Raw genomic sequence first — 72,089 nt, forward strand, 5'->3', positions numbered from 1 at the left:
CCTCCCTACAAAAGGTATTTAATCTCATGCTCTCCCTGAGAAGTGGGGTACGGTTTTACACATCCACTTTCTGCCATGACAATAAATGCCTTAAAACCATGGACTGTCTCTGTTAATCATGATGTGCTGTGGGGAGCCAAGGAGAAGACCTTCGCCTACAGAGCTGCCATCTCATCTCCCGTAGAAACCTCCGAGCTCCTAGTCACAGCCACCAAAAAGGCAAGCTCAAGCCCACAGCCACTGTCAAGGACTTTTCCCATGAGACCAGCCAGAGCTCCCCTCTTTTCCCTCCTCGGCCCAGGCTTCAACCTTCAGGTCCCCACTCTGTCCTCAGCTCTTCCGTGGTATCCAGCCGCTCCCGAATGACCAAGAGCCTGAGAACCAGAGGGTCCTGGCCTCATCAGAGGGACCTGGGGTACCCTGATCCAGCACCAGCTGTTCCTTGGCTCAGATTGTGCTTCCTGAAGCAGTATCCCAGGGCTTCCTACATCCCAACACCCAGCTGGCAACAGTGTGGGGTAAGCCAACTCTCCACATCCCGCCTCCCTAGTGGCTATGCCCCCGTGGCACAGTGGACACGGGACCCTTCAACCCTACACACAGGCTTGTCATGTAACGCCCCCCCAGGAACAATACACATTTAATGGGGGAAAATATATGAACTTACTAACAAATAATTGAGAACTCACAAGCGTGTTACATATGTTCTCTGCTCGTGGAGATACACACACCAGGGAGCTAAAGAGAACAAACTTTGTAAGAATACTTAGTAGTTAAAGGTGAAATGACATGCAGTCCCATCAGGTTGCTTTGGCGACACGATCGGCTGTTCTCTGTGTGAAAGGGTGCAGAGCGTGTGGAGCAGCTGTGGTGCTTACCGTGTTTTGAGATGGGAGGCAGTCAGCTGACCGTCAGAACTTGTGTTCACATCCTCACCACTGTGTTCAGCTGAAAGGTGCCGTCACCTAAATCAGGTCCTGCTGGCTGTCATTTTCCCGAGTTATCCACGAGGATTTTTGTTTTTTAATTAGAGACTTTGGAAAACAGGAGCCCAGTTGTTCTTCAGTGGTAGGATACTGGTCTAGCATGACCAGAACCCTGGGTTCCATCTTCACTACCACAGAAGAAAAAGAGATTGGATATAATAATTTAAGTTAAGATATTATGGTGGTTTGAATAGGTTTGGCCCATAGGCAGTGGCACTATTAGAAAGTGTGGCCTTATTAAAGTAGGTGTGTCATTGTGGGTGCGGGCTTTGAGGTCTTTGAGCTCTTACATGCTCAAGCTATGCTCAGGGTAGTACACAGTCTCCTGCTGCCTTCTGATCAAGATATAGTACCTGAAGCTACTCCTCTAGCACCTTATCTGCCTGACTGCCACCACACTTCCTGACACAAAGATAAGGGACTGAACCTCTGAAACTGTAAGCCAGCCCCAATGACATGTTTTCCATTATAGGAGTTGCTACGGTCATGGTGTCTCCTCACATCAATAAAACCCAAACTAAGACAAATATAATTAGTATTTCCTAAGCTGCCTGCTTGCGTCAAGAAGATTTCCCTCTGCTATCTTCCAAGTCAAACCTTTTTCCCCCTAGAAACAACAAAGCAATACCTGTGTCTGTTTGAAATAGTGACTGATTCAAGAAGTAGCATTCATGTTTACCATCCCACGGATGAGAAGTGGGGTGCTGCTTACATGTATGTGTGCATGCACACGCATATTTTTCAAGAACAAACAACAATAACATCTGATTATACCCAGTCCATCCACTGTTGTTCAGTTACACAAACTCATTAACTAAATCACAACAAAATGCCTCCAGCTATGCTGCACCAAGGATTAATATGAAGGTGAAAGGGGGGAAGGTAAAATTCTCCAGATCTGGGAGAAGTGCAAAGTCCCACAGAAGGTGCATTCACATTGGAACCAGAGCCTCCCATCTGAGTCTGACAGTCGCTGCTCGGTCCACACAAGAACACAGTGCAACAGCTTGTGTAGTGGCTAAAAATGGCACTCAGCTATTAGAAAGGAAAAGCATAGTGGGGCAGGAAGAGGATTTGGAGTGAAGCAAGCGTTTTCTTTGTGACATTTAATAACCCAGATTCTTCTGTAAATTATGCAATCTTTCAGTGCCTCAGTTAACTCAAGTATAGAGATAAGATTCATAGGACCTATCTTTCAAAGACAATGAATCTAGAGGTGAGAATCGCTCTAGGCACTGAGAATATTAACAATAATTTGGTTTTCCTTTCTACTGTTTAAATCACTATTAAATTATTATCAGTATCTAACCTAATTGGGATTCTTCTTAAAATACTGTTTGTTTGTTTGTTTAGTGTGTGTGTGTGTGTGTGTGTGTGTTGTGTGTGTGGGGTGTGTGTGTGTGTGTGTTGTGTGTGTGGTGTGTGTGTGTGTGTGTTGTGTGTGTGTGTATGTGGGGTGTGTGTGTGTGTGTGTGTGTGTGTGTGTGTGTGTGTTTAAGGGTCCAACTTATACCAGGACCTCTGAGGAAGTCAAAGGATAGCTTGAAGGAGTCTCTTATGTCTCAAAGAACAAACTCAGGTCTTCGTGCTTGGCCACAAGTTTCTTTACCTACTGAGTCACGTGGCCAACCCATAGTCTTGTGTTGGTAAAAGCTGTTCAGATTAAGTTACACTGATATGCTTCTTCTCATCTCAAAGCAGAAAACATAAAATGGGCAATTACTATATGTGTAATTTCACAAGACAGCCATGCCTCTGTCGAGATAATATATTCACTCAAGTCTGTTGATGCTGAGTGAGTTTATTATCACGATTTTAGTGAGCATAAGTCTGAGTTTATTAGTCCGAGCCACTGATTAAACAGCATTAGCTGAGTCATAATGTACAAAACCAGGAGCACACCAGGAGATGACAGGATTAAAAGTCTCACTAAACACAAACAGGCCAAAGAAGAGTTGAAAGTTCGGTTCCAGAGAGACCTTATCTTGCTAAATATACTTTTATCACAGTGTCAACAATTCGTGGCTAATGGAATTTTTAATGATCTGTTGAAATCTGACTGACAGAAATAAATAGCAGTTCCTTATAAGCTCAGATTAAACATTTAATTAAATGTGCAGAGCACACGTTGCATTCTTAATCCAGTCCCCAAAGCAAAGTCGCAAATGTCATTCTTAACTGAAATATAACCAGCCCTCGGGGACATCAGTGTGTTCACTGGCAGGCGTCCAGGTGTCCCAGAGCTGGTCTCCCTCTCACTGGACACAAACATTCACTTTGCTGAGTTACAAAGTTGAGGGCAGGACTAAAAACAAACCAAAGCATAGTTTTCAGAAGGTTTTCCAAACTTTTCATTTCACTACTTTGCATCAACCCTCAATTCCTAAAACATCATTTTGCTTAAAAACAGTTTTGAGGCCAACAAGGTAACTCACTAGGCAAATGCACCCAGATCATCAAGCCCAGTCCCAGGACACACCCCCAAAAATTGTCCTCTGACCTTTACATGGGTACGCACATGGTGGTGCACACACACACACACACACACACACACACACTTACACATGTGCGTGCACATACACACACTTTGCTGGGTTTTTTTTTTCTATTTAATTCAATTTTGTAATTCTTGGTTGTTTTTCTTAAGTTTCAGTTTAAACACTGGGAATGTCTTCTTCACCCAGGATTCTAATGAGAACTTATCATATTAGGAGAAATACAAGCTGTCTGCTCTGTTGTTCAAATGGTTAAGTAGCATAGATTTTAATTGTCAGTGGACAAAGAATAGTAACCAGTTATGATATAATTCGTGTAAGTTTCAAATTATAGTTTTAAATAAGTGCATTGGCTGCATGGCTTTTCCTGTGGAGGAACATTTGTCGAGTCGCTACAGTTAGGACACCAGCTGCAGGGGACAACAATGATTCAACCCAAGTCTAGCCTGGAAAGCTAATGACTTTATTAGCGTTGCTTACAGGAACATAAATGATGGATAAGTAACAGGTGCAGAGTGAACCAAAGGCAGCTGCCCCACCAGAAGCCCTAACCAGATGTGGAAGACCTCTCAATCCTCACAAAAGGTATATTCCTGGAGCTCTGTGGGCAGCTGTGGGCAGCTGTGGGCAGCTGTGGGCAGCTTCACTGGAGAACATCCACTTCCCATGGCAAAGGTTTATTGGCAGTGTGTCCCGGAGGATGAGCCTATAGCCTGGAGGAGGAGCCTACAGCCCGGAGGAGGAGCCTACAGCCCGGAGGAGGAGCCTAAAGCCCGGAGGAGGAGCCTAAAGCCTGGAGGAGGAGCCTAAAGCCCGGAGGAGGAGCCTAAAGCCTGGAGGAGGAGCCTAAAGCCCAGAGGAGGAGCCTAAAGCCCGGAGGAGGAACCTAAAGCCCAGAGGAGGAGCCTAAAGCCTGGAGGAGGAACCTACAGCCTGGAGGAGGAACCTAAAGCCCGGAGGAGGAGCCTAAAGCCTGGAGGAGGAGCCTAAAGCCCGGAGGAGGAGCCTAAAGCCCGGAGGAGGAGCCTAAAGCCTGGAGGAGGAACCTACAGTCCAGAGGAGGAGCCTACAGCCCGGAGGAGGAGCTAATAGACCAGAGAAGGAACCTCATGGATTTTAGTTTAAGGTTCTGAGCTTCCTGAGACTTCTGAGTCTCCCTCCTCCCCAACTGAAGAGAATGATTGAACGCTGAGGTAATAGCTGCACCAAAAAAAAAAAAAAACAAACTGATTTCCAGCTATTTGTTGAGAAGCTGGACTATGTGCCAGTCCATGCCTGGTGGTGAGCATGATGTTCTGATTCCCTCCTCCAGCTTAGAACCTAGGACAGCAGAATGGGATGTGTATCCGTGGTTACAGTGCGGCAGCTAATGCACAGGACTCTGGGAAAATCTGGGCCCGATCCCAAATGCTGGGTCAGAATCCTGCCTGAAGAAAGAAGGTGAACCCCTTGAAGCTATAGTTACTGACAGATATTTACAGTTATGAAATCCATAAAGGCCACTACAATGGTAAGAAAGCGCTTGTTTGTATATTATTTTCAATGATGGTTTTAAAATACTATCTTGTATTAGTAAGGGTTTGGGAATAGTGGACATGTCTGATTACAGTGCTTCATATGATATGGGACTATATGTCAAAACACATCTTTGAAAAGATGCTATATATTTGGCCTGCTCAAAATATCAATTTTACATATTTGCTTTACAGAAAGACATAAAACTATGAGCCAGCATCAGTCCCGTCACCATCTTAGAGTCATGAGTATAAAATCTCCCCACAAGCTCCTGTGCTAAACAGTGAGTCCTGAGGCAATTGCACTATTTTAAACATTTTGAAAACTTTGCAGGTGTGACTTAGGTAGAGGAAGTGGTTACCAGAGGAATGCTTTTGAAAGCTGTATTTGGGCCCTGGATTCTACTTCTGGCTCTCTATTTCCTGCCCACCATGAAGTGAACAGCCTCCTCCACACTCTCCCACTACCAGTGTGTGATGGCGGCATACAGGACTGAGTGACCACGGGCACCGCCCCTCTACACTGTGAGCCAAACCCATCTTTCCCTCAGCTGATCCTCTCGGATAGTGTGGCACAGCTGTGCAAAAAATAACTATTCAGATGATTAAATGTATAATAATAATTAGATACATGAGAGTTCATACGATGGATCAAGGCACAGCGATATAATAATGTTCGTTGACATGATGCATTTATAATATGTGAGGCTGGTGCTGGCTAGTTTTATGTCAGCTTGACACAAGATAGAGTCATCAAAGACCAAGGACCTTATAAGCAAGTATGCAACACCCTTCCATAACCTCTACAACGGTTCTTGCCTCCAGGTTCCTGTTCTCTATAAATTTCTGTAGTGATGTTTCATCACAGCAATGGTAACCATGGTGATTATAACTCAGACAAGGTCATATAAGAATATTGCAACTTATGCAAAGCAAGGAGTGTTTTCTGTTAAATACACACACAGCTCTAGAAAGATACACAAAAGACATTAATAAAGTTATCTTTGAGTGAAGAGATTACAAATTTTCTTATGGAAAGCTCTCCTTGACTGTCTCTATTTTCAAAGGTTTTATACTAAAAATCATATTCCTCTGATAATTACAAAACCAAAGCTATAGGACTGAGACAAATATATTTGATTTTAAATATTTATAATACCAACCTTATCCTGCTTCCAAAGGAGAACACGCATTAAAAGATTATTCATGTTTTAACACAGAAAAAATTGGAGAGGTAAGAGGATGTTGTGTTTCTGAATGCAGGTCCTATAAAAAGCCATTGGGAGGAGAAAAGAATAACCCAGGGGAGGAAGAGAGAGAGAAGGAAAGAAATGAGGAGAAAGAGGAAGCATACATCTGAGCAGTAAACGCTGGTGTGCTTAGAGGAACATACATGGAAGAGAGGAGGACTTCACAGCTACAGACATGGGGCAGACACACATATGCACAGAGAGACAGACAGACAGACAGACATTCATACAGACAAAAACAGACAGACACCAACACAGACAGACAAAAACAGAGATAGATAGAAGCAGGTAGACAAAGATAGAGAGACAGAGAGACAGAGGCAAGGAATGAAAACGAAATAATTATCATGAGATTATCTGGCCTTCTCACGGTGGGATCATACCTGGCCCACAGCAAGGCGGAACACTACAGAGACCTGTCATTCATGCTGCTGCTGCACAAGTGACAGTAGCCAAGCTGCAGAGACATTCTAGGTGTCTGTCGTCACATGAACGGATAAAAACGAACCAACAAACCAAAGGACAGCATTTTTTATTCGCAGAAAAGTTGACAGAACCGGCCACTACAATATTAAGCAAAATAATACAGGTTCAGAAAGACATTTATGATATTTTCACACATGAGGAACATGTGGCCATATATGCACAAATATGACATAAATAACATTTGAGAATGGGAAAGAGATTACTAGTAAGCAAACCAAGGATGACAGGGGAGAGGTGACAGGGAGGACAAGGCTGTAAAATTTCAAACATTATGGCTTCACACACACACCTTGGCAAAGTGTGAAGTGATATTAAACTCCCAGTGTGGAAATTTTTATGTAGCTCCGTTTAAAAACCACTAAAGTGACTAATCTGTAAATCAAAAACAATTTGAATTTTCTGATACTATACTTCTAAATTTAAATTAAGTACACAAGAAACAGATACCAAGAGCAAATCATACCATACGTACTTAGTATCCTTATGACAGAATCTTCATGTACAAAAGAGGAGTTGGGCTTAAAATATATGTGATGTTCAGCTTCCTCTCTCTAGCTGGGAAAAATATTTTCACTCCTTCAGTTTTGGAGGACACTCCATCATTCTTGGGGACACATTTCACAGTTACTCTTTGATCAATGAGCAATTAAATGGGTTTAATGCATTGCAATGATCTACACATTAATTTGCCTGGGCCTGGAGAGCAGCAGCTAACCAGAGGGTCGAGCTAATGAGTTCTGAGCAAACGTGCCAGTGCCCAACTGTTTTGGAATAGAAAGGCAGCACATTATACCCCGAGGGTACCCAGGGATTTCCTAACGAGCAGGTGACATCATGCAGATCACAGAACATAATGACACCACACACAAAGGCTGAGGTCCTCTGCCCAGCAGTCTTGACATGGCAACTATGTTCTTTGCTGAAATTGTCCAGGCCTCCTTCCAATTACAATGAATATGTTTAAGTGGATTTAATGGATAGCTTCCTCCACCCCCCACCCAAAAGCTTAAATGCCCCCCAATTTTCTATCAGGGATTGTCACTTTTTTCTTGGCTGTAGAGTATCAGAATGTGATTTGTAAAACCCAGTGACACCAACGAATAGCATCCCACCCTACAGGAAGCTCCCTGATTCTTCCTTCCTGGAGTCACTTCAGTACAGAGCCTCCAAGGGACTCTCGAAGTCAGCATGAGAATTCGTCTGTTATTAATGAATGAAGATTTTATAAAAGAGGCAATGCCAACCCATCAGAAACTTTTTACCCAATTACACAAGCTCCCTGCCTCCTAAATGTCTCAGTGTTTCGGGATCCAAGGTGGCAGCCCGTCACCCCCCCCCCCTTTTTTTTTTTCTTTTGAGACAGAGGCTTCTCTGTACAGGCAAAGATGGCTTCAAACTCCTAACTGAAGTACAGGCATGTACCACTCGCTGATTTTCAGTGTGGTTAAGCTTCATGTGTGATTGTCTTTCATACAACTTTATTTTACAATAAAGGTTTTTTTTTAAAAAAAAAAAATATGGATGGAGACAAGTACATTGATATTTATGGAATTGATGCTTACATAAAGCACAGGTAAGATTACTTTGCTCTTAATGTCAAGGTCAGATTTAAAACAAAGAAATAGATGAATTTTAAAAGGAAATAATACGAGACACTAAAGGATGGTTGACCCAAAACTGAATAGGAAGGGGAAGGTCAAACACTGTGCCCACTTCAGCTCCTGACTCCAGAATTCAGTCCTTAACCCAAGATTAAACCTTATTCCTAGCAACAAGAAGATCACTTGTAATACAAACATAAAACATAAATGTAGCTGTAGATATCTGGATGCGCAGGGATTGCTCTAAAATATAAGTAACAGTGACAAAAATATGTTCGCATTTCTCTGCATCATCCAACACACTAAGGCTGGTTGCTTTTAATATTTAGTAAGGAGTTCTATTAAAAATAAACATCATATTATCACATAAGCAATGCAGGTAGATGAAAGCATTGTCCTCCCACAAAGGATAAAACACACCAGAGCATCTCCCTGGGATGTGACCGAGACACACCTCTGAGAACTCAAGAATTTGAACTGGAACCTTTCTGTAGACAATGGTGTGACAGAAGCAATTTCCATGCAAGTCGGTGGATCAAGGACTTAAAAGATAACTTTACTGCCATTAAAAGAGGGAGTTTTGCTCCTGTTGCTGTGAAAAAGAAAAAAAAATGCCCTGGGAGAAGCAGCTTAAAAGAAAAAGGGTTTACTTTAGTCAACCTTGCCAGATGGCGGTCCATCACTGCAGAGAGCGGGCAGCGGGACCTTGAAGCAGCCATTCACATCCCAAAGAGCAGAGAGAGAGATGCCACCCACATGCCTGGGCTCACCCACATGCCTGTGCTCACCCACATGCCTGTGCTCACCCACATACCTGTGCTCACCCACATGCCTGTGCTCACCCACATGCCTGGACTCACCCACATACCTGTGCTTACCCACATGCCTGGACTCACCCACATACCTGTGCTCACCCACATGCCTGGGCTCACCCACATGCCTGTGCTCATCCACATGCCTGTGCTCACCCACATGCCTGGGCTCACCCACATGCCTGTGCTCACCCACATACCTGGGCTCACCCACATACCTGTGCTCACCCACATACCTGTGCTCACCCACATGCCTGTGCTCACCCACATGCCTGGGCTCACCCGCATGCCTGGACTCACCCACATACCTGTGCTCACCCACATACCTGTGCTCACCCACATGCCTGGGCTCACCCACATGCCTGTGTTCACCCACATGTCTGGGCTCACCCACATACCTGGACTCACCCACATACCTGTGCTCACCCACATGCCTGGGCTCACCCACATGCCTGGACTCACCCACATACCTGGGCTCACTCACATGCCTGGACTCACCCACATACCTGTGCTCACTCACATGCCTGTGCTCACCCACATGCCTGTGTTCACCCACATACCTGTGCTCACCCACATACCTGTGCTCACCCACATGCTTGGACTAACCCACATACCTGTGCTCACCCACATACCTGTGCTCACCCACATACCTGGGCTCACCCACATACCTGGACTCACCCACATGCCTGGACTCACCCACATTCCTGGGCTCACCCACATGCCTGGGCTAGGTTCACTGTTTTTGTAAACAGTTTAGGAGCCAACTGTCTTCCACTTTTAGACTAGATCTTTCCAAATAAATTAATGTATTGATCCAACCTGACCTAGACGATCACTCAGAGAGACTCTCTTTTCAGGTGACTCTAGATTGTGTCAACTAAAATTGACAATACTAATTATCACAAGAAATCATAGGTGTAGTGAGAATGTTGGTTTCTAGAAAACATAGGAATGTTTTAATCCCAGGTGTGACATATGGGGCTGCTTCAGATTGTCCACAGCAGCAGACTGAGATTTGCCTCCTGTTCTGGAAGGGGCATGATTTTGCCAGCTACAGAGAATTTCTGTAAGTGGGTGATATTTGGAATTCTTGGAACTCTTGAGAGGACATATAAATTCAAGAGCCTCCAAAGGGGTACACTAGCTGCTGCTGTGGCTAGTTGCTGGTTTCTGGTTGGAGATACCCTGATGGTGAAGATTAAAATTTCCCCCAAAGAATTCAGTACCCCTAATCAACAGGAAGTAGTGTGCCGATATCGACAGCCCCTTTCTTCTAGCTTTCTTTGTTCTCCTACCTAGTGTGGGTGGGTTGGAAGGGATAAAGATGGAAAAGTATGGTAGAAATGGGAACTCATAAAGTCACCAAAGGCCTGTGTGGAATCAGAGCAGTGTAGAGTTTCCTTTGCAGAAAACAGCAAGCTATGCTTCTGCTGAGGCTGCACACTCTACCTACTGCTTGGTCCTAATTTCATGGCACCAAGGACACTGCTAAACCAGAATGCAAGTAGACAAGAGAGAGCATAGCTGTGGTTTTTGGAGAAGCATTCTTGTGAAGAATGGGCTTGTTCCTAAGGATGGTTAGTCTAGGGAAGAAAAGCCCCAATAATAGCATGCCTGGTCTCCCCTTACATAGTTTTAAGAGCTATAGTTTACAAGGTTAACTTGGTGTATGTCTATACTTAAAACAATAGTTATGATGAAATGTAGATACACATAAGAATTAACCACAACTGGGTCTGGGGAGACAACTCAGAAGGTACTAGCACTTGTGCAGGCATGAGGACCTGAGTTCAAATCCCAAACACCCAAATTAACATCCAGGAATAGTCATGCACTTCCCTGTGACCTCAGTGCTAGAGAGGCAGAGGGAAATATATCTCTAGGCTTGCTGGCTGCCAACCTAGATCCAGGTTCAGTGACAGAGTCTATCTCAAAACCATAAGACTGAGCACTGTAAAGTGGTTCATCCCATATCTTCCTCTGGTCTCTTTGCAAACACAGGGTCAAACACCCACATATTCATCTACCATGCATATACAACACAAGGAGAGGGAAAGGAGGAAAAAAGGAGAGAGGAAGGGAGGAAAGGAGAGAGGGGCAAAGGGAGAGAGGGAGGAAGGAAGGAAGGGAGAAAGGGACAAGAAATAGTTATATCAATTGTAATGGACCAACTAGGTACCATGTGTTTGTAAATCCATCTTTATTGGACACATTAAAACAATCAGAAGCTTTTCTGGTGGATAATGCAAAAGAGCATCAAATGGAAAATTAGATAAAATAAACTCTGGTATCCTTCCCAGAGCTCTGATTATTATAATCTATGCACTTAAGACGTTGCCACATTTGTAGACATAAATCTGACTTGGAAGAAAGCCATTAATAAGCAAATCTGGTGATTTAAGTAGGCACACAAGCTGACTCATGACAAAACATCTCATTGTTTGTTTTGTTTTTCATAAACGAAGTGAAACCTTAAAGCAGTGAATTGATATTTGCATATTGCTGTAAGTTGCCTCTAAACAGAAGAACAAAACAGATTTTGTTAGTCTTTTTGATCTATGGTGCTTTTTTAAATTTAAGATAATTCCACCATAGAGATGTTGAACATTTGAGAGTTAAGGTTAAAATGAACATGCACAGCACCATTCAGTAACACAGCAGGGCTAGAATTTTCCCTCCTTGGTTTTCTAATCCCTTCCCTTCTGCATGAAGCTTTTCTGTATAGTCATCATTTCAGGCTGGGTACGCGCTGTGACACCCACACTCAGCACATACTACGGACACATGCTCCTGGGAAGGATATGGGGCCACGTTCCTGAGAGTCTAAAACAGCCTCACCATCTTGCCAGTATGCAGGCTTGATTTGTGTTTTTCTGTGCCTTTTACACAACACTTCATAGATGGTCAATAGGAACATCGAACTCCAAGCCCACAGCACTGTAATTCATGCCATTAGATTCTTTCACTCCCACAGCCCTAGAGATCCACACAAACAGATGAGCAAATGCTTCATTCCCTCCTTGTAGGAACTTTATTTTTTATAACTCAATAAAGTCCCACTGTGTGTATGTGCAACACTTTTCTTTTTGTTATCCATTCACAGGTAATCTGTTGATTTTGTCTTGGAAGATTACTGAGTTGGTTTCTTAGTTCTCACAGTTCCTGGGTGGCATCATTATAATTCCCTCTGCGTAAGATAATTTCATGTACAGAGACAGGTTTGTTTTTTTTTTTTTTTCCAACTTGGCCATCTCTCAGTTCTTTCAATATGAATATCTGAATACTTGAAAGCAGTTGACTCAAAGATGGATGTGAATCAAAGGTCACTGTTATCACAAACTCATCATCTGCCTTTGAACCTCTGTTTATACAAGTCGTTTCCTTGGGCCACATCTGCATGCTCATCTCCCTCCACTTTGTTCTTGATCTAGCCAGAATGGTGACAGTCATTAAGGGCCCCCTATACAAACTTAGCAACCACTCTTGTGGCCTGGAAGGCTTTGTGTAAAACAATGTAATTTGCCAAGGGCTCAGAGATCAGGTCAAGAAAGACAGCACAACTGAGACTTAAGAATTTTCTTTAGAGTTGTTTGGATTTGCATTTTTCTGATGCCTAAGGGCTTTGAACGCTTCTTTAAGTGCATTTTGGCCATTCAAGATTTCTCTGTTGAGAATTCTCTGTTTATCTCCTTACCCCATTTTTATTTGGGTTCTTTGTGTGCCTAACATTTTGAGATCTTTGTAAAGTTTGGATATTAGCTCTCTGTCAGATGTAGGCTGAAGATCCTTTGCCAATGTGTAGGCTGCGGGTTGGCCTATTAGCAGCATGCTTTGCCTTGCAGAAGCTGTTCTGCTTCAGGAGATCCCATTTTTCAATTGTTGATCTTCAAACCTGAGACGTTGGTGTTCTGCTCAGTATATCACCCCACCCCCTGCCGGTGCAGTTGAGGCTGTTTTCTGATTTCTGATATATTAGATTTAGTGTATCCAGTTTGATGCTGAGGTCTGTTGATCCACTTGGACTTCAGTTCTGTGCAGGGTAATAGATATAGATCTATTTGCACTCTTCTACGAGCAGACCTCCAGTTAGACCAGCACCATTTGTTGAAGATGCTTTCTTTTTTCCATTGTATGGTTTTGCCTTCTGTGTCAAATGTCCATGGGTATATGAGTTTATTTTAGGGTCTTTGATTCAAATTTCATTGATCAACTTGTCTGTTCCTATACCAATACCATGCAGTTTTGATTACTATTGCTCTCCTTGAGGGCAGGGATGGTGATACCGCCAGAAGTTTTTATTGTTTATGGTTGTTTTAGCTATCAAAACAACTCTAAGATTTTATCTTACACCAGTCAGAATGGCTGAGATCAAAAACTCAAGTAATAGCACATGCTGACAAGGATGTGGAGCAAGGGGAACATTCATCCATTGCTGGTGGGAATACAAACTTGAACAACCACTTTGGAAATTAGTTTGGCAGTTTCTCAGAAAACAGGAAATAGGTCTACCTCTGTAGTGGAACTACAGGGGAGGGACAGGAGAGAGGGCCAGATGGGCATGAGAATAAATGGAAATCTGAAGCTGGCAGGGGTAGGGAAGTAGGAGGCATCTCAAGGACAAGCCAGGAACCTAGGATACAGGAGACACCCAAGAATCAATAGAAGTGACTTTAGCTGTGACTCAGAACATTGGATATATTGAACCTGAAGATGTCGCCTCCTGTAGCCAGGCAAGAATCCCAGTAGATCAATAGGGACACCAACCCATCCACAAAGCTTTCAACCCAAAATTTATCCTGTCTACAAGAAATGTAGGGGTAGAGGGATGGAGGAGAGACTGAGGGAATAATAGCCAAGCAATAACCAGCCCAACTAGAGACCCATTCCACGGGCAAGCATTAATCCATGACACTATTAATAATACTTTGTTATGATTGCAGATAGGAGTTTAGCATGGCTGTCCTCTGAGAGGCTCCAACCAGAAGCTGAAGCAGAGGGATGCAGACACCCACAACTAAACAGTGGATGGGGCTTAGGTACTATTATTAAAGAGCTGGGGAAAGGATTGCAGGTCTGAAGTGGATAGAAACTCTACAGTAAGACCAACAGAGTCAACTAACCTGGGCCATTGGGGCTCTCAGAGACTGAACCACCAACCAAAGATCATACAAAGGATGGACCTGGGCCCTCTGCACATATGTAACAGATGTGCAGCTTGGACTTCATGTGAGTTCTGAAGAAGTGGAGCAGAAACTACCCAAAAAGCTGTTGCCTCTCTGTGGGGTGTGTTCTACCTGGGGTGCCTTGTCTGGTCTTGATGGGAGAGGATGTGCCTAGCACCACAGAGACTTAATGTGCCAGAGTGTGGGGGATATGCAAGGGGGCCTCATCCCTTTCAGAGGAGAAGGAAAGAGGGGTGTGGGGAGAGATTTGGATGGGGTGACCAGGAGAAGGGCATCCATTGAGATGTAAAGTGAATAATTTTTTTTCAAGAATTTTATTTAATATGACAATGTTAGCCTCCAACAGCATAATACGTTGATGACCCCTGAGTGACCATTGTCACTGTCACTGGCACTGCATTCTCAGTGTAGAAACAACAGAGTGAGCATGACTGGGGCCGGAGCTCATAGGTAGAGCTTCTGCTTAGAAAGCAAGAGACTGAATTAAATTCCTAGAACGGAAAAGGAAATGTCAGCATACTGAAGCATTTACTTGTTTATATTCAATGTGTCAATAACATCTACCAAGTCAGCCCTGAGCAAACTCACTCTCAGCAAGCTAATGTGCAAGCATCTCAGTGTGACTCCAGTTTCCCAGTCATGCAGATAATTCACATAGCTTTATTTTGATAACAAACTATTTTATGTCTTCCCAACTTTGACCTATTTGTATGGACACTGATGACAAGGGACCTGTTCTATCCTCATAACTTCTCTGGGCACTTAAGAGCCCTGTGAGACTTAGCTCTCACTCCTGGTTCTGAAGTGGCAGGCTGGATACCACTCCACTGTTTAAGCAGCAGGCAGCCTCCACTTAAGTGCCCTGAGAGCTTCCCAATTCAAAACCACCAGTCTCAAGCAGGCTATGCTGTTGCTACTGTTAGAAAACAGAACTGAACTGGGTTATTTCACTCTCCCACCCTGTCTCTGTCTCCTTCCCCCTTCCCATCCCCCTCCCATTCCCTCTTCTCTCTTAGTCAAGCTTGCTATCCAACCAAGCTTTCTTCCTAGCTTCTCATGGGGACAGAACCTGAAAAGCTCAGCAAACACAAAATCAAATCAATGATGGTGGTAAACATGCTGTCTCTCCTTCTACACAGTACTGCCTTGTCCAGAAAACTCAATTAAGAAACACTTGGAGCCATTAATCTGTGATTTATTCCTCCACGTCGGAGGGGAGCACTGTTGGCATTAATTCACTGTGTGGAATGATTCTTGGATGCAGTGCTTTGCTTGTGGATGATGTGAATGACTGACCCTACACAGCAAAGGCCAGGCTTCAGACATGCACACAGACATGCACACACGTTTCCAAGCATCCCATTGGCAGGATGACACTGTTGTGCCTACTCAGCATTCGTGAACCCCAAAAGACTACCCAGAAGCCAACTCCAACGCAATCCACTAGGGTCTTTTATTCAAGCTCCAGCTTGAGCTACAGCATCATCACTGAGGAGCAGAGCAGGAGGTTGAAATCTCTAGCTCTCCCTCGCTCGGCTGGACAAGGTTTGAAGGAAAATGGTAAGCAAGAGAGAATCTGGCACACATCTGATTGGGGGAGGGGGCATTTTGTTGCCCTTTAACATAATTGGCTGGGTCTTGGAGCCAAACCATAAACTTAACTTTTGTTTTTCTCCTGATTGGTGGTTGTTAGGAAAGTGAAGTGTGAGGGGCAGGCTTGTAACGTAGGGGTGCAGATTTATTGGGGGGGTAACATGGAAACTGGTGCTTGGTGCTAACTTGTTAGTTAACTCGAGTTCAACCTTAGGTCAGGTCCTCTAAGATGGAGTTTGAACCCAAAAGATCTGGTCTCACAATATTGCCTCCATGTGAAAAATGTTAGTCAAGTTCCTGCGCTGAATGATAGATATACTCATTTGGTCAGCAAATGGCATATCCTGGATAACACACTAAGCAGACACTGAGGGAAATACAACCAGCAAAGTAAGCCTATGGTAAGTATAAAGCTATAAACCTTTTTCTTCCCGAACAACTCTAAAACTAGGGCATCAGAATTCACCAGACAAAAATCCACATTATTCATCCCTATCAAAGGAAGAAAGCATTCGCATTCTCTACCACCCAGAATCTCAAACTCAATCTCGAATTAATTCCCTGAAGCTACTAAGTCGACACGCTCTCTAGGCTAAGACGCACCCCATATGCACATCTTTTAATTCATTAAAGGTTGTCTGCCAGATTCCTCAACCAACAATCTTCATGAAGGGCCCTGACCTCATGGAAGCATCCTTGCATTATCTATGCACATAAACAATTCTTCTATCAGGTTAGGAAGTCTTTGAAGAAGCAGCATGCCAGCTGTCATTTGTCGCCAATGCCTAAAGGAGTCACGTTCGAGAACAGTCGTGTCACAGCCTATAAGTTACCAGTTACTAAAAGACTGAGACCCTCCCTTCCATGAGTCATCGAGATAGAAACAGGTTCTGTCCCTGTCATGGCAGCAGGGACATAGGGACACCAAGATCCTCTCTGCTTATTCAGAAGCAGGTGAGCTAAATGACGGATTGATGAAGCAAAACCTCTGAGATCAAAATGATCATTTGCTTCAACAGTCCAGCCTCTCGATTTTTCTACTCTGCACAGTAGAGAAAATGCGATATCCATCTCAGAGCAACTGTGAGGATGATAGAGAAACAGTGGCGACATGCCCAGGAGAGACTAATGCTTATCTTCCGTTATTCACTCCACAGACATCTAACTGACAAGATGCCTCCGTGTTCAATCTGTTACCAAGCAAAAGATTTTTATCTAAACCTTTTTCCCCCCTAAGGGTGTAACAATTCTATCAGAGATGAAAAGTCAGAGAAAGAATTGCTTTGTAAATAACTTTATTAGTAAAAGTGTGTAAATAGTGAAATAATTGTGGGGAGATTGACTAATTCTGTCATTTTTGTTTGTGTTCCTCTGGTGATAAACAGTTGCTATTTTTTCTTATATTGTAGGTGGGTAATTCAAATTTTTATGACGGGTTCCTTTGGAGGGACCTCATGGGTAGAGAAAGCCAGTGTGTGTGTGAGGGGAAATGGCTTAGCAACAGAACTCTGCAATCTTGAAGATAATTTCTAGGTCACATTGCATTACTGAGTGACCCTCCCAACCCCAGCATCTCATAAGGCAGGAGACTGATCACAGCACTCAGGAGGTAAAAGCGGGCAGACCAGAAGTTCAAGATCAGTCATCCACAGACACTGTGCATTTGAAGACAACCTGTCCGATATGGGAACCTATCACACTCAAACAAATAAACAACCAAAAGGCCAGAAATCCAGCTTAAAATCATGATTCAAAATCTACTTTAATTTAAATTTCCTATTTGAAACCCAAAATTAAAGAGAAAAAATGTAGTATAAATATGTTTTTAATGTGGTTTGTGCATATTTTGTCTTCACAAAAAATATTTTAGATTTCATTGGTGTTGTATTTTGAGCTTTAATTCTTTCTGAGGTGAGTAATGTGATTACATCATCTATTCCATTTTAGGACTAAGGCTTTCAACCACGGCCACCACCTGTCAGTCAGACTTAAGTAATAAAGGCAATGCCCTTCAGATGCAGAGTGGGGTCGAATGCTCCCCGAATTACATAACCCTCACATTTGATGAGTCTGCTACCCACTCTGGGGATTTACACTAAATCTCCTTCTCTACAGGAATTTCTCTCTTCTTTGCCTTCTGACATGTTTAATCCTCATCTGATTGGAGTTCTCATATATATTACATAGTTTTTATTTTTTTCTGTCTAGAATTTGAAGATACTGTTAAAGACATCACTTCAAGGCAAGGTATTCATATTTAATGTAGCTGCGTGAGGGGGGACTAGAAAGAGAGGGGATGCTGGGAGATTGGGGGCTTCAATTTGAATGTAAAGTGAAAAAATTAATTCATTGATGGAAAAAGAGCTGAACAGAAGCCTGCAGCAGGCTAGTAAGCAACACTTCTCTGAGGTCTCTGCTCCCGTTCTGGCCTCCAGGTGCCTGCCTTGGGCTCCTGCCTTCCCTTGGGATGAACAGGAACAGGTAAGCCAAAAGGAAAAAAGAAAGACCCTTTCCTCTCTAAGTTGCTTTCTGCCAGTGTGTTTATCACAGTACAGAGACTAGAACAACCCGAAAACTCACATTTAGACACTGTATTTAAGCTTTGTCCATTTTTTTTTAACTACGATGTGTCTTTTAACATTTTCATCAGCGATGGTCTTTGTCACAGGGAATAGAGAAGAAAAAACAATTAAGTACGTAAAGGAGATATACACGGGAACAAAGAGACTATCAACAGACATGTTGAGGGCTGTGGGGTGCGTGTTTAAAAAGGCACAGGAGTGTGTAACACATTTTAAAAGCTCTGTCAATAGTAAAGAACAAGTAAATTGATGTGTAGCATATTATTTATTACATATATATATATATAATTATGTGTGTATTTTTAAGAAACCAAATAGTAAACATGAGAATTGTAAATATTTAACAAGTGCTCGGAGCAGAATTAAACAGTGTGGTCTGATAGAGCAGCCAGGAGCAACTAAACCAAGGGCACTGGAGGGACCAGCCCAGGGGAGTAAAAGTGTCACCATTGCTCCAGTAACTCCAAACAGAATTCTCTGTAGAAGGTGTTCCCAAAGACTCTTACAAGAGAGTGTTCAAAGTTATTATACCAATAAAGATTTGTAGTTTGAAATATGAAAAGAAAATGCTTTGTGAAATATAGCTCCGTATTAGAGTTATACTTTAAAACCCAGAATAAACCTCCTAACAACTACTTCTGTGAGAAAACAAACTCACAAACAATTTCCAGGGGCATCCAAAACTTTGATTAGCAGATAACACCAAATCAAATATTTAAACAAAACTTAGAAATACATCAATTACTTCTGATCTCAGGTACTTTTTTTTTTTTTTTTTTTTTTTTTTTTTTTTTTTTTTGTGACTAGGGAGCAAAAAAGGGAGACAGAACTGTAGTTGTACTAAGTGTGATGTAATTACTTTTAATTATGCTTGTAAGTAAACCTGTTGAATTATTTAAAAGTGTGGTGATCACATTGTAGGGATCATGAATATGTGTCAATGTGAAAATAAGTAAAACACTTCTAATAATAAAAACATAAGGATTTGGAATTTAAGATATAGTTCCAGCAGAATTCCAAATGGCATAAAGAAAGAAAGAAAGAAAGAGAGAGAGAGAGAGGGAGGGAGGGAGGGAGGGAGGGAGGAAGGAAGGAAGGAAGGAAGGAAGGAAGGAAGGAAGGAAGAAAGAAAGAAAGCCAAAAGACCTTAGACCCATGATATAATTCAGTGGGGCAGGGCACTTACCATCAAGGCTGAAACCCTGAATCTCATCCAAAGTCATCTCCTGTTCTCACATGTGCTATGTCAGTACACTGACGCACACACATACACATGCATGAACACACACACAGGGATTCAGGTCACCTACTGACTTCCTCACATGATCTATGGCATGCCAATGCACATACATACATATGCACACAGGCTCACACACAAAATCAAATAAACACAGTAAATGGAATATACAGCACATAGAGCTGTAATCAATGACATAGACTAATCTACAACACGCAAAGCAAGGAATCCCTAAACAACCAGGTCATGAACTGTGCAAACAGAAGGAAGCCATGTCTTCATACCATGATGAAATAATGCTCTAAGCTCTGATCTGAGTCTCGGGAAGACACGCTACAATTTCCAGATTCTCCTGTCCCAGGACAACTGATTGCACCATGAAAACATAGTTAAAAATGGATACAGAAATAGTTTGCTAAGGAAGGCAGAGCACTCCCAACAATGGGAATGATCTAGTAAGCTAGGGAAAGGACTCAGAAAGCACAAGCCACAGGAGGCTCTTAAACCTTTATAGGAACCTAACAACAGCTCCAGCTCCTTGTGTATGGAGCCCACGTGTACCGTCCTCAAAGCTGCTTACTGCACTTAGCCCTGGTAGCAAGGGTTCCCAATCCTTGGCCTACTGGCTTTTCTCGTGTTAATTTTGACTTTCTAAAGCCCCCTCTTCACCTGCCACAGCACAGGATCTTTAATGTATTCCATCCATCAGCAGCTAAACACGAATTTATAGCTAGTTTACCTACAGGTATACGCATTCCAGATGTTAAAACTGTGGGTGCTTCTCCTTTGAATCATCGAAGAGAACTCCAATGGTAGGTTTGGCAGATAGAATGTCGTCTGGAGGCTGACAGGCAAGCATTTACACATTTAGCGACAACATTCAGATGTGGGAAAGAAAGTAAGAAGGAAACTAGAAAGAGCTGCAAAGGCAGAAGTGGAAGACTTACTTGCATAAAGTAGTGTAGAACTGAGCAGTGACAAGCGTTAGGTAACCGGTGGAGCTTGGTGGCAGGTGTAGTCCCCTGGGAGCCCCTAAGGAGAATGGACTCAGAGTGATTCCCTAAACCATAAAACCCTCTTCCTGTTGCTCCTGATACTAAGGGGTACATGTGTATGTCCAGCTCCTCCAGGCTTTTCTGCCACTAACAACCAAGGTTCTGCCTAGCACAGGAGACCTGCAGGGTTCCACTGTCCCCCCTCGGAGGGGCGACTGGCCCTTTCTTTCTTTATCACAGCCCTTGTACCTTGATTTACTCTCCCAGATCTGCTAAGAGCCTTGGATGTTCATTCCTTAGAGGCAGCACCTCCGTGATGACGTGCCTTGTTAGCAGAGCAGCAGGCTTGCTGGATGCTCTCTTGTCTGTCTGTCCGTTTCCCTTAGCTGAAACGCTGGTGGAGGTCAGTGTCCCACTCTGGTTCTAACAGGACCGAGAAGCTGAGGAGTCAGGAGTCCTCTGACAGCCAGCCAACGTAAGTGCCTTTCTAAAATGAGGACCGAGTGACAAAAGCCCAGAGGAGGGAGTGATCTGATTTTATCATTTAGTGCCATATTACCCACGGAGCAGCAATGTGCAAATGCATTTGTCCATCTGCACGTAATTGTGTTATTACCTATTAATGACTGTGTTCGCATTTAATACATGCTTCCTCACGGTGATGTTGCCATGGGCATGGCTCTCTGCCAGAGCAAAAGCTGGTGAGCAGAGTTGGTTGTCTGTACCCAGAATAAGCTCACTTTGATCAGAGAAGCCTCTTCCTGCAAATTAACTTTTCAGTCACAAAAGATCATTTCAAACAAGGACTTGGCTATCTTGTTTATCCTATGTGTTACTCGTCTGATGTGTTTTAGTTAGTTATCATTCCTTCCTGCATAGTTCTTTTTTATTTATTTTTATTTTGTGCGCATTGGTGTTTTGCCTGTATGTATATCTGTAAGGATGTCAGACCTTGGAATTACAGACAGTTGTGAGCTGCCATGCAGGTGCTGGGAATTGAACCCAGGTCTTCTGGAAGAGCAGTCAGTGCTCTTAACCACTGAGCCACCTCTCAGGCCCTCTTGAGTTGTCCTTTTTGTCACCTTTTTACCTTTATTACTGTTCCCCTTTGCCCCATTCTTCACCCACTTTAGGAGGGGAGTGACCCTGGACACAGATGCTAAGCTCAAAGCATTTCAGAAAGTTTTTCTTAGGTTTCAGCCTAGAAAGGGCCTAAAAAGTATGTATACTTTCTTTATAGCAAAATATGTATTTGTCCTCTTTCTCTGAGTTTCTTTCACTGAAAGAGGCATAGTAATTCTAGAAATACCTAGAATCTGATATTTCTTGCTCATCTGATCATTTGAGAACAAGTATGGTTTTGTCTCCATAAAACCTTATGTTTTCAAGTCCACAGACCACTTCTAAGTCTGTAGTATTAATCACATAACTTTTCCCTCCTGCCTTCTTTTACTCTCTCTGCCTCTCTCTCTCTCTCTCTCTCTCTCTCTCTCTCTCTCTCTCTCTCTCTCTCTCTCTCTCTCTCTCTCTTTCTGTATGTGTGAGTTTGTGTGCGTAGGTGTGCATGTGTACACAGGCATATGCAATTACACACCAGAGACCAATATAGATCAATTGCTCTCCATCTAACTCCCTTGTGAGGAGCTTTCTTGCTTAACCTAGAGGCAGTCTGGCAGCCAGCAGCAGCGGGAGATCTCCCTGACCCTCCCCCTACTGGAGTTACAGACACCACAGGAAATGGAGCTTTTTGAAGGAGTGGAAGGGATTCTAACTTGGGTCTTCCTGCTTACACAGCAAGTGCTGTTACTCACCAAGTCACGTCCCTGGACAGAGCATCAGCCTTTTAACGACTATAAACCATCCCCAGTGCAGTGCAAAGAAATGAGAGCTCAACAATGTTATCTGTAAAGTCTCCCAGTGAAGGCGCCAAGTCCACTGTGTCCCACTATCTCCAAACCAGCACAGGGAGAACAAAATGACCTTTGGAGTTGTACCTCAGTAGGGTAGACACTTAAAAGGGAATTCAGCACTTAAACAAAAAGACTCATATCTTAACCCCAAGAGCTTTAGATTTCTAAAACTGGTTGACAATCACACATAAAATAAAATGTATATTTCAAAGGGGAAGAACATTTGGTCAAGTTGAAAGACAAAGAAGATCAAACATTTTCTTTAGACTCAAATTCAAAGCTGGGTTGAGAGATCTGGGTGGCATCCCAACTCAAAGTCATAGATAAAATATTGTCTTTAGATTTCCTTTCATGCAACCAAAAGGTTTCCAAGAAAATAAAACTTCATAACACTATTCCTCTTTCATTATTATAACTGTCTGATAACATTAAGTACAGCATTTCTCTTTTTAAATGAAATACTATCAACAAAGTAAGGTGATTTGATGAGTTCCTTGGGTTCCTGATATCAAATACATAAAGGTCAGAACCCAGCACTATATAGATAACTTGATCTCTGCTTTTGTTGTTCCGTTTGCTCTTGAGGGTTATGATAAACCTGTATCCTGCAAGTGACTGTCTTAGTTAGGGTTTCTATTGCTCTGAAGAGACAACATGACCACAATAACTCTTACCAAGAAAACCATTTAAGTGGGACTTGCTTACAGTTTAGAGGTTCAGTCCATTATCATAGCAGAAAGTTTGGTAGCACGCAGGCAGACATGGTGCTGGAGAAGCTTCGAGGTCTAAGTCTGGATCTGCAGGCAGCAGAAAAAGAATGAGGCACACTTCCTCCAAGAAGGCCACACCTCCTAACAGTGCTACTCTGTTAGGAAACAGGGCCTATGACAGCCATTTTTATTCAACGTTGTACTCCCTGGCCCCCATGGTCTTATAGCTTTACCATAATGCAAAATGCATTTTTTCCAACTTCAGAAGTCTTTATAGTCTAAGTCTTAAATTTATTTAAAAAGCCAAAGTTCAAAGCCTCTTTTGAGACCCATGCAATCTCTTGACCCTAATCTATAAAAAAAAAAAAAAATTAAAAGCAAATCACATACATCCAACATATACTGGCACAGGATATATACATTGCAGTTCCAAAAGGGAGGAAAAGAAATATAATGAGGTAATACTGGACCAAAGTAAGACTGAAAACCAGCTGGGCGAACTTCTGAATTTCCATGTCTGATGTCAAAATGCTCTATTGATCTCTAACTACTTTCAGCTTTGTTGACTGCAACACACTTTTTTCTCTTTGGCCGGTTCCATTCCTTGTTGGCTTTCCTCAGCAGTGATCCCATGGCTCTGGTATTTCTAAGTCTCGTAGGGTCTCCAAGGCAATCCAGACCTCACCTTTACAGCTTCAGGCAGTGGCCTCTCTAGACTTCCAGGCAGAGGCACCCTTACCACACACCTGGCCTTGGCTGGTTTCCTTAACCTTAGAGGGAGATTTCATAAGTCCTTCCACACAGTGGCCTCTCTGGGCCTCTCTAGGCCTCTATGCAGGGACACTCCTGACACACACCTTTTCTTAGCCCTTCACCACTGAAACTTGGCTGTCCAGGAACTCTCTTGGTAGACCAGGCTGGCCTTGCTTTCTGAAGTGCTGAATTGAAGGTGTACAGACCACACCTGGCTGTAACCTTTACTTCAATTCTTTATCACAGGTTAAGAATTTACTTGGGTGTGGTCTTGCCTTAAAGTCACCACTCCCTTTTAAATTTTCACTTATCTCCTTGGAAACAGGATTCAGCACCATTTCACTAACTAGTTCCCCCTTTGTCTCTGAACTGGACATCCCCCCCCCCACCCTGCTCAGCTTGCTTTTTTTTTTTTTTTTTTTTTTTTTTCATTATAGATCTTCAAAAGAGCAAACACTAATACCCACTCAACAAAGTGAATCCTAGGCTGTTCTGAAATTTCCTCTGCCAAGGGAATTAATCTAAAACTCTTTACTGTATCCCCAGGAAGACTTTTCAGACAAGGGCAAAAGCAGCCCCATTCTTCCAAAATATCACAATAAAAGTCTCTAGGCCACAAACTAACATTCTTGAGCCAGGCCCCCACGGTTCAAATCATCCTTATCACCACTGTCTTCCATGATCCTACCAGTATGTCCCATTAAACCTCACTTAAAATATCCATCTGCTTTACTGATTCATAGTCCCAAAGTTTACATTCATCCAAACAAAAGCATGATTAGTCCCATTCAGCCATACCCCAGTCCCTGGTACCAACTTCTGTCTTCCTTAGGGTTTTATTGCTGTGAAGATACCCATGGCTAAGGCAACTCTTATAAAGAACAGCATTGAATTGGGGCTGGCTTACAGGTTCAGAGGTTTAGTCCATTATCATCATGGTAGGAAATATGGCAGCATCCAGGCAGACTTGGTGCTAGAGAAGCTGAGCATTCCACATTTCAACCAAAGTCATCTAGTAGGAGACTGACTCTTCCACACTGGGCAGAGCTTGAGCACTGGGAGCCCTCAGATCTTGCCTACCAGTGACACACTTCCTCCAACAAAGCCACACTTATTCCAACAAGGCCATACTTCCTAATAGTACCATTTCTCATGGGCCAAGCACATTCAAACTACCACAGAGCTTATGGGGACCATTTTTATCCAAACTACCATAGTAGGTGACTTATTGTACTACATATATAATAAAGACCCCTGGATTCATTCATTTATTCATTCATTCTCTCAATCCCGCATATATATTACATACTATATCTTACTGAACTTTAAACAAAAAAAAACTGTTGACTTAAATTTTAATATGTATTTTCATATCTGCTACATATTTTTAATTACAGTTCTGCTCCATTGCACAGTACTCATTTTCCTGCAATAACAATGTAAACTCAATTTTAACTTACAGATGCACAAGCTATTTACCTAAGAGCCTACTTCTGCTGTCATGCTATCAGATATGTGAGAAATGCCTAGGCTTTGCTCATAGCAAGCCATCCCTTCTTAGTTGGTTCATCCTGGGGATGCATGTGAAAGTCCATTTACACCCCAAGGCCTGATCAGGATGACAAGCAGTCCTGACACATTTCTTCCTTCTTTACATTTTCTTTTATTTACCCCTGAGTATAATTCGCTGTACATATGTGGCCCAGAAAGTTGCACGGTAGTGAAATCCTACATCTTCAATGCTTAGAATGAGTGTGTCCCAAGGATTCATCTATGAGACAAAAATGCTTACAAGTGACAGTGACCAAAGATCCCCAGAGAAACCATATTTCACAGCCACACTTACTGCCACCAGCAAGGGCTTGGCACTTTTGTTTTTCTTGCAGCCTGGTATCTATGTCTTAAGGATTATAGTGCCCCGTGTTATCATCCATCTTAAATTACTTCATTAATATAGCTAATTATCAAAATGTTAACATTGGTATAGGCTAAGTTTTGTCTTAAATTTCTGCCCTTCATGGGGGTATAATTATTATATCCTTCACAGTCTACTCCAGACACACATCAAATCTGTCTAGAAAGGATGATCATTTAACATAGTAACACACTGAAGCCTATGATAACATAACATGCCTCTGTGGTTGAAGATCCTGTCCTGATTTGCTTCTCTGTTACTATAATAAAACACTGACCAAAAGCAACTCGGGGAAGAAAGGGTTTACACATTATGGCCCATCATCAAAGGAACTAAGGTTGTCATAGTTAGGGTTTCAATTCCTGTGAAGAGACAGCATGACTAAGACAACGCTTATAAAAGATGACTTTTAATTGGGGATGGCTTAGTCCATTATCATCATGGCAGGAAGGATGGGAGAAATCAGGCAGACGTGGTGCTGAAGAAGTTACTGAGTGTTCGACATCTTGATCAGGAGAAAGCCAAAAGGAGACTGTGTTTCACACTGGGCATCATTAGGTATATAAGACCTCAAAGCCCCCACCTCCACAATGGCTTAATTACTCTAACAAGGGCACACCTACTCAAAGGTCACACCTCCTAATATGCTACTTCCTACAACCACGCATTTAAACATGTGAATCTATCTACAGGGCCATTTTTATTCAAATAACTACACAAGCCAAGAACTCTAGGCAGAAACTTGAAGCAGAAGCTAGAAGAACTCTGATCTTTAGCTTGCTCACTTCCTTGCTTATTCTGCCCAGGACCACATACTCTGAAGTAGTACCACACACAGTGGTCTGAGCCCTCCTGTGTCAATCACTAATTAAGAAAATACCCAATAGACATGACTATAAGACAATCTGAAGGAGGTAATTTCTCATTAGAAGTTTGTCTTGGTCAGGCTTTCTATTCCTGCCCTAAACATCATGACCAAGAAGCAAGCTGGGGAGAAAAGGGTTTATTCAGCTTACACTTCCACATTGCTGTTCATCACCAAAAAAAGTCAGGACTGGAACCCAAGCAGATCAGGAAGCTGATGCAGAGGCCATGGAGGGATGTCGCTTACTGGCTTGCTTCCTCTGGCTTGCTCAGCTTGCTTTCTTGGTTATAGAACCCAAGTCTACCAGCCCAGGGATGGCACCACCCACAATGGGCTGGGCCCTCCCCACTTGATCACTAGTTGAGAAAATGCCTTACAGCTGGATCTCATGGAGGCATTTCCTCAACTGCGGCTCCTTTCTCTGTGATAACTCCAGCTTGTGTCAAGTTGACACAAAACCAACCAGTACAAGGTTTCCTCCCAGATGGAATTACCTTGTGTCCTCTTCTCTCAAGTAAACATGAGGGAACAAGAGGCTTGCCTATCCTAGGAAGCAGATATTAGTAAGGATGGCATGGCCTTTGAGAGGTCTATCAAAGCCATACATTTCTGTGCTAGAAAAGGCTGTGGGATTAAGAGTGGTGCTGCTCTTGCAGAGGACCTGAATTCTGCTCCCAGCACTCAAGCAGGAGGCCCACAACTTCCTGTAGCACCAGCTCTAAGAACAGGGGAAGCTGACATGTTTGACCTCCACAAGCATCTGCACTCACATGAATATAAACCTCCTGACAGATACATAATTTTAAAAGAAATAGAATTTTCCACCAGTGTGCACCTCCACCTGCAGTCTCAAATCAATGGCCCCACCCCCCTCACCTCACAGCTCTGCCCGCCTCCCACCAGACCAGCTGTAACTCGAACACACAACTCCACCTGCCTCCCCTGAGGCCTGCTCCAACCAGGTATACCCAGGCCAGCAAATACCAGAGGCAACCAGATAGTGAAAGGCAAGCACAAGAGCATAATTGACAGTAGCCAGTGCAATATGACACCATCAGAATCCAGCTGTCCTACTGCAGAAAGCCCTCAATATCCTAATAGAGGTCTTTAAAGAAGCAATAAAGAACATAAATGAAGGCAACCCTGGACATGGAAATCTAGGGGGAAAAAGGAGAAACTAAAGATGCTAAAGTACATATGATACATCCTACAAACCCAAAGAAGAAGGAAGGCAATAAGAAAGAATGCTTGGATCTCATGTAGACAAAATAGTCATGGGAGGCAGAGGAAGGCAGGAAACTGGACGGGAGAGGGGAGAGGGAAGAGGAATAAGAGGGGGGGACAGGATCAGGTGTGGGCAGGGACAGGAGGAAGGCCCAGCCAGGAGAATTAATAGAAATCTGCAGCTTCTGGGGTTCGGAGGAATCTTTAGGAAGTGCCAGAGTCCTAGGATAAGGAAGTGTAGGCTTTTATTTTTTTTAAACCTAGTTCAATAAGGGTACTTAAATGCTTTAACCCCCTCTAGTCTATCACCCACAAGAAGTAATGGAAAGTAAAGGTTAATAGGAAAAAAGAGGATGTGAACCTGTTTAGGTAATCGCAGTCTTCCTTGTCAGGATAGCAGCAGTACAGTTCCCAGGAATCAGCAGCAGTAGCTCGTTCCACCCACAAACATAGCTTACAAATCAGCAATGGCTGTTCAATCCAGGAGGAACCAAGAGGCTCTGCCAACTGGTCGGAGACTGAGGAAACCTCCAGAACACCACCAGAAGTTGTTTGGTGCATTTCTCTCTACAAAGCCCTAACAAACGATGATCAGCAAAGAAGGAAAGGCAAACCAATGCTACAGCATGGTTAGCAAAGATCAGCATCAGCAAAGACCAGCAGAGAGTGGCAAGATGAACCAATACCACGCAGCACCATCCACTGCCTGTCGGGCGATACTTATACCCTTTCCAAATACCAAGTGTCCTCTCAAGCATCTGCTCGAGCAAACAGAAAAACATCACGTGTCTGCTACAGCAAAAACATCCTCTCGTAAAACAGTTTCCAGAAAAAGCATCACATGGCACACCTGGGTCTCCAAAGAAACCCACATCTCCACTACAGGAGAGGCTGCCAGGAGCCAGTGCAGGTATTTAGCTGAGATGCCTAGCAGTAGGAACATGGAACCTAGAGAGGGAACCCCCTAAAGTCAGGCAGAACCCCCAGTGGAGGAATGAGGACACCAATCCACCTACAAAACTTTCCACCCAGAATTTTTCCTGTCTAAAAGACATGCAGGGACAAGATGGAGTAGAGCCTGAAGGAATGGCCAACCAACAGCCGTCCCAACTTGAGACCTATCCCATGGGCAAGCACCAATCTCTGACACTATTAATGCTACTCTGTTACACTCGCAGACAGGAGCCTAGCATAAGTTCTACCGAGCAGCTGACTGAAAGAGATACAGATAACCACAGCCAAACATTAAACAGAGGTCAGGGACTCTTCTGGAAGAGTGGGGGACAGGATTGAAGGCTCTGAAGGGGGTAGGAACCCCACAGGAAAACCAGCAGGATCAGCTAACCGGAGTCCCTGAGAGCTCTCAGAGACTGAGCCACCAACCAAAGAGCATACCCAGGCTGGACCAAGGTCCAAGGCAGAGATATAGCAGCTCAGTCTCCATGTGGATATCACAACAACCAGAGCACTGGCTCTCTCCTAAATTTGCAGCCGGACTGTGGCGTCTGTTCCCCAACAGGGCTACCTTCTCTGGCCTCAATGGGAGAGAATTTGTCTAATCCTGCAGAGACTTGATATTTCAGGGAATATCTAGGAGGGGTTCCACCCTCTCAGAAGAGTAAGGGATGAGAGGGGAGAAGGGATTCTGTGAAGGGGAGGACCAGAATTGGGTGGGCAGTTCTTAAGAATGTTAATCAATCAATTGATTAATAAAAATTAAAATAAGTAATGAATAAAATAAAAACCTATAAGATTCTTCAGTATGCATGGAAAGGAGCTTACAAAACTTTAAGTGTGTGTGTGTGTGTGTGTGTGTGTGTGTGTGTGTGTGTGAAAGATCACGATGATCTCTTTTGTAAAATCCAAAATACACTTTACATGAAAATTTCTATAAAAGCTGGGAATTTTGGTACATAACTGTAATCCCCTAATTCAAGCACACGTCAGACCAAAGACAGGAAGAATGCAATTTATTTACCAACCCAGGCCATAAAAAAAAAAAGCAAATTAAAAATCAACCAATATAGGTAGGTGGTAGTGGTACACACCTTTAGTCCCAGAAGGCAGAGGTAGGCAGAGTTCTGTGAGTTTGAGGCTAGCCTGGTCTATAGAATGAGTTCCAGGGGAGCCAGGGCTACCCAGAGAAACCCTGCCCAAAAAAGCAAAAACAAACCGATCAATATATTTTAATGTAAATGTTCACCAAGAACTCCATGGTAAAAAATGTTCCTGGTTTGCTGATGGAAAACCAGTAGCAGGATTTTGAAAGAGTGGGTCCTTTGTGGCAGTCTTGTGACACCCTGGTTACCTCAAACTAGCTAGGTAGACAAGACTGGCTTTGAACTCCTGATCCCTCCACCACCTTCGGAGTGACTGGATTACAGATTACCACTCTTCTAGGTTGTATCTCTTTTGCTGACCCAAAGCAATTTAGGGGAGGGAAGGGTCTCCCTGCCTTCTGCTTGTCACTACCACAGAAGGTGAATGCAGGGGCTCAAAGTACGGAGCTAGAGGTAGGAACTGAAGTGGAGACCACACCACAGAGGAGTGCTGCCTGGTGCCCTGCTGCCCTAGAGCCCAGGACCACTGTGGGTGGAGTCCAGGGATGGCTCCACCCACAGTGGGCTGGTCCCTCCTACATCAGTCCTCAACCCAGACAATACCCGCAGGCCAATCTGATGGAGGCAATTCAATTGACTCACCCTCTTCCCGACTGTCTGTAGTCTGTGTCAAGTTGGCAAAAACTAACCAGCACAGCCACCATTGTTGGCACCGGTGGCACATTTTAAAAGAAAGATTATTACTGTCACTATGTTTATTGATTTAAAAATAGAGACACACTCCGTTGCAAATTGAATTTTGCCATGCATCTTTTATTTGGTAGACTGAAAATGGCAAACGGTGCCTATAGAGGTGGGAAGAAACATACACAATTTTTAAAAAGAAAAAAAAAACTAGTTTGTATTAAAATGCATCTGGGTTGTGTTGGCAACTACAGGTGCAATGGCGCAGCAGCAAAAAGATTTAATCTTCATTGGCAAGGAACAACAGGAGAAAATATACGAAGTGACAGTTTTCAAAATGGGAAGTAATAAAGGGGACACTGATCCCTAAGAGTTAAGCAATAAATAAGGGGACTCGTGCAATTGCCCCAACTCAGAGACTTTGCTTTAATAAATTACGCTGGCCAGAGCAGAGTACGGCAACAGTGCATCCATGTGGAGCACGGGTGCCACCTTGAGGTGGGAGAAAGAAGTGACTCATCGGGAGACTTAATCCAGCTAGGTAAAATAAAAGGTATGGAGCCATTAGAAGATGAGGAGGGATCAACTGGGGAAAGAATATAGCTTAAGGATCTTGTGCTGTGCTGGAAGTGCCGGAAGTGGTAAGGCAAGACAGGTGTGAACCGTGTATTGTGCTACAAGCAAATACCAAGGCAGGGCAGCCCAGTATCGCCATAGCCAGTAAAAGATAGAAAATAGAAGCTTAAAAATTGCAATTATCTTAAGAACAACAGAAAAGAAAGAACATGAGGAAACAGGAGAGATGGGGTAAGCTGAAACATAGATCCCGATAATAAATATGTCTAACTACATGACGGCCATATAAATGGTAATTGACTTAAAACCCCTAAGTAAAAGATAGGTATTTTCAGATCAAATAAAAATGTACTGCCCACAGAAATAGAGATGGCTCAGTGGGTAAGAATATTTGTTCCTGTTAACAGAGGACCAGAAGTTGGTACCCTGTACTCAAGCTGAGCATACAACTCAAAACCACCTATAACTGAGCTCCAAAGAATCTAACACCCTTTTCTGATGTCTGCAGGCACCTGTGTACATATATACCTACTGACATGCAAACACACACACATAAACACAAACACACTCACATTCATACATCATAAAAATGTTTAAAATGTAGCATCCAACTATTATACTCCATGCAAGAAGCTCACTTTGAATTTGTACAAATAGTAGTTTAAAAGTAAAAGACTAGGGCTACTGCTGTGGTTAACTAGGCAGGCATGAGGTCCCAGAAGACTGGAAAGAAAACGTAAAATAAATTCAAATGGGGCTGGAGAAATGGCTCAGAGGTTAGAGAGCACTGACTGCTCTTCCAAAGGTCCTGAGTTCAATTCCCAGCAACCACATGGCAGCTCACAACCATCTGTTAAGGGATCTGATGCCTCTTCTGGCCTAAAGGTGTACATGCAGTAAGAATGCTGTATACATAATAAATAAATCTTTCTACAACTTTTCAAAAGACAATAAACCACATTAAACTATTCAATAGAAAGTGGGATTGTTTATTTTAAAGCAAAGAATATTACTAAGATGAAAGGTTTTGTTTTATAACCATGAAGGGTGCAGTTGGCCATAATACAACAATATCCGTGGCTGAAAGTTTTAAAAACATATACCAAATGAATGCTGAGGAGAAAACAAGAAGGGCCTTGGCAGGTGCAATGAATGCACTGGTTTTGAAATGTGACGGGACAGGTGGTGGCTGTTGGGGTTGATGTTGTTTCCATCACCTGGTCTTTCCACTCAGAGAGACACGGTCACCAAAGCTCTACTCGTACAAACATAAAACTGAAGAGAAGGCTGGGGAGTGACTGTGTGGTGACTCTGTGGGTCTACGTTTGTCCACGATCATCACCCTGAATACCTTATCATTCAGCAGTAATTTCAAAGGACAGTGACAGTGTCCTATTGAGCTGTGTGGTACATAACGTTAAAAAGAAAGAAAAGAAAAAACTGAGAACCAGAAAAAAGAGACAGTGACAGTGTTCAGCAGGTAATCTGCTTGCTGCAAAAACAAGGCCCTGGGTTTGAATCTCCAACATCCATTTAAGAGGTAGGCATGGTTATACACACCCGTAACGCCAGCGCTGAGGACTAAAAGCCTGCAGCTCTCCAGAACCTGCTGGCTAGCCAGTCTACCCAAAGTGGCCAGTGCTAGCTTCTGTTTTGGCCCTGTCTCAAAAATGTAGAATGGAGAGCAGGAGGAAAATCACTCAGAGCTAACTCCTGGGCTTCACACTTCCAGGAAGAAAACAAGTCCATACACACACCCGTGTGCACATGAATACAACACATTTATTCACACCCAAAAAGTCAAATCCACTACAAATGCAACCAGATTTCTGCATGTAATAACATAGCAATTGCAAGTGAAAATCTGATGTCAGCTGCACCATATCAGGCTGAAATCAGTACTTGCTACACACACACACACACACACAAACACACACACACACTCGTATACCACACACACCACACACACAATGCACATACTCATACACCACACACACACACACACACACTCATACACCACACACACACTCATATCACACACACACACACACACATCACATACTATGCACATACATACTACACACACACTCATATACAATATACACACTACACACACTCATATACCATATACACATATATATACATGCATTTGCACATACACACACACTTTCACACACACTACACAAACACTCATACACAACACACACCACACACATATTATGCACATACTCATATACCATACATGCACACTCATATATCACACACCCATATCACACACACACACACACACACACACACCACATACTATGCACATACCTACTACACACACACACTACACTCATACACAATATACACACTATACACACTCACACACTACACATATACCATATGCACACATATACACACTATATACACGTATATTTGCACATATACACACTCTCACACACGTGTATATACCATACACTCTATATACACACATTCACACACACTCATACACAAACATACTCACAGCAGCACATTGGTTTAGTAGACTTCTTCAATCAGGATCATGTCTTCTGCAAGATTAAAATGTTAATTATGAGATTTTCATATAATATACCCCCCAAAATGACCCAAAATTCAGATTTATTTAATTGTTTTAAATGTTTTCTGTTGTTCCCTCTATCTTAGGGTTTTACTAAGAAACCAAGGCAACTCTTTAAAAGGACAACATTTAACTGGGGCTGGAGCTGGCTTACAGTTCCGGAGGTTCAGTCCTTCTCATCATGGTGGGGAACACGGAAGCATGAGGGCAGACATGGTGCTCTCGGGGAAGCTGAGTGTGCTACATCTGGATGCAAAGGCAGCCAGAAGGAGACTCTTGCACACTGAGTGGAGTCTGAGCATAGGAGCCTCAAAGCCCACCCCTACTTTCTCCAAGGCCACACCTACTCCAACAAATCGACACCTTCCTGGGCCAAGCATATTCAAACCACCACACCTTCTTTATGAATGAATTTAGGAAACAACCTTAACATTTTAGAAGTGACAAATCTCTGAAGCATGGTGGCTCACACCCATGAGCCCTGGGCCTGGAATATGGAGACAGATTCTCAAGTTCAAAGTCAGCCACGGCTACACGAGAACTTATCTTAAAAAACAATAAATAAAGTCACACATGCAGGATTTGACACATTATTTGATCATGAATTTTAAAATATAAGTCAGCAAATACATATAAACATCAGTTTTTTCACGAAAAAAAATCTATTGCTCCTTTAAAGTCAGTTTTAAATGTCATTAATTCTAAAGGTATTCAGATCTCTTTTTAAAACTCCCTTTTATAATTCTACACAACTTTCTTCAAAAGATTACAAATCTCACCTCTTCAAACATGATTACACTTCATTTCTGAAAAAGCCAAGAACCATTTTGAGCAAACAGAACTGAATGGAAATGGTATCATCGCTTTAGAATAAAACTTACAGTAATGTCTACAAAATACAGATGGCTTCTCAAAAATATTGAGTGGAACAAGTGTGACTAAGAAGTATGTAGTCCCCACAGCAGTTTTTTGTTAAAAGGATTTGTGAGTTTAGGAAAACACATTTTAGATTCCCTGTTGTTACAGTTTGAATGTGGTGGAACCACCCCACCAGGTGTGTTTAGACACTGGCTCCTCTTCTGATGATGTTGCAACACCTTCTGGGGGTGGGGCACAGCGGGAGAAATGAGTCAGGAGGTGGGGCTTAGCTGAAGGAGGTGGGTCTTGAGCAGGTGGGCCTTGATTTGTTACAGTCCTTGATCCTCACTAGTCTCTCCCTGCTTCCTGCTTCCCCTTCCTCCACCCCACCCATGAGTGAGCAGCGTAATGAGCTGCTACCTTAGCTTGTTTCACAACTTGATGGGCTGTACCTTCAATCCATAAACTCTGCTTCTGTTGCTCCCAGTCATGTATTTGATACTAGTAACCCAGAAAAGTAACATTCACTATTTAAAAATACGTTTTAAATGAGCTCCTGCCTATCTTCCAGAAGACCCGAGTTTGGTTCCCAGAACCCATGCCAGGAGGCTGACAATCATGTTAACTCCAGCTGTAAAGGGATATGGCATTCCCTTTTCACCCCCGCAGACAGGTGTGTGCACACACACACGAGCACATTCTCTCTCTCTCTCTCTCTCTCTCTCTCTCTCTCTCTCTCTCTCCTCTTTCTCCCTCCCCCACCTCTCTCTCCCTCCCCCCTCTCTCTTTTATACATATACTAACTCAGACACTTAAATATATAATATATATATTGACTCAGACACTTAAACTTAATTATTTTAAGATTCTTTTGGTCTCTGTCTAGCTTCCTCATGTGTAGCTCACCCTTCTATTGATGGATTGATATTAGAGTTTTCCTAGTTGCCCTAGATTTCATTTCTACCCTTCTGTATCTTCTGTTTCGTTTTGGTGTACTTTTTTCAGGCATACAGTTGGCCTGGTGCTAGTGACTCCTACCCATGGATGGATGCCCAGTTTCCTTGGAAAATCTCCTATTAAATGTGCAGAGGAGCAGGGCTGAGGAGGGAGGAGGGAGAGCAGTAGGGCTGAGGAGGGAGGAGGGGGAGCAGTAGGGCTGAGAGAGGAGGGAGAGCAGTAGAGCTGAGGGAGGAGGAGCAGTAGGGCTGAGGAGGGAGGAGGGAGAGCAGTGGAGCTGAGAAGGGAGGAGAAGAAGCAGTAGGGCTGAGGAGGGAGGAGGGAGAGCAGTAGGGCTGAGGAGGGAAGAGGGGGAACAGTAGGTCTGAGGAGGAAGGAGGAGCAGTAGGGCTGAGGAGGGAGGAGGGTGAGCAGTAGTTGTCCTTTGCTGGATGTTGCCTCGTTTTCCAGCTCTGAGGATTTTGGCAATGCCTTTAGCCCTAACGCTTTCCTTTCTGTTTTGGCAATAAAGTAAGCATGTGCTTCGTTGCTGCACGCATTGGATTATGAGTTAGCCATGGTACATACTATATCCCTTTGCCATTGCACAATCTCTTTAGCAAGGCCACCTGGCATAAATATATTGGTTTTGCTCTAAATCCTTATGAAGAATCTTCAATATGACTAATTTATCACTGTGCTGTTTCTGATCCTACAAAATAGAATTAGAACTTGACATACTGTTCTGTCCTTTGAGTAGTTCTCACTAGGAGAGTAAGTAACCAAGGCCGTCCCATGGAGCACCACAGGGCCCACTACTCGCTCTCTGTACTTTCTGAACGGGTCTGATATATTCCGCAGGAGCAGAGGCTTGTGGGTGAGTAACGAAGGTTACCCTCAAATACATCAATACAATATTTCAAATGCATCAACATTCCAGGAAAAGTTTGTCAAACTAAACACAAAATGCAGAGGAGTAAAATATATTTGCTCATGCACTTCAGTGACCATGATTAGATCCCGGATAAGGATATTAGCAGCTTAATAGCTATTTGTCAGAGTTGGGCCATGTTGAGCTAAAACATGCCACCTAAACACATTATACTCATTGAAAACAGCACTCAGCAGCCGCGGCCAGCCCAGAAGCTGCCTCTTGCCTCTCAAGTCAGCTGATCGTGATGGCTTACCTGGCACCATGACTCAAGCCTTCATCTGCATAGGATCTGGGCATTATGGCTCTCACGGGATACCTTAGCCATGTCTACCCGTGGCTATTCATAGGCATCCTTAGAATGCCCAAGAATCCCCCAGGACACTCTCAGTGGTTAATCATTTATCTCTACCAAGACACTGAGTTCTAGGCTGTCTTTCACATCCTGGACATAAAGAGCAATAAATATTTAAGTGTTTGGTAATAAAAAGGACACTTACTGAGTCCTCTGCCCAAGGTCTCCTCCTGAGGACACAAAATCCTAGGTAACCAGTACCCACAAGCACTGTAGATGTGACGGCCACTATCTCTGCATCCTTATCCCTAAGAGAAGCAGCATGCTCTTCCATCACTCCTGGTGACACACTGTTTATCACACTTGTCTACAGTGAAGGGAGTATATGAGAAAAGTTCTATAAGTTGAATATTGCATATCTTCCAAAGGCCCACCTGTCTTGCTCCTTTCTCTCTTTGCTTCTGGGTCCTGAGTTGAGGTTTTGCTCATTCACATGTGCCCGCCATGACAATCTGCAGACGCAAAAGCAACAAGGCAGCCCATCCGTGGACCAGAGCCTCGAAGACCATGAGCCAGAAGCCTTTCCTCTCATCAGTGGAGTATCTCAGCATTGTCTCAATGATACAAAACTAACACAGGTAGTCAGTCAGTTTTAGGGGCTTCTATTTGGTTTTCCACAAATCCAGGGGGGGAAAAATCTATGTTTAAATTTAGCCAAAAGTCTTCCATTTGTGATCTCCACCCTCAGACTTACTGAAATGGTTTTGAATATCAATGTTGATACTCTAAGATACTAGACCTTGAAAGGTTTTTATGAACGTTGGTCTTTTCTCCACTGGCAAAATTACTAGAAACAAATGCAAATACAGAAACTTGGGGACTTGATTGGAGTGGCAGATTATTTACTCATCCTCACCATGGCCAAGTACTTGACAAGAAGCAACTGAGCTCTTTATTTTGGTTCATGAGCTGAACCACCTCCCACTAGTGTTAACAGGCAACCACCTTCAGCCTTATCCTGTTATGTCTGTGAACACAAGTGGTCTTCCTCCGGGTTTTCCCTTTTGTTTGGCCAGTTTCTGTTGGACTAACCCTGCAAGTTACTTCCTGACTGTTCTCATCCTGACAGTCATTACACTGTATCCCTGACTTTTGGCAGTTGGGCACACCATTTAGCCACCAGTTCCTGTGTGACGTGCCATCAGCTCACTAAGCTCTACAAGTTTCCCTGGTAACCAAATTGGCCTTCAGAGAGCTTTCTAAACTTTGACATCTGTGCAAGTCTCCACAGCTTTGTTGAATGGTGACCAATGAACCTTCTTGTAGAACATGAAGGAGGAAGGGGAGCCAATGTGCACACACTTGGTCGCGAGCGCGCGCGCGCGCGCGCGCGCGCACACACACACACACACACACACACACACACACACACACACACACACACACGTTATCAGAGGACAGCTTGCAGAAATCGGTTCTCTTTTCTCACCATGTGGGACCCAGGGATTGAATTCGGAGCATAAGTCTTGCTGTTCCCCATTCCCTTTCCCATCCACCTCAGAAAGCCTGGCCACAAGTGGGTTAATTTAACTATGCTTCTAGAAGCCAACCCTAGGATTAACTCAAGACAATCTCTCAGGATCCTAACCATAGTGTTAAATCCTCTAACAAAATAACTACTGTGTAATCTAAGACCACAATGGCAGGGGAGATGCCGTCACACTGATTTTCTCTTCTGGTCCTCTTCAGCAGTGGTACCCCTAGAATATTCCTCTGGCTCTTCCCAGTGCAGGCTAATTCTTATAGCTTGTTTCCTCGGTCTTGAGTCTCCCTGTGTTTTACTTAAGCTACACAGGCTCCATATTAAAAGGCCACACTCTCTGGAAAGCCTCTGCATTAGGAGCTCATTCTTAAAGATCCTCTAGAGCACCCACATGCCTCAGTCTTACCTGTCCGGTTGCTCGGGTTTCCCAGAGTGCCCTGACCTTCGTGTGATGCACGTGTCTGGACTGGAAGACAGGAAAACCCTTTTCCTATAAAACCCACGGTCCCTAACTTCCATGAACAGCTCATGTCCTTCTGTACCCTCTGCTGTTCTTACAAAAACAATGATGTAGAAATTGTCACCCAAATTTCTCCAAACAGCCATAGTTCATGTTCTCCCTTTCATTACAGTGGTGGTTTCCACATAAACGCCCCCAGACTCGTGTGTTCGAATTTGGTCGCAGCTTGTGGTATTATTTGGAAAGGTTATGGCTCTTTCAGGAGAGCCCCAGTACATCACCATGGACCTTAAGGCTTTACAGACACATCCCACTTCCTGTTCTGCTTCCTGACTGCGGAGGAAATATGACAAACTGCTCTATGCTCCCAACACCACACCCTCGCGCCTTGACAGACTAAATCCTTCTGGAACCAAATGCAAAAACTGAACCCTCCCTTGAGCTGCTCTGGTAACAGGCTGTCACAGCAGCAGGAGAGGCTGAGCTGACAACGAAGTGCAGTGGCCGAGCTCACTGCTGACACAAGGAAGTGGAAGACTGTCAGGGCTCCACTCAGCACTCAAGACGGGTCTACACTACCCATCTTTGTGGCACATAATTCACCTCCGATTACTGTACCAACATTAGGTCAAAACTCGCCAGTTTACACAAAAATAATTAAATGTTTTCCAAAATAAGTTGATAAAACAAGAACTTGATATCAAAAGTATTCAAGAATATACTAAATTTATTTTAAACTGAGATTCCCTGGGTGAAGCATCAGCAACACTAGTCCTGCCGTTATGTGGATGAAAACACTAGATTTCTGTCAGAGACGATAACAAGCATGGAGAGAACCCCAATCATAAGAAAACGGTAAACATGTCAACCACTAATGCAGACGTGAATATTACACAGCATCAAGTCAGTGAAAACAGAACAGGAATATTCAGGAAGAATACGGTCATTTTACCCATTACACTTTGTGAAATCAGAGACATGAATTTATAAGCAGTGCCTTTAATAAAGACAGTAATTTAATTTCAAATAAATATATTTCCTTTCTATTCCTTTATCATGTATTTTATTATGTTCCTAATGGTGAAACCAACCAGATTATTGAACTCAGTAATAATCCAATCCATGTTACTCCATCTGTCTTACATTGAAGTCATTTTACATACACTACAAGTTCTCGGAGCAGTTCCTATAAAACCGCTAGAACCTACCCCTGAGCCTAGTGTGACTAGCCTTTTGGACAAGGCCAAGGGAGGGTACGTTTGAGCATCCTCATGGTTCAGCCTGCTCTCTCCATAAGTGCCAAGGAGTGGCTCCTAGTTCTCCTGCTCCTCATAGTGAGCATAGCCGCTAGCATAGGTCCTTCCTAAATTCAAATTATTGAACAGATCTGATGACTCAGCATCTGAGTCCTTCCCATCTTCCTCTTCTTCATCCTCTGCTTCATCCTCCTCCTCCTCATCATCATGGTATCCAGTATCTCCATACTTGTCCGACGACAGGTTCTTCCAATAAGCATCATACCCAGAGGCTCCATCTCCTTCTTCTCCTCCAGTCTGCCTGCCGAATTTCAAGGAGCGTGCTACAAAAGACAGTCAATCCACATTATCAGCCAGGCCATCGCTCACACACCCCACTGCCGTGAATACACTGTTACCCTGGCGCTTACTCTAAATGAAAAGGGAAGCAGTCTCCTAATTTTCTACTGAAATCTACAACATAATCACAAACAACTATGAAAACAGCAAACACAGTGAATAGTATGTTCCTTGCATCAAACTGAAAAGTTGTACCAAATATTTTTCAAGACTATAAAACCCCACCTGCTTATGACAGTACATTTATCTTTCCAAACAAAGAGTTCATAAATGTGTGTGTATAACACATACACACAGAGGAAAAATAGAGAAAAAGATAAATGTAGTCTAAGCAAGAAAGCCACCCACCGCATTGCTAACCGATGAGAAGCCTTACTTGACATGCTAAGATCCTTTGTCTCCTGCGTTTCATGCCCACATTTAGGGCAAGGAGGTTGTTTCCCTTTTTCTTGCTTAAACACTTTGCTCCTTGTATGTTCATCACAGAAGCAAGCCTACACAAGAGAAGCAGAAATAAGGTAATATTTAATGTAAGATATAAAAAGATACCATCCAGTATTGCAAAAACATTTAAAGATAGTTTTGCTTAAGAGTTAAGAATTGTATTGGGACTGGTCACATGCTCTTGATTTCAATTCCTTAAAGGGACTCTTCTGCAACAGACCTCACACAAGGCACTTATACAGAGGATGACACAGAAAGTGGCTTATCGACTTGAGGTTATCAATAATGAAAGATGGGTAGTTCTTCAGAGTATACCACCAACCAACTAAGGGGTGGAAAGGCAATATCCACACCCTAAGTATAGAGTAAAAAGGAGAGAGCCCCCAAACAAGATGGACATCACAAGGTGATGTAAAGTGTGCAGACGGTGCTCAAAATCCCTGCAGCAGCTCTGCTGACAAACTGAAAGGCATTCCACAGACTCAAGCAGAACCCGGAGCTAAGTAGGACAGGCACGGAGAGAAAGCTGACAAAGAAGAGATGTGCTTCTGAGGTAAATGAGTGAGGCCAGGAACCCCAATGCTCAGGAAGGAGAATTACTGTGAATTCAAGGCCAACCCAAACCTGACAGCAAGACCTAGTGTCAATTTAAGAAAAAGAAAATAAAGCCACACGTTTAAAGTTCCACTTATTAGCACCGTAAGTATCCAAGGACTGGAGCAAGCGTACAGGGAGTCAGATAAACTCAGGGACAGCAGGCAGACACACCTTACACCGGAGACATGAATGCTGGCCCAGTCGGTTGCAGGAAACACCTGTGGGAGACAAGACTCAGCTTAAAATCCTGTCAGGCACTCGGACTTGCACATCATTTCTGCCACATCTTGAATCAGTGGTTGATCGCTCAATGGCTTCATAGCCAAATTAATCTGCTGACCACCTGCATGATCCAAGTACTATAAAGACACAAAGCACCCAGGCTTCCTCCATAGATAATTTTATTTCTGTATAATATATTCTGAAAAAGCCTAAACTGGGGGTAGGGAGGTGTTTAATACAACGTACTTTAAAATACTCAGGGGAATTCCTGTGTATACTGAATTTTATATACAGTGTGCAGTACATATCTCAGATCAATGAATGAACAATTAACATCTGTAGATGAATGTTGGATTAGCAGCTACCTCAGAGTAAGAACCACACAAAAGAAATGAGTCACTGAGAATGTCAGTCTAGGAACGAGGGTCAACGCCAGGCATCACAGCATAAATACTTTATGCACATTCTCACTTCAAAAGCCTTTTGAAATTATAAGGATAATTCTAGTACTATTACTACTAACCCAATTGGTAACACTGGTTCTCAACTAGAAAATGAAGAATTGTGGGTGCAGGTTACACTGAGCTCAGAACCCAACCCAAAAGTAAGAGTAGCCCAAGTCCCTGCCCTGCTACAGATGAACCAGGAGTGAGATCACATCCTTAAAGGCACTGAACGGCAACATCTGACCAAGTCCACAGGTGAACGGCTCAGCCAGTACTACAGTCCTCACAGGAAAATTCAGAGCTAATGTTTGGAGGTTTTTTTTTCCCATAAACAAAATAAACACACCACACAAAACACTAAGAGGTAGCATTAAAAAACAAAAACAAAAAACAAACAAAACCCTCGTATTCCTTTTAATTAAGTTTTACATTTATACTATTCAGAATCCTAGGTACAAGAACAGCTAACAAGACAACTTACATTTAAACGTTTCTGCTTCTAAAACTTGGCAGCTAGCTTGATGTTCAAACTGGTCATCTTCACAGAGAAAATTATGGCAAAATGAACAACTGAATATTCTGCCTCCTGTGAGATTTAAATAAAACCCATAAATGTAATATTGCAAACTTAATAACTTTAAAAATTATTATCCAACAAAGGGGAGAAAAAACCTGTACAGACCATATCCAAAGGTTAGGCACAGCCCATGGATGAGGGATGGAGCCATAAACCCATCTCAAAATAACACAGAATTGCTCCTGTCTAAAGGAAATGCATGGGGCAAAGAGTGGAGCAGAGACTGAAGGAAAGGCCACCCAGAGACTGCCCCACCTAGGGATCCATCCCATCTGCAGACACCAAACCCAGACACTATTGCAGATACCAAGAAGGGCTTGCTGAGAGGAGCCTGGTTCAGCTGTCCCAAGAGGCTCTGTCAGAGCCTGACCAATACAGATACTCACAGCCAACCATTAGACTGAGCACGGGGACCCCAAATGGAGGAGTTAGGGGAAGGATTGAAAAGGCTGAAAGGGTTTAAAACCCCATAGGAAGAACAACAATATCAACCAACCAGAACCCCCGGGGCTCCCAGGAACTACACCACCAACCAAAAAGTACACATGAAGAGACCCACTGCTCCAGCTACTTATGTAGCAGAGAATGGCCTTTTCTGAAGAGGCATCAATGGGAGGAGAGGCCCTTGGTTCTTGGGGACTCAATGCCAACACAGGGAAATGCTATGGTGGTAAGGCAGGAATGAGTGCTGGGTGGGGGGAGCACCCTCATAGAAGCAGGGGATGGGGAAGGGAGGAGGGGGTTTGTGACGGGGAAACTGGGAAGGGGCGTAACATTTGAAATGTAAATAAATAAGCAATAAAAAAACCCTAATTCTGAAACATATTAATCATGTACATACTGTATATGTACATTATAAGGGGCAACTGACACAAACACTTTCAGTAGATAATTTTATCTACTACTATGAGAAAGTCAAGTAACATATTTTGGAAAAAACAAAGCAAACGAACAACAGCAGCCCTATTCCATAACTTGTCAAGATGGCAGCTAAACTGAGAAACGCATCAAACTGAGTAGCGAGCATTTACTCATAGCTAGGACCTGTTTGCACCTCATCGCTCACCATGGTCCCATACCCCTCGCTCACATTCCACACACTCTGCATCTGTGAGTGGGCAGGCACAGGCATGGGTGCTTAGACACTTCCTCCCATGGCAAACCCACGCTTCGCAGAAGTCGCATATTGCCCCCTGCAATGAAAAAACAAGAGCAGTGTATCAGCTACCACAGGACCAGCGCACCCACTAAGGCTGTTACAAAACAAAGGACCAAAACACAGCAGGTCAGGGGGTGGGGGTGGGGCTGGCTCTGACTTGTGAGGTCAGGTGTAGGAAAACTTCCAGCTACCTCTCCTTCAGCTAGGAATCTAGCAATAAAAAGGCTCTCAATTTGGCAATCCAGAAGACGTTAAGGCACAGAACTCACAGTTCACAACAAAGGGCTCCGGGGAAACACTGAAGAATGGTTCAGTTGCCTTCCTGCTTGCCCCACTCTAGGACATGGAAGGGTAGCAAGCGGGAACAACCAACTACTCCCAATTTAAGGTCTACTCCAGAAGATGAAACTCATACCTGACACTATCATCAGGACCAAAGAATCTGTGGCTACAAAGGTCATAGGTCACATTACTATTAGTCTGCTAATTTGACACAAAATGACTCTTAATGACTTTTTACTATATACATAGATGAGTGTTTCTCTCAAACCTCAGAGAATCTTCTTTTCTTACAATAAATGGTAATTAACATAAAGACTAAAAACTGGTCAATATGCAGAGGTAAGAGACTGCAGAGAGCAGAAAGATGTCTGCCACCTCTCTGTCTCTGTCTGTCTGTGTCCCTGTCTCTGTCTCTCTCTCTCTCTAAGGATCAGGGATCTGTAACAAAGATAGGTTGTAAGAGACAAAGATGGTAGAGGATTATGAGGAAGTAAAAGTGTGCCCAGAGACAACAAGGAAGTTACACACAGAAATCACAGCAACTCTGACAGAATGCACAAAATCTGTCAAGAAGCTGGAAGCCAGCATTATCCTAGCATAGAGATGAGATATGGGCAAAGTCACTCCCTCTGTTGGTATCTGATATGCTTCTGGGACAGGATCAGTTTTCTTTGAGAGTGTGACGCCTGGTTGGCTGACCATGCTCTAAGGTAGACATTACATCTAAAATAATTTGGACAAAATAAATTGGACTTAATAGGCTAAAATAGCATAAAATAAAAATTTAAAGAAAGAACACAAAGTTGGGTGGCTAGAGATGGGATAGAGATCTATCTGGGAAGAGTCAATGTGGTGGAAATATATTGTAGAAAATTCTCTAGGAATTAGTAAAAATTATTTTGCAAACAAATTAAGTAAACTATGGGTTAAAATGACTTAATCCTATCCTTGGGAACCGACACTAAGAAATGAAAAGCAGCTTACCACCATAGCCAGGCCAGTACTGTACACACCAGCATGCTTGATGACGCAGTCTGAAGACTTCATCATACACTTGGTTTTTCCTGGTTAAAGAATGGCCATGTGCACTATTAGTCCTACAGTTAGTACATACTAGTGCTCACTAGTTCCTCTTTAACTCAAGTGCCTATGAAAATGGCTTCAAAAATTTTAAATGAAAGCAGTTACTTTCTCACTTTCATAAGTAAAAGAATTAGATATATATCTCATCACCTTAGTCAGATCTTGAGAGATCAGAAATGTACTTATCCCTAAAAGTTATATAATAAAGTTCCAGGTTATACACTATAATTCGATGATCATTTTGACAGTTTCAAATCTTATGAAATTCGAGTGAATCAAAACACAGCAAAACCATGCTTTAAGATGAGTTTTATATTCATAAATCACAATAAAAACTACCTGCCTTGGCCGTACCAGTTTATTTCTTGCCACATACTATCAGAAGGCACAGTGAATGATTACAGAGCCTAATTGCTGCACTTAAGTTTATTTATATATAAAAACCACCACAGAGCCTGAAATGTGCTCATGTATGAATTACCTAGCCTCATCTGGCCAGGAATCTGCTCATCAGACAATATGCCGAGATTAGTGATAACATATTTATTAAATGCCCATCAGACCACAGAGTGAAACACAAGACCAACAGAAGATGCTTGGTTTGCCAGCACCTTGTTTCCTGAGAAGCTGAATTAGAAAACAAGAAAAGTAGGCACAGTGGGCACAGGGCAGTAGCTACCCAAGTGTTCCATGTCTAAAACAAACTGTAAGACTATAACGGAAAATGCATCTGTACATAGCTCTCTAAAGTCCAAACCTAGAGACACTGAACATACAGGGAGGAGTGCCTTCTACCTTCGCACAAGCTTGCTCTCAGCCTCCGTCCACTTACATTTGGTACAGCAAAGGCAGCTGAGTCTCTCTTCTGCACTAGCTGTACCACTGAATAGATGACCTCCTGGGAAACTAGAGCAGCACTAGCAATCTCCCACATGTGCCTATTGCTAGCTTGCAGCTCTGTACGGGCACGTGTCAATGGCACCCCCATCCCCTCCAAAGCAGAGAGGATGTGATTGGTTCAAGCAGAAAAGCTTGAGGTGAACCTAGAGTAAAGCTGACTATGTTCCCTAAGCCAAGTCTCCATGAGACACAGCAGAAATCTCAAGAGGAGAGAGAGATGGCAGAAACAGCAGCACTCAGTATAAGTGTATTTTCTGATCAGATGTGTTTGCATACTAAGAGCCTGCAGAGGCTTCTAAGGAAACACCGTTTTTTCTTCTCTAGGAAATACCATTTAGTTTTATTTTGAATTTAGGGAAATAGCTCCACCTAGACTTGGTAACTGTCACACAAACGTGATGATAAAGACAAGCCTTCATGGCTGTATACTTACCACACTGTGCACAAATTGGTAACTTCTGAACAGAATTACAAAAATAGCAAAATGCTCTATTCTTCTGCCGCCTTGCCATGTAAAACAAAAATTTTAAATAGGGTCAATTTCAGATAAAGGATGAGACTAATTTATCCCTGTGCTGATTAGTATTTAATCAACTTGACACAGACTAGAGTATCTGAGAGGAGGAAGCCCCAACTGAAGCCGCCTCCAGACTGGGCTGTGGCCTGTCTGCAGAGCACTTTCTCAACTGCTACTTGATGGACGGGGATCTACTGAACCGTGAGCAGTGCCACCCTGGCAGGCAGTGTTCAGTAGACTGAACTGAGTCTGGAGCAAGCCAGTAAGCAGCATCCCTCCATGGCCTCTGCATCAGCTCCAACCCCAAGGTTCTTGCCTTGAGCTCCTGCCATGGCCCCACTCATCGATGTAAGATAGAATGAACCCTTTTCTCCCCTAGTATCATATTACAGCAACAAAAACCACACAGGACAATTTTATACAGAAAGAGAATAAAGAAAATTTACCTCTGACATTTGTCACATTCCTGTAAAATGTAAAGCATAAGATTAATTTTCTGCTGTCTAAAAATGGAACATTTGCTTACATCATACAGACTATTTTCTTTCCTTAATTAAAATGTAACTACATCCCAATTCCAGCTCAAGCCCTGTGTACATACTCCACTAGCAAGGGTAAACAAAGGTACACTCCGTGATCAATAATGGAAAAAAAGCCATATTACAAATGAAGCTAAATAGAATAGATCCCCTTTGGTTGTTTTAAAGAAACCAAATACTACAGAAAACAGACAAGTCCCTGCTGGATTTTCTATTTTAATTAAAAAACATCCTATTTGCCTATATTGAGTAGATGCTAGGAAAGAAGACCATAAGCTATCTACATTTGAAGTGGAGCTTCGAAAGCTCGCTAGTCTGGTCCACTCTAGTCGCGTCACCACTGGCCAGTCTTCTAGCAATGGTCCAACCTCTTCTCCCCAGGCCTCATTTAGTCCATTCCTTTCCCTTTGCTGGAAACCAAGATCTACTCCATGACATGCACGTATGGGCACCAGTCAGTCTTGTCTGTCAGCACTCCTCTTTTCTCAAAAGAACCCAAGAACCCGATATTCACAACACAGTCCCCACAGTCACATCTGTACCATAAAATCTGACTGAGTATACCATAAATCAGACCAAAAAAGAGAGCACAAGCCCAACCTCTTAGAAAGCTTTCTCTCTGTGACCTCCACAACACGAGATATGATATACGCATGCTGCCAGAAACCAGGCTAAATGATAAAGCACTGCAGTCCTCAGAGGCAGGAGCAGCAAAGGAAACAAAAGCAAAGACTGTCCCAAGTCCTTCCTTCTTCCCACAGCTCAGAGGTACTGCTTTAGTGAAGTACCACTTTAAGGTTAAATTGTGTTTCTGTCATTCATAAACAAACGAGTCACATAAAGAGGCACGCCATCAGCCACCATGGTAGCGCCCAGAGTTGATACAAATTAAGTCATGTAAATGAAGTATTTAAAATCAACCTGACTTTCCCAAGACCAACCCGCTTAGCAAAGACAAATTAAGTTAGTTAACAACATGGGGCATGGCTAGACGTCAGGGTGCTCAGCATCAGCAAGAGAAATCAATAAACAGAGACTGGCTAAGAGAAAATGGTGAAAACTGAGCTAAATAGATAAGAAAGCTGAATGTTCTCATACACTTCCCATTACCCATGCCTTCCACATCTACTGTCACCGGCGGTACGCGTGGGGATACGCCACCCCTCTAACCGGTTTCCTGTACTGAACACACCATACACTATAGCTGATCATTCTTTCCAGACAGGTCTTATATATGGTCCTATACAGTCCTTCCATTCATTCAGCCACCAGCCACGGTTCTGAAAGCGCTCACCATGGAAGCGTTGCACGGGTGCTTGGCTAGGTCAATAGTACTTCTTGATGCCCTGAGTTGTTTCTCGCGCTCTCGGCGGTTCTCCGCCTTCTTCCTCGCACCAGTCTTTTTTTTCGGCATGTTCCCTTCTAAGCAAGAAAACAGAAAAGCCATAATTGCTGAGTTCAGTTACACAGTGTTTATACTTTCCTTAAATATTAAGTCAATCTTTCAACTTTAAACGCACCTCATCATGTCTGATGTCTTTAGCAACGTTACAACAAACACGTTATTCCAGCTGTAGGCTTCTAAACGAAGGCCCTCCCTCCCCAGAGATTCCAAGCAACTCTCAAACAGCATAAGCATCAAGGACCTCACCATAACAGCCAGAGGAGTAACTGTGTTTTCACCCTAACTATTCTCTTCACTCAAAAAAAAAAAAAATTCTATGTATGCACCATTAATAAGAAATGACTATTTTCGTTTTGTGCCAAGTTGAGCTCTCTAATTCTGTCAACATATAGTATTATACAGAACACTCTCACCGACGCGGTATCTAAACAAATATCCAGCAAGCCAAGGGCTGTCTGTAAAGCCAACCCATTTTCTCGGAAGAGACTAAGGAACTACAGCGGCTTTCGCTGCCCTTCCTTCATGCCTAGAAGCAACAGTTTTAACAAGTCGGATGCTTCCGAGTTTTCAGCACTCAGAAAGGCTACAATATAGACAACCAGGCTTCTGCTTTCTCACCCCCATGCCCAATCTTTTCGGGCAGGAGAGAGAAACACCGGAATCCAGACTCTGGGAGGCCTGGAGGCGGGGACGCGGAGAGACCCACGAGGCTCGCGACCCGCCAGCGTCCCGCGTGTCCCTCACGCTTTCCCGAGCCACCCAGGTCGCGCAGCCTCGCGGGGACAAGCTGCTCACCGTAGTGGCCGAGGACGGAATGGAGAGGCCAAGGCGCAGGCCACAACGGCAGACACAGCACAGAGGGAGCGAAACCGGATATCCTGCCACGTCAGAGCGCCAAGGTTATACACGTCAACCGGAAAAGTCCAGCACACCCCGCCCAGCTCTGCTTGCTCCGCCCCGAACCCGCCCCTCCCGGGGGAGGGGGAGGGCTCGCCTTCCCGGAAGTGGACTTGCTAGGGAGGAAAGAAGCTCCAGTGTGGCCAAGGACATATGTGGTCAGAGAGCTGCAGGATCTCAAGGCCTCCGCTATGTCATTCTAATTTTATTATTTTACTAAGAGAATTGAAAAGTCCAAAAGGAAGAGAAAGACGAACCACAAAAAATTTGAGAGGGAAAAATTACTTTACTAGCAGTTTTTGCCTGATTCTTCTGAAATCCTTTTTCCTTTCTCTGAGCCTGACAAGCTTCCTATCGCACATTTTTTGTTGTTGTTTTCTGAGACATAGTGAATGCAACCCTGGTCTTGAAACTACATACGATTCCCCACCTCTCTGCGCTAGTATTATAGGCATGCGCCGGAGAGACCACAGGTTCCCCTCCCCCACCCCTAGTTTTGAGTTCGGAGGTGTCTTTTGCTTGCTCTCTGCTGTGTACATTCTGTTCCTTTGTGAACGAAACTTCCCACGTTCTCTGCTTCTGCTCTGAGGCTGAGATCTGACTATGCTTTCCTACAAGACTGTTTGCTTTAAATAACACTGAGGGTAGATGTTCCCCTCTCACCTTTGGGTAGAAAGTCCTTGACATAACTCGCAGGGCGATTATCACTTACTGCCTTCTATACTAGAGTGGAGCTGTTTTATTTGTCCACTCATTTTTCCCTTACCTTTTATCACATTTGCATCTCAACGGAAGACGTCTTATCTGGATCTGTTTTTTGTTTTGTTTTGTTCATCTCCATCCCCTTTCATAACCACACCTCGAGCCTTATCTCCAAAGAGCCGTTTTGTTCAAGAAATCCGAACTCCAACGTCTTGGCTTACTAGACTCCTCCACTAGACCTGACCTCTCTGTTCTGTATTCTCTTGGTTAGTCATCGTTTTCAGATTTTCCCCCCACCCCAAGTTCCACTTAATAAAACAGTCCCATCTCATCAGTCACAATTTATCATATTTTTTCTACTCCCAATAATTAAACGGTGTACCTTTTCCTTCCTATATTGATTTTCTGGGTAGGGCTCGGGGAGGTGGTGCGGATACATAAACAGGAGTCTACATCACTAAACTCAAGCCTCTCAGGATTCCCCTTCTCTCATTCCCGTTTACCACAGCATCTAATCAAAACATCCTTGCTTTCTTCAGGCTTCCACCACGTTTATCAGTTTCAACAGACACCACTACCTCCGAATGTATAAAATGAGAACATGGCTGCTCCAAGGTTCGGGGAAGGGGAGGATTCTGTTGTAAACACGAGGGAGAATGCTGCCAGAGGCATCTGAAGAGTCCAGAGCAAGGAGAGAAAGATGTAAACTAAGCATGGTCGGTAGACTGAACCAGCCATGAGAGGAGAGAGGATAAGAGAAAGGAAAAAGAACACAGAGGAGAGAGAGAGAGCCACAAGAGGGGACCAGGAGGATAAGGGAGCCAAGAGAGTTCACAGACAAAATGGCACCATTTTATCAGAGTGAAAAGCTGAGGGAAGTCCACCAGCTGAAGAAATTTAGGGGAGGGGTGAGGTGAGATGAGCTGGAGAAGTTTAGGGGAGGGGTGAGGTGAGATGAGCTGGAGAAGTTTAGGGGAGGGGTGAGGTGAGATGAGCTGGAGAAGTTTAGGGGAGGGGTGAGGTGAGATGAGCTGGAGAAGTTTAGGGGAGGGGTGAGGTGAGATGAGCTGGAGAAGTTTAGGGGAGGGGTGAGGTGAGATGAGCTGGAGAAGTTTAGGGGAGGGGTGAGGTGAGATGAGCTGGAGAAGTTTAGGGGAGGGGTGAGAGGAGATGAGCTGGAGAAGTTTAGGGGAGGGGTGAGGTGAGATGAGCTGGAGAAGTTTAGGGGAGGGGTGAGGTGAGATGAGCTGGAGAAGTTTAGGGGAGGGGTGAGGTGAGATGAGCTGGAGAAGTTTAGGGGAGGGGTGAGAGGAGATGAGCTGGAGAAGTTTAGGGGAGGGGTGAGGTGAGATGAGCTGGAGAAGTTTAGGGGAGGGGTGAGGTGAGATGAGCTGGAGAAGTTTAGGGGAGGGGTGAGGTGAGATGAGCTGGAGAAGTTTAGGGGAGGGGTGAGAGGAGATGATTGGAGCCCCAGGTACTGAGTGCTCTGGCCAGCATGTGCTATGATAATCTAGTAGGGGCCACAGCTCCCCATTTGTCTGCAGTTTCACAAACATAAGATGTCAACAATAGCTAATATGGCTCATGGGCTTGCTCCTTGCATTTTAGGCACTTTGCCTGTGTCCTCAAGGGTTAACTCCTTAACAGGGAGTTAAGATGCAGCTTAATCTGCAATACTGTAGCTATTGGGCTTGAGTGTTTGTATTCTCTTGGGCTTGGAACAAAGTTCACTGACTGAATTTTTGTCTGGTACCTTAAAGTTGATTAAAATCTTAAGTACTAGTAAACCTACTCTATAATAATTTAAATACTATTCACAAACAAAACTGATAATACGTTCCTATCTGAAACACACAGATACATGAAGGAAGCCTGGCCCAGCACTGGAATATTAACAATCTCTCCCTGATCCCACACTCCTGCCTCAGCTTTGCAAGGGCTGGGATTGCAGATGTGGACCAGCAGTATCCTTCCGTGTTGCCCATCCACTCTGGGATGGTGTTGGTGGGAACACCACACTCTTGCATCCACCTCCTCAACCTTCTTCAGCCTTACTACTGCCCACATAGCCCTTGCCATTCATTACAATATTGTGCCAACTTATGTTCTAACTTAACCTTAGCCATATACCTAGTGTTTAGATAGAGCTGGGGGCAGACTAAGGAGGCATCTGTGTGAGTTCCAAATAACAGAGAAGATTAGACACTAACTCTGGGGAGACCTGAAGATCTCCGTGCTCACGGATAGGCACCGGAGGAACTTTGAAGGCCTAGCTCCCAGGATTGTTATCTACCTTAAAGGCTAGAGTGGGGTGCTTTCTATCCTGGTGACTCTTTCTTTGTGCTATCTGTGTGGCCAGAAGCTTTTTCAGGCACTGGATTCTCCTCAGACCCTTGTCATATATATGCTTTTCTCGGCCAATCAAAAACCTGGATTTTGCCTGTCAATCTATAGGACCTATCTTTATGGACTTTACTAACACCTTCCATGTAGTCACGTCTGTTATGGATCGCCCTGGTGTGTTGTGTTTTGTTGCTAATTCTGCTTCCTCAAGAGGGGCTGTCCCCACCAGGAATGGATCCATGCGAGCCTTCTCCCGGTTTTAACTGGTCAATAAAGATGGCAGAGCCCAATCGCAGGGATTTCTGGGTCCCAGAGGAAGAGGAGGAAAGAGGGAGAAGGATTCGGACCAGACTGGAACAGATGGGAAACAACAGACATGTAGGTCTCAGGGATAGATACTTTGTAACCTCTGCAGGCAGCCGAGGTATTCTTTGCCCAGCAGTTGTTTTATCTGGCTGGTTAAAATAGTAAGGCTGTCTGGTTGTTTTCTGTTCGCAGGGACTCAGGTGGGCAACAAAAAGGGCACAACTGTGAGGCTATCTTTAGAGGTTTGGGGAAGCTAGCCCTGGGAGCTGGGTAAGATGTCTGTTGCTGGCTAAGAGCAAGCATGCATTTTAAAATTACACACTACCCAGGTCTGATCTGTATTTAGCTTACTTTGCTCCTCAAGGACATTTGTGACGTTTTGCTGTGAATGAGGGATTGAGTTAATTATCATCAGATAATCACCAAATTGTTCTGTGCTTAAATTTGTCTAAAACAAACACCTAAAGGGCAGGCTCACCAAGTCTGAACCAACACCAATTGCTGAGTCATGCTGAGGCAAATGTCTTCTCGGGTCTTCCGTGGGCATCACTGCTGGCCATGAAGGCTGCAGAGGCACCCACAATTAACTGGAAACCTGGGCCACGGTCCGGCTCAGAGGACTCAGGAGAACCGGACTTTCAGTGTCATCAGCATCTCTGTCTGACCAACACTCTGACCTGAAACCATCTACGCTCCTTGAGTTTTATGGTTAATCTCCTTTGGAGCTCCGCCACACTTGTGATTAAGAACTGCGCTGGTTCCTCAGTTTTTTTCTGTCTTCCTACTGCAGAGTAAAAGCCTCTTTATTTCCTAGCAGAGAACCACTCCATTTTACAGTTAGATTTTAAAATCCAATTAAGCACTTTGGGCTTTTTTTTTTTTTTTCTGGTCTCAAATAATTAATTTTACTTAGTACAATCATGCATTGCTACTCTCCTTAAGATTACTGTTTCTCTCATATTTTCCAATTGTGTCATACACTGTTCCCATTAGAATATTACCTTCCATTAGAACACCATCCCGGTTCACTACTGATGAAGATTTTAACCACTGCACTGTCACCTTGTGCCAAGGACTATCTGTCTCCTGCCTGTCACCAGTAAGAGGTCCGCCGAGTGGGAAAGTTGCCACGATTCATGTTATAAATCCTATCTTTTATGGACCAGCTCTGGCACTAACTGCCTTGGGAAGACACTCCAGGTCAGCATAAGTAGAGGCGAGGCAGTGTGCCTGGGAAAGCATTTGGGAACAACAGGTGGGAACGTGTGGTAATGGATTGGACATCGGGAAGGGCTGACCTAAATTATGCTGTCGCTGAAGGTCTTGGCTCTGAGTCTGAGACATTTCTTCAGAATTGTCCTGACTTAGGGTACATGAACTGGAGCTTTGTAAGTCTCTGACATTCAGTTTTGCATAAGGGCAACCAAAGGAAAGAGCGTGTCCTGAGGTACACCACTAATGAAGAGACTGGACAGCTGACTAGGCCCAGCCTGCTGTACTCCAGCCAGCTCAGGTACACAGACTGTCACCTCTGCAGACAGACACCTCTGCAGACAGATAACAAAGTAAATATCCAAAGAATCCTACAGCTCAGACCTCAATAAAAGAACTCCAAATGCCGTGCTTTAAAAACAAAACAGAATCTGAAGATGAGGGATCTGTATGTAGAATATATAATTAATTCATTTTGTATATAGGATAATTCTAAACCATAAGTATAAAACTATAAAATTCAAATCTAGGTATAGAAACTACACAGAAGTAAAATATCACCGAGATATAATTAGAGCCAAAAGACAGCAGATTTTTAATGGAATTTGATGGAGTGATATACTTAAAGGGAAAGTCACAAAAAGCATAGACTATTTAAACCCAGGCAGAAGTTTTAATATGTTAATTAAAACAATATTGTCTTAATTAATCTGTCACAAATAAACAAGCAAATGCACCTGCCTAGAGCTCTTAAAGAAAACTCACAGGCAGTAGGGTCCATGAAGAGCAGAAATCACAACATTATCAGTAAGAGAACCATTGTCAAAGTGACCCAGGCAGCTACCCATAGAAAGGAAAATGAGATTAGAAACCTCCTTACAACACATACAATTCCAGGTGAGGGGCTGGAAAGACCACTCAGTGATTAAGGGCACTGGCCGCTATTCCAGAGAACCTTGGTTAAATTCCCAGCACCCATGGGGGCAACTCACAACCAACTGTAATTCCAGTCTCAGAGGATACAGCACCCTCTTCTGTTGTCCATGGGCACTGCACACGCGTATCACACAGACATACATGCAGGCAAACACGTATAAAATAAAAATAAGTACCTTTTTAAACATTTAAATTTCAGATAAATTAAATATGCAAAGCAAAAGCACAAAGGCAGCAGAAGAATCGTAGGGGAGACATCGATGGAGAAATAGGACTAATGCCTAAAAAGCAATAGAAGCACAGTGAATTCAAAAGATAAAACGTCTACGCGATCAAAGGCATCAGAGAGATAAGGAAAGCATACCTTTAAATGAAAAGAGAAAGTTTTGGCAATACAACTGAGAAAAAAACTATATACAGGAGAAATAAGTCTACTTGGTGAGAACACTGTAGAAAACCCTAAGGAATTATAGGTGAAGAACATGAACAGAGGTTTTTGATAGAACTAAAGATTCTAATTACATTTAAAATATCCAGATTGGCACCAGAATGGGATGTCATTTGTGATGGCTGGGATGTGATGGTTGGGATGTGGTGATTGGGATGTGGTGGTTGGGATGTGGTGGTTGGGATGCTGTGGTTGGGAGGGGATGGTGAGAGGCTTGTGTAGATGAGCATTTGAGACACGGTTGCTGGTGATGTTTGGTAATGTTAGGAGATGTGGCCATGTCACTGAAAGGCTTTGAGAATTAAATTTACAGTTGTTCACTCTGCTTCTTTCCTTTGAGATATGAGCCCTCAGCTTTCTACTGCAGCTGCTATTCTGTCCCCACCACCATGGACTCCACCCCACCGGAATCATAAGCCCAAATAAACATTTTCTTCCATAAGTTGCTTTGGTCATGGCGTTTTATAACAGCAACAGAGAAGTAGCTAATGGACCATTAACACCATCACATTGACCAGAATTTTGAAAGCCTGGCAATCTGAAATATTAAGTCTGGTGAAAGTAATTACAGTTACACCTGTGCTAGCTCTATTGATGGAAATAAATTGCATGCAAAAGCAATGACTCAAGTTTCTTGTGTCTAACAGAAGAAACACACAAGTATAACACTGATAGCAACATTTTAATTATACACTATGTAATATAATAGTAAAAATTCATAAACTGACTCTTGGATAAGGTAGGCAATTACAACATATTGTGTATAGGTTGAAGTAAAGGCAAACCTGAAATACTGTATCTGTAAAATTGCAAGCAAAAATTGCGTGCATTATTTATACATATATAATAGACTAAACCAAATTGTAACAACATGCCTAGAAATGGTACATACCAGCTTTGATTCTCTGGAGAGAAAAGGAGAAATGATTGTATGGGGCACTACCTAAAGTTTTAGGTTTCATAACTATATCAACCCAAATCCACCAGAATGCTAAAGACAAAAGACCAACAATACTTAGTGTTGGTGAAGACAGACAGCATCTTAACTGGGGACAAATAAATAGTATGGGAAATGGAATTTGGGACAGATGATGAGCAAATTATTTAACATATAGATACATTGTAACAGATATGAAATTTACCCCCTAATTTATATATGATTTTACTAAAGTGTATGTAAAAAAATGTTCATTACAACCCTATTACAATAAACTCCAAGTTAAATAATCTAATCATCCCTTGTCAGGACAATGAGTGAATGATTAGTGACATATTCACTTGAGGTCAGGGAATTTGCTTTGGGGAGGGAGACAGAGGGGAGGAGGAAGAAAAAATCTGCATACAGAAAGAGAGAAAATGCACACACACACACACAGAGAGAGAGAGAGAGAGAGAGAGAGAGAGAGAGAGAGAGAGAGAGAAAGAGAGAGAAGAGAGAGAGAGAGAGAGAGAGAGAGAGAGAGAGAGAGAGAGAGAGAGCAAGCACAGTGTCTGGATGTCTGAATTATATAGGAAAGTGCTTCTGGGGTAGGGAAAACCCAGCTTTTGGGCTGGAAAGTTCATCATAGAGGGTAGCATAAGCCAGACATGCTCTGTAACAGGGGTGAGTGATGCTGGTTTGTAAAATATGCACCTCAGCCATTTGTCCCGGGTCTGAATCCCAACATCCACAAAAGGGTTCTATAGAGTAAAAGAACTTTTGAGATTGTCTCTATATATTAAGGGAATTTGTTATGATGACTTACAGTTTATAGTCCAACTACTGCAACAATGGCCAGCTGTGAATATCCAAGTACACAAAGCAACTACAATATCTAGTAGCTGCTCAGTCCCGTGAGGCTAGTTGTTTCAGCCAGACTTCTATAGAAGTAGACTCCAAGAGATGTGCTGGCAAGTAAGTGCCAGGAGGCAAAGAAGAGTGACTCTTTCTTCTTCCAATGTCCTTAAATAAGTCTGGAGCAGAAGGTGTGGCCCAGATTAAAGGTGTATACCACCAGTGACACCTGGATCAGAGACTTGTTTTGTCCCAGGCTGTCCTTGAATTTAGAGATCTTGCCTTAGTCTCCTGGGATTAAAGGTGTGTACTACCTTGCCTGGGCCTAAGCTTTCACTGCCACTATACTTCAAGATCTTCATGCCAAGATCCAGGCCAGCCTCAAGATCTGCATCACAGGTGAGCCCTCCAATTCTGGATTGTAGTTCAATTCAGATATCATCAAGTTGACAACCAGGAAGAGCCACTGCAATGGCCCATTGTTCCTGGCATCTCAGTGTTCAACTGGCCTGACTGGTGATTCTTTGGCAATTTTATAGTATGTAAGAAAAAAAAAGCCTCATACTGTTCAGAACCACCTAATAACTTTTTTTCCCCATTTTCTGTGGTTACCATATTTTACTAGCCACTGGTCCAGTTTGTCACAATGCAGATATCAAGTATCTCTGATGACCAATCAGGTTTATAGATGTCATATACTTTTATAGTTCTTCCTAGTTTCTAAGACTTACTTCAACATTATATTTATCACCATAAAACTCCATTTTAGAATAAATATTATCTACACTTTGCAAAAAGAATGCTAAAAGGTAGTTAGTTATAATCATCATCATAAATGATATGTATTCAAAATTGAGTTTGGGAGAATTTTTTTTTTTTTCAGTCAGTGTTCTGTTGCTGTGAAGAGACTCCATGACCAAGGCAACACTCATGAAAGGAGGCACTGAATTGGAGCTGACTTATAGTTTCAGAGGTTCAGTCCATTGTCATCAAGATGGGAAAAATGGCAGCGTCCAGGCAGACAAGGTGCTGGAGAACCACTGAGAATTCCACATCTGAACCAGCAAGCAGCAGGAAGAATGAGAGCCACCAGTGCCTGCTTTGGTCATGTAAAACCTCAGAGCCCACCCACAGTGACACAATTTCTCCCAAAAGACCATACCTATTCCAAAAAAGCCACATCTAATTCTCAGTCACTCCCTAAGGACTAAGCATACATACATACATACATACATACATACATACATACATACATACATACATACATATGCATATTAGAACCATTTTTATGCATACCACCCCAGGGCTAGAGAGACAGCTCAGTGGTTACCAGTCTTTGCTGCTCTTTCAGAGGGTGGAGTTTTATCCTCAGTACCTACAGAAGGCTCATAGCTGTCTAGAATATCATTCCAGGGTGTTCAATGCCCTCTTCTGCCTTCTTTGGACATTAAGCATACAGAGTAGTGCATAGACAAACATGGAAGTAAAAACCCACACACATTAAATAATAACATCAAATCAAATCAGACTTGTTAGATCTCCCAAAGAACGGACACCTCCTCCTGAGCTCTGTAGAGGACTACAGTCTAGATACTTTGATCTCTCTGCTGAGCTCTGTGGAGGACTACAGTCTAGATACTTTGATCTCTCTGCTGAGCTCTGTGGAGGACTACAGTCTAGATACTTTGATCTCTCTGCTGAGCTCTGTGGAGGACTACAGTCTAGATACTTTGATCTCTCTGCTGAGCTCTGTGGAGGACTACAGTCTAGATACTTTGATCTCTCTGCTGAGCTCTGTGGAGGACTACAGTCTAGATACTTTGATCTCTCTGCTGAGCTCTGTGGAGGACTACAGTCTAGATACTTTGATCTCTCGGAACCCATTGATGCAACCTCTAAGGCTTTGCAGTATGATTCTCAAATTCAAAGTCAAGCACATTACTTCAGCTCAGTTCTATTTCTGGGAGGTGTCTAGCAAGCTGTAGGGTCTGTTTGGCTTCTTAAGGTGTTGTGGTGTTCTACAGTAGAACATAGAAGCAGACAGGAGGTAATCAGGCAGGCCGGAGGCCTGAGTGTTGTTGGGCACCCACCAAAGAAGACTGTTAGACATGGTTCAAGCCAATAAACTTTGTTAGCCAGACAACTACTACTCTGGGTGTCTGGGATCCCACACACAAGTACACACTCAAACACGCACACACACACATGCACACAGGCACACACAAACACACATACACATCCCAAAACAACAACAAAAATAAAAATCCAAAATCATGTTCTGGGTTGACATATTTCAGTGAACAAGAACAGTTAGCCAGAAACAGGACTACACAAGCCAAAAGCAAGGTTAGTACACTTAAAGACCTTCCCAGAACTATATGAACTTTGATGCATTAGGCCTTTAGTTTTGGCACATGGTACAGTCTGATTGATGAGTTTTACAGCCTGAATGTTACTATCATCAACTGTGCTAAGGTCCAGGGGCCTTGTTAGATTCCCCACTGGTCTTAGTGAACTTGTCAAATCATTAACTGATACTGGTTTAGTTTAAGATGCAGGGCCTTGTTAATCCTATCAAAATGAGAATTAAAGGCCCAGCAGGTGCTCATAGAGTAGTTAGCTACAGGGGCCAAGAAAACAGAGCCTGATACAATTATTTCTCCAACCATGGCAAGATTTTTAAAAAATTACTCCTGATCAAGTAGCATAGTAATGACAGGTTGTTTTTTTAAGCCAGACATTTTTTTTTTTTTTTTAACCTCATGATAAGTAAATCTAAGCCTCTCCAATTTTGTAGACTCATTTCTGTGAGGGGATGTGTTCTTTCAATACCTCTAGATCCTGATCAACCCATATATTTAGTTTGGAAAGCATCCAAAGAGGATTCATCAAAACTAGGGGAAGGGCCCAGGTTAAAGGTTTTGGATCTTAGGTAAGTTTTAGCCCCTTCTGAGTCCTCTGATGTTAATTTGGGCTTCCCCTGTCATCGTGACTTTTGTCAGTTGACGGGTGTCAGTCTGGTTAGTTCCTATCACAATGTAGTATGGGGGCCAGGTGTCTGAGCATAGCCATAAATCCTGGCTGGCTTCGGGGAATGTTTAGCTCTCTGCCCAATTCCTTCTGATGACCCAGGTTTTCCTTGTTTCCCAAAGGCCAGAATCTTTTGGGAAAAAAAAAAAAATTTTAACAAGCCTCAGTATTACAACCCCAGTTTTTATAATGAAAAATCCCTTGCTGCTGGCCACCAGGAGGCCAGCCATCGGTCATATAAAGAATTGTAAACTTTGTATTACACACACACACACACACACACACACACACACACACACACACACACGAGAGAGAGGGATACTCAGACATATCAAATAGGCATTATCGAGCCGTAAAGGTCAAGTGTAGCATCCCAGTTGGTGCTATGTTGAGCTGTCCTCTGAGTGGGGAGGAAGTATGACTACAGGAAAGACAGAAAAGAAGACACAGAGTCAAAGGTTAGAAATCAAGAGGGCTGTCCAGTCAATCCTGTGGCTGTCTGTTTAATTCTTTTAGGCTTTATATACTTTACTGTATTGTGGGGAAACAAGCTAACAGAAACAATTTGCATGAGACATCCCTTCCCATTCCAAAAGCCTCTGTGCTTTCCACCAAGGTCATCAGAATCTTCAGGTCTCGCCTTGGGCCCCAGGTGCACCTCCTCCCCTTTCCTTTCAAGCCTCAGCAGCCGGGAAATCTGCCAATAGGCTCGGACCAGCCTTGACTCTGTCTGGCAGTCTCTGTCTCTCTCTGTCTCTCTCTGTCTCTCTCTGTCTCTCTCTCTCTCTCTCTCTCTCTCTCTCTCTCTCTCTCTCTCTCTCTCTCTCTCTCTCAACAGTCAAGGTAGAATATAGGCTTCTGGTCTGTACTCAAATTAGCTAATATCTTCCCTATATTTGTCTTTCTTAGTTCGTGGGTCCAGGTCTAAGCGGCTTGAGGGTTGGACCATAGGCCTGTATTCATACCAAACACAAGTCTCGGGAGGAGGTAGAGGTGCACGTAGCAGAAGGACCTGGGGCCCAGCGAAACCTTAATTTCAATTGACCCATAGTCTGGAGACAGTCTATTTGGAGTCTGTGACTTCTGCTTCCTTGAGCTGGATGTGGTAGATCCAAGGCGTCGCGCCAACTGCCTTCACCACAGTGCAAGGACAGTGTTGCCTTGGAGGGTCTTTATCAGGTTAGTTCCAGCATGCCGTTTACTATTCATTTGACCCGGACAGGGTCCCGGGACTCAGAGGTCAGTTAGGTCTCTCGGACAGTCCGTTCAGTGATCAGCCTTTATGGAGGACTAGAGGGTTTGTAGTAACTTGAAAAAGGCATGGTTAGAAGAAAAGGCATGTTATTCTCTGAGCCTAGGAAGAAGTAGAGGAGATCTTCCACACATAATCTCATGGGGGGTGGGGTGTAACAGGCCAAGTAAAGCAAAGGAAGGAGGCCTATCTGTCCTTTGGTAGACTCTAATGAGAGTTCTGTTAATGTTTCTTTTAATGTCCTGCTTATTGTTTTAAATTTGGCCAGGACTCTGAGGTCTATATTCATAGTGAGGTTTTCAATCTACATCTAAAGCTTTAGCTATGGAGAGGTTTTGGCTATGAAAGCCAGGCCATTGTCAGACCCTCAATGCCAGGGGAAGGACAAATCAGGGCCAGTTCCAGGAGGAGCTTTTTAGCTACTATTTGAGCAGTTTCAGTCCAGGCAAAGAACACTTCTGCCTACCTGGAAAAGCTCTCTTTAAAATCCAGCCAGAATTTTATTCCTCTCTCAGCAGCCAAATCTTGGTGAACTGGGTCTTCCTCAAAGTGTATGGGGCTGTTGGTCTCTCGTGTGGACCCCTTCCTAGGTAAGGGCTCTCTGGTTTGGATTTACTTGAGCAAAAACCTGTCATCTGGCTGAGACATTCCATACTAAACTGTCCAGTCAGTGTGTAATATACCTTGGTATGAGCAGCTAAGGTTTTGTGGACCCCGGGTGAGTAGCCTGGCGAAGGTCAGTAACCAACTGTCCTGTCGGGTGTTTGTGGGAGAGTGATCAGTTCCTCTGGTGTCTTCCATCAGTCTGTGGGTTTGAGCTCTCTGTGGGTTTCATCTTTACCAGGGAGTCTCATGAAACACCATAGGAGTATATTATCAGATTATCAACAGGCACCACTGGTATTGGGGCCATTTATCAGAGAGCCAAGCCAGCAGCCAGCAGTGAAGGACAGCGATTTGTAGGGGAAACCAAATAGCCTCTAGGAGGGCCAAGATCTTTTAATATCCTTTTTCCTGGCACTGAGAAGCCCTTTATGGATCCTATCAGGACACATCTCACAGTAAAAACATACCAACCGACAGACTATGTATATGGTCCTGGACTTTTCTTTTCCCCATCTGAAAGCCTGGGTCAGTTCAAGCAGTTCTGTTTCCTACCTGGCTTGGGTCCAGATTGATTCAGTTTCAGTTAAAGAAACTACTGCAGCTCCCGCATTCTGGTGCTCGTCATAGGAGAGCCTCAACCGCGCCGTGTTGTGTTGTGTATGGACTTCATGGTTTGTTTTCATTTTGGCAGGTGCTGTTCTCCACATGCTGAATTTTACAGCCTGGGTGGTGCTTCCATCATGGACTCCATTGTGCTAAGGTCTAAGGCCCTGTGACATGAGCAGGCTTGAGAGCACTTCCGAGATTGAGGGCCTGTGTCCACAGCTACTAAGGGTGGAGCACAGATAACCCTCCACCCTGAAGATGCCTTGGTGGGTAGTTTGTCACAGCACTAGATGCAATGAGCTACCAAGGAGGGAGGAAATGGAGGCACTTAGAGGCAAAGCTTCCTCTCGGCTAACTTCCATCTTCCACGTTAGAGATGATCACTGCCCAATCCCGGAGAATGGGACAGGAGGTGGAGTGAGTTTTTTCAGAACTGATTAAAATATTGACAGTAAAGATGAGACCACAAAGTCAAACGACCACACCTTCCCAACCTGAGAAGCCATTAATTTTGAGTGTAGATGTGATTTTTATGTAGGACAGACCATCTGGATGGCACTAGCTGCCAGATGGCCAAGAAAAATGAGTGTGAATTCAATTAATGAAAACAATGTAGAGTCCAGTTTTCTTTCTCTTTAAGATGCAGTGGAACAACCACTCACACATAACCTTGTTACCTTTGAAGAGGCCCTGCCTGTGCTCAGCCAGAGCTCCATGAGTGCCTTGGAAAAGTAGAAGGATTGCTACGAACTCAATCAAATCCCTTCCTTATCAATGACAGGATAAAATCAAGTGAGGGGTGAGGGATCTGCCTTGTGGGCCACGCTACAGTGTGCCCCTGAGAAATTACACCACGCAACAGATTGACTGTAAGAGATTTACTGGGGCGGGAGGGGTGAAAGTCCATCTTGGAGTAGGGACATGAGAGAGAGATTGAGGCAGATAGGCAGACAGAGAGAGGGAAGGTAGGGGAGGGGGGGGACATGAGAGAGACATGCCTGAGAGAGACGCGAGAGAAAGCAGAGAGGGCAGAGAGATCTAGGGTGGCAGGGGACCCCTTATGGGCAGCACTTGCAAACCGGCGCAGCTGGTGGTGACAGACAATGATATAAACTGCTGCTGCCTCCCCGAGAGCAGGTCCAGGGGCGTGCCTGCTTGCTATTAATCTCAATGATAATATCTGCTGATCACGACACAGATCTGACATTAGACAGTAGCTATTACCTCAATGATAATATCTGCTGATCACGACACAGATCTGACATTAGACAGTAGCTATTACCTCAATGATAATATCTGCTGATCACGACACAGATCTGACATTAGACAGTAGCTATTACCTCAATGATAATATCTGCTGATCACGACACAGATCTGACATTAGACAGTAACTATTACCTTAAATTGGTTTCTTCTTTTCCATTTTTTCGTCGAATAGGTTCAATTTAGAGCATCAATACACATTTCTTTAAATAAGAAGCCTGGAGACATTAACTCTCCCGATTCTTCTGTAAGCATCCACAGTAAGGTAAGAGCCCACTTTAAGTTGCCAAACGTATAAAACATACCCAACTTGTCAGAACAACTCTTTTGAAAGCCTGCCATTTAAGATGTTAAGACAATGACTAGACATTACATTAAAATCATTTATCAAGTACATAACTTAGGAACTAATGTACTCGAATGTAATTAAATCCCAAGAAGCACTTGATTCAACTATCTATGCTTTTATAAAGAGAGTATTTATATTTTGGTGAATTAGTTAAACTGCTTTGGTTCCCTGTGGGTTACATATGTGCTGCACCCACCCAAGAGCTCTCTGGATTCGAAAATGAGAGAAACTCACACACCAGCTAATTTTGATACACCTGGACTATCTCAGGGGCTGGGCATTTCTAACCCTCCCTGTGGCTACCATACACCCAACCTTCCTGAGTCACCTTGCTAAATCAACATTTCATCTTTGCTACCGCAGACCCAATCGGGGCAGTGACCTCTAGAGCCATTTTCCAGGATTCTTACATGCCAGTGGGCCCTTAAGTTTCATCTTTCTCTTCCCAGTCATGTTGAATAAGTAAAAGCTAGGTGTGGCTGCACATGCATTTAATTCTAATGATGGGGGACGGGCAGAAGAAAGGGTATCTCTGATGGTCAAGGCCATCCTAGTCTATATAGAGACGCAGAGAAACCCTGATATATATAGTGACTTAACAGGAAAGAAAATGGGCAAAGGACACAAGAGGCAATTCACAGATTAAAGAAAATATTTTATGAAGAACTGCAAGGAGTTAAACTTCACCTCATTCATTGTCAAGCAGTTTCACAACTTGTGAAGCCTCTAGAGAATCGTCTGAACATATATTACAGGAAATGTATGCAAACATATACATAACACTGTAATAGAATAATATTGCAGACCAGCTCCAACAATCAACTGAACAGTCATTAACAAACTGGTACTACTTACCTACTGTAATGGTATATGGTAATGAAAATTAATAGAGTGTGGCAATATTCAAACTGTGGATACATAAATAAAATATATGCAAATAGCATGCATACTATTTTTCATAGAGAAAATATTAAATATTTAATGATAAATGTAAAAAGTTGCTTATGTATTTCTCAACACTTCCTTCATTGTTTGATATGAGAAAAACAATTTAATAAGGACTCACTACCATATCCTTTTGCCCATATGCCAAGGATACAAAGTCTTAACTGCTCTTTTTTTAGTGTCATTTTTGTTGGAGACAATTATGAGAACTGAGGTAGTATGCCTCACTGTATTTCACTTGCTGGAAAAGAATAATAATACAAATGTATTGTCTTAGTTAGGGTTTTACTGCTGTGAACAGACACCATGACCAAGGCAATTCTTACAGGATGACATTCAGTTGGGGCTGGTTTACAGGTTCAGAGGTTCAGTCTATTTTCATCAAGGTGAGGACATGGCTGTGTCCAGGCAGGGACAGTGCATGTGGAGCTGAGGGTTCTACATCTTCATCTGAAGGATGGAGAAGACTGGCTTCCACGAAGCTAGGATGAGAGTATGAAAGCCCATACCCACCCCACAGTGACACACTTAGTCCAACAAGGTCACACTTACTCCAACAAGGACACACCAATTCCAAAAAGGCCATGCCTCCTAATAGTGCCACTCCCTGAGCCAAACGTGTGTATTATTCAGGGTTCTTTGGCCATGGTATAAGCCTACCATTGTGAATAGCTACCTGGACCCTCAACATCATTTCTGTGGACTTGAGAATCAAGAGGGTCTGATAAAACCATGCTGAAACGTCCATATGGTGTGTCACAAGTATAAAACTTCTGTCACTGACCTCTCAGTCTGTGTCTTCTCCAAGCTTTCACAAAAATAGTAACAGGCCAGTCTGGCATTGTGTCAGTAGGAAGAAATCCCAAACTCTGTAGATTTTGCCAGTACTTGGGGAGAAGACAGAGACTTTAAACGCCCTTGACCTAGTTTAGTAGCTGAGTAGCCCTGTTGATGTGGACTATCTAAGCCCTCCAAGGAGGAAGTGCACAGTCTTTTTATATACAATGAGAGAATTGGACAGGTGACCTCTGACACTCTCTGACTATTTATTACTTATGGATAGAGAATACTGTGCTGAGAATACAAGGGGAGGAACATCCAGATACACTAGATACAGCAAAGATACAAACATCAAACTTAGGATGTCATTTTGCATGTGTACGCATCTTTTTGTTGTTGTTGTTGTTTAAACAACTTTATTTTACAAACCAAAGATAAATGTACAGATTTTAAACATTTTTTGCTTAAAATTATACATTTTTGTCAGTACTGTTTTTTCAGATTTTAAAGTAATTTTTACATAAAACTATATGAATATATTTTTTAGTCAGTACTTGATTTTTCTCAAAGGCTTGACAGTATGCATTGAAAACCTAATAGTTACAATGAGCGTAAAGTACATGCAAAACAAAATGCAACATGGAAATAGTCAAAGTCTTCTTCTTTTGTAAATATTTTTTTTTTGTTTTGTTTTCTTTATTTCTTGGACTTCATACAGTCTGTGAGTTGTTTCTGGGGGAGTGCAAGCCTCTGGGGTTAGCATCCCAATATCAGTGACTGCATATTATGTCTGTTCTTTGGTGACTGGGTTATCTCACTCAGGATGATATTCTCTAGATGCAGCCATTTTTTTAAGAATTTGGTTAAGTCATTGTTTCTGGTGGCTGAGTAGTATTCCATTGTGTAAATGTACCACAATTTTTGTATCCATTCATCTTCTGAAGGGTTCTTTCCAGCTTCTGGCTATTATAGATAGAGCCGCTATGAACATTGTGATGCATATATCTTTGTTTTGTATTAAAGTGTCTCTGGGGTATATGCCCAGAGGTGGAATATCTGGGTCTTCAGGTAGTACTATATTCAATTTTCTGAGGTATCGCCAGACAGATTTCCAGAGTGGTTGTATTAGTTTGCAACCCCACCAACAGTGGAGAAGTGTTCCTCTTTCTCCGCAGCCTCGCCAGCATCTGCTGTCATCTGAGTTTTGGATCTTGGCCAATCTGACTGGTGTGAGGTGGAATCTCAGGGTTGTTTTGATTTGCATTTTCCTGATGGCTAAGGATGTGGAGCACTTCCTCAGATGTTTCTCGGCCATTCGGTGTTCCTCAACTGAGAACGTTTTGTTTAGCTCTGTACCCCATTTTTAAATAGGGTTGTTTGATTATCTGGTGTCTAGCTTTTTGAGATCCTTGTATACCTTGGATATTAGGCCTCTATCTGATGTGGTGTTGGTAAAGATCTTTTCCCATTCTCTTGGTTGCCTTTTTGTTTTCTTGACAATGTCCTTAGTCTTAAAGAAACTTTGCAATCTCATTAAGTCCCATTTGTTAATCTTTGACCTTAGAGCTTGAGCCATTGGTATTTTGTTCAGGAAATTTTCTCCTGTGCCTATGTGTTCTAAGGTTTTCCCTACTTTCTCATCTAGTAGTTCCACTGTATCTGGTTTAATGTGAAGATCTTTGATCCACTTACACTTGAGCTTTGTACAAGGAGATAAGAAAGGGTCTATTTTCATTCTTTTGCATGCTGAGTGCCAGTTTGACCAGCACCATTTGTTGAATAGGCTGTCCTTTTTCCATTGAATGTTTACTGCTCCTTTGTCAAAAATCAGGTGACCAAATACACGAGGGCTCATTTCTGGATCTTCTATTCTATTCCATTGATCCACATGCCTATTTATGTACCAGTACCATGCAGTTTTCAGCACAATTGCCTTGTAATACACTTGAGGTCAGGGATAGTGATTCCCGCAGATGTTTTTTTGTTGTTGAGGACGGATTTCGCTATTCTAGGTCTTTTGTTATTCCATATGAAATTGCACATTGATCTTTCCAATTCCTTGAAGAACTGGGTTGGAATTTTGATGGGGATTGCATTGAATCTGTAGATTGCTTTTGGTAGGATGGCCATTTTTAAGATATTGATCTTTCCAATCCATGAGCATGGGAGATCTTTCCATTTTCTGAGATCCTCCTCAATTAATTTCTTTAGAGGTTTGAAGTTCTTGTCATACAGGTCCTTTACTTGCCTAGTTAGAGTCACACCAAGGTATTTCATAGTTTTTGTGACGATTGTGAAGGGTACCTTTTTCCTAATTTCTTTCTCCACATGTTTGTCCTTTGAGTATAGGAAGGCTACTGATTTGTTTGAGTTAATTTTGTATCCAGCCACTTTGCTGAACTTGTTTATCAGCTGTAGGAGTTCTCTGGTGGAATTTTTGGGGTCACTCAAGTACACTATCATGATATCGGCAAAGAGTGATGTTTTTATCTCTTCCTTTCCGATTTGTATCCCCTTGATCTTCTTTTGCTGTCTAATTGCTCCAGCCAGGACTTCCAGTACTATGTTGAATAGGTAGGGCGAGAGTGGGCAGCCTTGTCGAGTCCCTGATTTTAGTGGGATTGCTTCAAGTTTCCCACTGTTAAGTTTGATGTTGGCTGTTGGTTTGCTGTATATTGCTTGTATTATGTTTAAGTATGGACCTTGGATTCCTGTTCTTTCCAGGACTTTTAACATGAAAAGGTGTTGGATTTTGTCAAATGCTTTCTCAGCATCTAGTGAGATGACCATGTGATTTTGATCTTTGAGTTTGTTTATATGGTGGATTACGTTGATGGATTTCCTTATATTAAACCATCCCTGCATCCCAGGGATGAAGCCTACTTGGTCATGATGAATGATCGTTTTGATGTGTTCTTGGATTCGGTTTGCAAGGATTTTGTTGAGTATTTTTGCATCAATGTTCATAAGTGAGATTGTTCTGAAGTTCTCTTTCCTTGTAGGGTCTTTGTGTGGTTTAGGTACGAGGGTTATTGTAGCCTCAAAAAATGAGTTAGGTAGTATTCCATCTGATTCTATCTTTTGGAATAGTTTGGATAGTATTGGTGTTATATCCCCAATAAATGTGTGATAAAATTCTGCACTGAACCCTTCTGGACCTGGGCTTTTTTTTGTTGGGAAGCTTTTGATGACTTCTATTTCTTTAGGTGTTATAGGGTTATTTACATGGTTTACTTGGTCCTGGTTTAACTTTAGGATCTTGTATCTGTCTAGGAATTTGTCCATTTCCTCCAGATTTTCCAATTTTGTGGAGTATAAGTTTTTGTAGTAGGATATGATGATTTCTTGAATTTCCTCAGTTTCAGTTGTTATGTCCCCACTTTCCTTTCTGATTTTGTTAATTTGTATACTCTCTCTTTGCCCTCTAGTTAGTCTGGCTAGGGGTTTATCAATCTTGTTGATTTTCTCAAAGAACCAACTCTTGGTTTTGTTGATTTTTTTCAATGGTTCTTTTTGATTCTATTTGGTCTATTTCTGCCCTAATTTTGATTATTTCTTGCCGTCTACTCTTTTTGGATATATCTGCTTCCTTTTGTTCTAGGTCTTTTAGCTGTGCTGTCAGGTTGCTGATGTAAGCTCTCTCCAGTTTCTTTTTGGAAGCACTTAGGGCTATGAGTTTTCCTCTCAGTACTGCTTTCATTGCATCCCATAGGTTTGGGTATGTTGTGTTTTTGTTTTCATTGAATTCTAGAAAATCCTTAATTCCTTTTTGTTTTATTTCTTCTTTGACCCTGCTATTGTTTAACAGAGCGTTGTTTAGTTTCCATGTGTATGTGGGCTTTTTGTTGTCTTTGTTGTTGTTAAAGACCAGCCGTAGACCATGGTGATCTGAGAGGATGCATGGGAGTATTTCAATCTTCTTATATCGATTGAGGCTCGCTCTGTGTCCAATTATGTGGTCAATTTTCGAGAAGGTGCCATGGGGTGGTGAGAAGAAGGTGTATTCTTTTACTTTAGGATAATATGTTCTGTATATATCTATTAATTCTAGTTGGTTCAAAGTCTGCTAGTTTTGCAGTGTCCTTGTTCAGTTTCTGTTTCCATGGTCTGTCCATTGGTGAGAGTGGGGTATTAAAGTCTCCCACTATTATTGTGTGGAGTGAAATGTATTTTTTGAGCTTTAGTAGGGTTTCTTTTATAAATGTGGGTGCTTTTTTATTTGGAGCATATATGTTAAGGATTGAGAGTTTCTCCTGACAGATTTCCCCAGTAATGAGTAAAAAGTGTCCTTCCTTATCTTTTTTGATAACTTTTGGTTGGAAATTTACTTTATTCGATATTAGAATAGCCACTCCAGCTTGCTTCTTGGAGCTGTTTTCTTGGAAGTTTTTTTCCCACCCTTTTACTCTGAGATAGTGTCTGTCTTTGTCTCTGAGATGAGTTTCCTGTATGCAGCAAAAGGCTGGATTTTGTTTATGTATCCAGTCTGATAGCCTATGTCTCTTTATTGGGGAGTTGAGTCCATTTATATTAATAGATATCAAGGAATAGTTGTTTCTGTTTCCTGCCATTATTGCTTTTGTGGGTTGAGTTGTGTATGTGTCTTTTTCTTCTTTAAGTTTTCTTGTTTAGGAGTTTTCTTGTTTTTACTAGGCTGTATTTTCCCTCATTGTATTGAGTTTTCCACCTATAATTCGTTGTAGTGCTGGGTTTGTGGTCAGATATTGTGTAAATTTTGATTTGTCTTGAAATATCTTCATCTCTCCATCGATGGTGATTGATAGTTTTGCTGGGTATAGCAGCTTGGCCTGGCACTTGTGCTCTCTTAGGGTGTGCATGATGTCTGTTCAGGCTCTTCTAGCTTTCATAGTCTCTGTTGAGGAATCGGGTGTGAGTCTGATTGGCCTGCCTTTATATGTTACCTGACCTTTTTCCCTTACTGCTTTTAGTATTCTTTCTTTGCTTTGGGCACTTGATGTTTTTACTATTATGTGTCGGGAGGTATTTCTTTTCTGGTCCAACCTATTTGGAGTTCTGAAGGCTTCTTTTATGCTTGTGGTCATCTCATTCTTGAGGGTAGGGAAGTTTTCTTCTACGATTTTGTTGAAGATATTTACTGTGCCTCTTAGTTGATACTCTTCTCCCTCTTTTATTCCTATTATCCTTAGGTTTGGTGTTCTGATTGTGTCCTGGATTTCCTGGACATTTTGGGTTAGGAGCTTTTTGTTTTTTGCATCTTCTCTGGCTGTTTTGTCTATGTTTACAATGTTGTCTTCTGCCCCCGAGATTCTCTCTTCCATCTCTTGTAATCTATTGGAAATGCTTGCTTCTGTGACTCCTGATTTCTTTTTTAGGTGCTCTACCTCTAGGGTTATCTCTTTTAGTGTCTTCTTTATTGTGTCAATTTCCTTTTTAAGTTCTCTCTTCCATTCCTTTATCTCTTTGGTTGTGTTTTCCTGTAGTTCTTTGAGTTTTTTTGTTTCCTCTGTAAAAGCTTCTGAATCTTTTTGCTTTTCCTCCCGTTCTTGTTTAATTATCTCTATCAGCATCTTGAGGTATGATTTCAGGTCTGTGTCTTCCTTTTCTGGAGTGTTTGGAATTCCGATGTTTGCTGTTATGGGAGAGCTGGGTTCTGGTGTTGCCAGGTTGTCTTGGTTTCCTTGGGACATACTCTTTTGCTTTCCTCTTGCCATTTTGTTGTCAGTGATATGTTCTTGCCTTTCCCTTGTATCTGGTCTGTGTCCCTGGATCTCCACTGATCCAGGTGGCAGATGGGTCGAGCCCTGTTCTATGCCTCAGAGTTGCCGGGTGGGAACAGAAGTTCCAAAGTTTTGTT

At 42.8% G+C, this 72,089-nt stretch overlaps 1 protein-coding gene across 1 annotated transcript; it reads right to left on the reverse strand.

Annotated features, from left to right (window-relative positions):
- Nucleotides 1-39,747: 39,747 nt before the first annotated feature.
- Nucleotides 39,748-49,662, reverse strand: ZNF330 (zinc finger protein 330). Its single transcript, XM_080936928.1, has 10 exons — nucleotides 49,600-49,662; nucleotides 48,694-48,821; nucleotides 47,307-47,326; nucleotides 46,777-46,847; nucleotides 45,345-45,424; nucleotides 43,986-44,112; nucleotides 42,824-42,928; nucleotides 41,846-41,892; nucleotides 41,010-41,127; nucleotides 39,748-40,617 (listed from the first exon to the last, which is right to left on the reverse strand). The coding sequence occupies exons 2-10, from the start codon at nucleotides 48,811-48,813 to the stop codon at nucleotides 40,352-40,354; spliced, it is 954 nt and encodes a 317-aa protein (XP_080793054.1). The 5' UTR covers nucleotides 48,814-48,821; nucleotides 49,600-49,662; the 3' UTR covers nucleotides 39,748-40,351.
- Between the last annotated feature and the right edge of the window lie 22,427 nt (nucleotides 49,663-72,089).

This window comes from Micromys minutus (genome assembly GCF_963924665.1).
Source record: "Micromys minutus genome assembly, chromosome: 24".
Classification (NCBI taxonomy): domain Eukaryota; kingdom Metazoa; phylum Chordata; class Mammalia; order Rodentia; family Muridae; genus Micromys; species Micromys minutus.

Excerpts from the sequence above, each read along its gene's own strand:
- ZNF330 (XM_080936928.1), bottom strand. The coding sequence starts at position 48,813 with ATGCCGAAAAAAAAGACTGGTGCGAGGAAGAAGGCGGAGAACCGCCGA. Across the intron at positions 47,327-48,693 it reads ACCCGTGCAACGCTTCCATG|GAATGTGACAAATGTCAGAG; the intron begins GTGAGCGCTTTC and ends TACATTTTACAG. Across the intron at positions 46,848-47,306 it reads GAATGTGACAAATGTCAGAG|GCGGCAGAAGAATAGAGCAT; the intron begins GTAAATTTTCTT and ends TTACATGGCAAG.